The 70,476-nt window shown below is 45.0% G+C and overlaps 5 protein-coding genes and 1 long non-coding RNA gene across 6 annotated transcripts; 3 read left to right on the forward strand and 3 right to left on the reverse strand.

The window, feature by feature from the left end:
• Window positions 1–8,761: 8,761 nt before the first annotated feature.
• LOC123444652 (ribonuclease III domain-containing protein RNC1, chloroplastic) lies at window positions 8,762–12,137 on the reverse strand. The gene is made up of 5 exons (XM_045121446.1): window positions 11,334–12,137; window positions 10,141–10,345; window positions 9,860–10,060; window positions 9,564–9,650; window positions 8,762–9,473 (listed from the first exon to the last, which is right to left on the reverse strand). The coding sequence occupies exons 1-5, from the start codon at window positions 12,104–12,106 to the stop codon at window positions 9,156–9,158; spliced, it is 1,584 nt and encodes a 527-aa protein (XP_044977381.1). The 5' UTR covers window positions 12,107–12,137; the 3' UTR covers window positions 8,762–9,155.
• Window positions 12,138–12,227: 90 nt separating this feature from the next.
• Window positions 12,228–16,320, forward strand: LOC123444656. The gene is made up of 3 exons (XM_045121452.1): window positions 12,228–12,792; window positions 15,549–15,673; window positions 15,762–16,320. Exons 1-3 carry the CDS (start codon window positions 12,441–12,443, stop codon window positions 15,963–15,965), a joined length of 681 nt encoding a protein of 226 aa, XP_044977387.1. The 5' UTR covers window positions 12,228–12,440; the 3' UTR covers window positions 15,966–16,320.
• A 1,595-nt stretch (window positions 16,321–17,915) lies between these two features.
• LOC123444658 (calmodulin-3) lies at window positions 17,916–22,435 on the forward strand. The gene is made up of 3 exons (XM_045121454.1): window positions 17,916–18,135; window positions 20,618–20,987; window positions 22,112–22,435. Exons 1-3 carry the CDS (start codon window positions 18,060–18,062, stop codon window positions 22,218–22,220), a joined length of 555 nt encoding a protein of 184 aa, XP_044977389.1. The 5' UTR covers window positions 17,916–18,059; the 3' UTR covers window positions 22,221–22,435.
• Window positions 22,436–23,737: 1,302 nt separating this feature from the next.
• LOC123444659 (probable LRR receptor-like serine/threonine-protein kinase PAM74) lies at window positions 23,738–30,485 on the reverse strand. Its single transcript, XM_045121455.1, has 12 exons — window positions 30,380–30,485; window positions 29,553–30,120; window positions 28,755–29,248; window positions 28,026–28,170; window positions 27,585–27,656; window positions 27,435–27,500; window positions 27,250–27,330; window positions 26,408–26,565; window positions 26,054–26,289; window positions 25,766–25,895; window positions 24,502–24,561; window positions 23,738–24,387 (listed from the first exon to the last, which is right to left on the reverse strand). Exons 1-12 carry the CDS (start codon window positions 30,483–30,485, stop codon window positions 23,738–23,740), a joined length of 2,766 nt encoding a protein of 921 aa, XP_044977390.1.
• Window positions 30,486–31,452: 967 nt separating this feature from the next.
• On the reverse strand, window positions 31,453–38,555 carry LOC123444660 (leucine-rich repeat receptor-like serine/threonine-protein kinase At2g14510). The gene is made up of 12 exons (XM_045121456.1): window positions 38,507–38,555; window positions 37,722–38,346; window positions 36,393–36,877; window positions 35,392–35,536; window positions 34,923–34,994; window positions 34,770–34,835; window positions 34,612–34,692; window positions 33,876–34,030; window positions 33,524–33,759; window positions 33,238–33,367; window positions 32,259–32,318; window positions 31,453–32,142 (listed from the first exon to the last, which is right to left on the reverse strand). The coding sequence occupies exons 2-12, from the start codon at window positions 38,318–38,320 to the stop codon at window positions 31,469–31,471; spliced, it is 2,703 nt and encodes a 900-aa protein (XP_044977391.1). The 5' UTR covers window positions 38,321–38,346; window positions 38,507–38,555; the 3' UTR covers window positions 31,453–31,468.
• A 481-nt stretch (window positions 38,556–39,036) lies between these two features.
• On the forward strand, window positions 39,037–42,711 carry LOC123444661. The gene is made up of 3 exons (XR_006631015.1): window positions 39,037–39,308; window positions 39,953–39,954; window positions 42,694–42,711. It is a non-coding gene; the product is annotated as an uncharacterized LOC123444661 (long non-coding RNA).
• Window positions 42,712–70,476: the final 27,765 nt, after the last annotated feature.

A 70,476-nucleotide genomic window follows, 5' to 3' on the forward strand; every position in this document is an offset into this window, starting at 1 on the left:
GCCCGGACCGCTTCGTCGGAGCTGTCGTCGGCATCATAGGGCTGAAGGCCGTGCAGATCTTCAGCGATCACACCGCCATCTTCACCCCGCTCCAAAACAAAGTCGTCCCAGGCTGCGTACTCGGCGACAGCACTAGCCCTCACACGAAGCTCCTCCTCCATGCCTTGCAGCTCCGCCTCCGAGCCGTCGCGCTGGGCGGCCAGCTTGCCCAAGTTCAGGTTCTGATACCAGGACTTGGCCAAGCGTAGGGCCATGTAAGCCCGAGCCCGCGCAGCAGAGGCACGCCACGCATCCAGACGCTCTCCACCCGCTGCAAGCCAGCGGGCGAGCCGGCTCATGGACGCCGGCTCCACGCCCTCCGGCCACAAGGCCGCCACCATTGACGAGCCTGCGACCTGGAGCTGAGCCACAGACTCGCCCAGAGCGCGCAGGCGGGCCCGAAGGCCCACCCCGATCTCCTCCACACTCCAGTCGGAGGTAGTGTCTACCTCCTGCCCGGCCGCGCGACGCTCCTCACGGCACACCTCGACGGCGGTGTCGGCCGCGATCTCGGTCTCGGGGAAGAGACCTGGAATGACGACAGCCCGGACGTGTGAGCACAGCAAAAAGAGGAGACGGCCAAAAAGACCAAACACAATACAAGGAAGAGAGACCCACGATGGAAGGCGCCGCCGGTCTCATGGGAGACCTCGAGGACCTCGCGCTCCCGCACCTTACTCGCATGAGTAAGGCGGGCGACTTCCTCGTGGAGAGTCGCCGCAGACTCCAAAGCCTTGGCCAGCTGCGTCTGCTTCTGGACAAGGGCCTCCTCCTTCTCCCTCAAGGCGGCGTCCTTGAGGTCCATTTCCTTGAGGTGAAGCGACGCGAGGCGATCCACGTCGGCAGAGTAGGAGGCCTCCTTCTCCTGCAACGTGGCACGTAGCCGCTCTAGCTCGACCCGGCCGGCTGCCTCGAGCTCCTTCTTCTCCGCCTGAAGAAGGTCCAGCTACCCCTGGAGCCGGCCGCCGACGTTACGCAGGGCGTCACGCTCCGTGGCAGCCTCACCCAGCCGGGCTTCAAGCTCGGCGATCCGGCTATCGGCCCCCAGGTGCTGGGTCCGTAGCTCATTGTATGCATGTACCTGAGCATCATAAAGCGCCTGCCAAAAGAGCGAAAAAGGGAATAGGATTAAGATTCGACCTGGTTAAGACCTAACCAGCCCGATTCTCAGGGGCTACACCCAGTGGGTGCGCTAGCGCGCCCCCACTGAAGAAAACTATGCAGGGAAAGGGGCCTCCAAGAGATTCGGACCGGTCGACAATCGACCCGCCCGATTCTCGGGGGCTACACCCAGTGGGTGGGCTCTCACGCCCCCACTAACGCCAAAAGAAGAGAAAAAAGTACAAAAAGCCAAAAAGGCAACACCTACCTAGGTGTGGGCCTCCAGGCGCTCCATGCCGCTGCATACCACGCGGACCGACTGCTCCACCTTGGACCGGCTACTGGAGAACATCGTCACCATCTCTGGTACGCCGGAAAGCACGGTGCCGGCGGGCAGTCGCAGGCGGGCCAGGTTCGCCGCCTGCCATGTGCTCATGGGCCGGCTCCCAGCCCGGCCCTCGGCTCCTGGCACAACAGGGCCGTGCGGGGGGACGACGATGGCACCGGCTCCTGGTGCCGGCTCGGTAGCCGACTCGGGTGCCATCCCGGCCGGCGCTACCTCCTCCGCAGGAGGCGGATGGGCCGCGTCCGACGCATCCATGGTCGCCCCTGGGGCGTCAGGGGTCCTGTCCTACGCGGCTAGGTCCAGCTCCGGCGTGTCAGGTGCCGCCTCGGCCCTGGGAGAGTCAGGGACCGTCTCCAGGTCCACCTGCGTCGAGGCTTCCGGCTCTGATGGTTGGCCCCCCTCGGCCCTTGGGGCTGGCCTAGAGGCGACCTCGCTAGCTAGCTCCTCCGCACGAGCATGTGCGGATGGGTCATGTCTAGCCTTCACACGCTTCTCCACCGGCCTCTCGACCCCGCTGGGGCGAGGCTGGCCCACGGGGGCCTTCCCCGCAGCCGTGTCCCACCGGCGCTTGGACTCCGTCTCAAGCTCCCTCTGGGCAGCATCAGCTGCTGCCCAGCCATCCCGCTCGGCTGCGGAGGCGGTGTCTTCATCCGCATCCTCCGCCTCCGTGTCAAGTAAAACTCCTAAGGAACAAAACTCATCACAAGATGGACAAAGGAAAAGAGGAGGAAGTCTTACCCCGCTACCACAGGGACCTGCCTCCGACCAGCACCGCGGCGTCTCTTGACGCCACCTGCTCGCTGTCCGGCTGGAGGACCCGGCGCCGGCCGCTTAGAAGCCGGCCGGGAAGCTGTGGCACCCTTGCCCTTCTTCCAGGCTGCCTCGTCAGCAGCGGTCGCTCCGCCCCTTTGACGCCGGCCGCGCGTCAGTGGCGGGCTGGTGACCTCCTCCACCTCATCAGAGTCCTCCTCGAAGGCTGCACCAGAACAGAATGAGGCTATCTCGTCGTCGTCCGTCCAGTCTGCAACAGCGGGCCGTGCGTACTCACCAGACGGCTCTATCCCTTCCGACTCCAGGGGATCCTCCGAGCCGACGGAGGAGTCTGAGCGGGATTCCATCACGCCCTCGTCCTCAATCTCCGAGGTGTCGGACACCTCCACATCGGGAGCGGGTGGACGGAGGGACCCCTGCAGGGTCTTGAACAGCTACGGAAAATAATTCAACCAAAGGCTCAGCAACGCAACCGGCTTCAAGACAAACAACAGAGAAGGAAAGAGGCCACCTACCATCGGAGGCGGATGAGCCCTGTTGAGCGGGGACATCCCCCACGTCCATTCCCCGCTCTCATCCATGTGGGCGATGGAGATCAGGTTCACCCTTCGCACTACAACGCCGGGGGTGAACCTCTTAGTGGATAGCCGGCATGGATCATGCCGGCCGCCCATCTGGCAGACCAGATGCGGCCGCCTCTGCATGGGCAGAATCCGGCGGACCACCATGGTGGTGAGAAGGTCGCGGCCGAGGAGGCCGCTCTTCTCCAAAATGTCGAGGTGGGCACATATAAGCGCCACCTCAGGAATCGGCTTGGGAGTCTTCGCGTCCCAGTTCCGCCGCGTCCACGTCGCTGCCCAACCAGGCCCCCTGCGAGGACGCCTTTTGCGCCAAGGACTTCTTCGAGGAAGAACCGCCGGCCATGGCTGCGGGTGACGGGAGCCTGAAGTGGTCGGCGATGTCGCGACAACGAAGGCGAAGAAGACGAAGGGTGCGAGCTCTTCTTCTCATAGCGCAGGGAGGAAGAGAGTGCGGATGCGGGGCAAGAAGGGGGGAGGGGGCGAATGGCCTCCTCGGAACCCTCGCATCCCATTTAAACCCCCACGAATCGTCGTGGGGAGGGGATCCGGTGTGCACCGGGCCTCGTTAACCCCGTGTATTACGGGCGGTAACACTTCCCTAAGCCCAACCGTCACGGAGTAAATCCGCAGAGGATCTCCCGTGCGGAGGCCGAGGGGGCGTCGTGGCGGGACCCAAGGCCCAGGCCCGGTCCCGTCAGCAGTAATCGCCATCATTACGCCAGGCGGGGCCTGGCACGTGGCGTTCTCCGAGCAAGTTACGACTAGACCGAGGCGTCGCTTCGAAGCCACCCGGTTTCGAAGCCGGCATCCTTCGTCAAGAATAGCGACCCAAATATCAAGACAAGTCAACAAGCCGGTGAGGCCGCCCGCCCGCACGTGGCAGGCCTCGCCAGCTTCGGGGACTACTATCGGTGGGATAACCCCGGGGTAGGCTCATCAAGCCCGTTCCTTCATTTCCGGCCCAATGGACATGAACATATGCAGATCCCCCAGGCCCAAGTCTTCTGGCCGGCTAGGCAGCACCTACCGGCTAGAAGACGAGGCGGCCATCCATCTGGCCGGACAGGCAACCCTGCCGGCTAGAGTCAAGGCGACCTTCTCTTTTGAGCCGGCCTGGTCTCGCCAGCCGGACTGGGGAGGAGGCGACCGCACTTAAGCCGGCTAGCCAACCAGGCTAGCCGGCCGAAGATCACACGTCACATCAGATCGTAGGTCAGGATAGGACCTCACGATTAAAGGTAGCTACGCGTCAGCAAAGGTACTGGATCGGTGCGCCCGGCAGGTACGAGCGTCGGCGGCCACGCCGCTGACCTACCCCGGCTCTGATCCATCACCTAGCATAGTGTTGGACCGTCACACTCCCACTCCATTACTGCACTCGGCGTGGGGAACAGTGGAGGCGGTCGTACTACCTGCCCAAGAAGAATTTCGCGGGGCGACGCTTGACGTACAGCGCGTACTCGGCGTCAACCTTATGCGAGAGCCTCATTGGCCAGCCGGTGGGTCCCACAGGCAATCGAGACCATGCAGCCGACGCCCCCCCCCCAGCGACAAGACAAGACCCTTGTGGGCCCCTGGCCAGCCGGCGAGGCTGCCAGCCGGGTCCCACAATTGTACCCTTTATCCATATTGTAGGCCGGCGGGTTCGTCTATAAACCCCCCCGGTCGCCCTCCATGCACGGGGGCGATCATTCACCAGCCGAACAACAGAACACCTTCACCAACCACACAGAGAGAGGTAGAGACGAGCCCGCTGCTCCCATCTTCCTCCTCCCAACACAGCTCCAGGAGCGACATTGTACTCTGTTCATATACATCAAACACTCCGGCAGGATTAGGGGTATTATCTCTATGCAGAGCCCTGAACCTGGGTACATCGTGCGTCCCATGAGTGTACCAACCTCGTTCCCAGCGTCCACCTTTGTCCCTTCGGTTCTCACCGACTTTAGCCTACCTATGGCATATGTTGTGAGTATTCACCGACATATACCAAAGCACGAGGTAATCTGAGCAAAGACCTTCCAGACACACCATTTTGGTGGAATTCCTTCAATCTGGACCCAAGCTTCACTCAGCTCTCTAAAAGGATCAAGCATACCTTGCCATTCAACCACCTTCACAGATACTCCATCAATAGGCAAGTCAAACATAGGGAACTCAATTAGATTTGCCACATTCTTCCACGGGGAAATCGCTGAAGGAACTTCTTACTTTCTAGTTCTCTCATCTGCGGGGGCCACTCCTTGTTCTTGCAAAAGACACCATTCAGTTGCATCAGTAATTCAGAGGTAGAAACCTCCCCTCTCACCACATGAAGCAGAACACAATTCCTATAATTCATCCAATTTGATTCCGCAACCACATGTACGTCAATATGGTAGAATCCTAGACCTGCAATCGCACTACCAAAGTACGTGGATGTCTGATGTTGACGAGCCCATGCCGCACAATTGTTCACATTGTGCCCCCCCCCCCAACAGATGAAACACTTCTTGGGTTCAATGCAGTTACCAATGTAATGTCCAAGCCAACTACAGTTGAAGCAAGTCATGTCCTTATATCTGGGATCCAATGCTTGAGTAGCAGGTGCAAGAGGGGTAGCAGGCATGGTGGGGTGGGGTTGGGAGCTAGTGCTTGATTTTTCGCAGCCACCACCACCCTTGGTCGCAGCCTGGATCGACTTCGAGGCAGCAGGTGGAAGAGGTCGGGGAGGTTGGGCCTGCTCTTCCTGGGCAGGCACAATCTTCCGATTAGCGTGGCGACTTGGTGGCCGTTGCTGCTGAAGAGGGGATGAGTATCCGTGAATATAAAGCCGACAACGTACTGGGGAGGGACAACCCAAAGTTGCCAAAAAATACCCTTGTAGATTTAATCCACTCGTATTTTTTTTACATTGAATCCAAGCAGGGCCATGTCAATGGGCAGAGTGAAGACGAGTAAAATCACTAAATCATCAAACAAGTTCCACAATATAAACTCATGCACCCATATCACAGATAACATTGCACGTGAGCAGTACACGTTGCAACCACGTTTTCGGCTACAACATTACAAATCATGTTTCTAATATATATATTTTTTCCAACTCGCTAAGAAGAACTAGCACTTGTGTGAACGAGATAAAATAAAACTGACTTGCCATCACTCAAATATCAAACTGTAGAGACTGCCACATTGCCTCTGATTTTTTTTTCGAGAGTACGCCAATGGCGTATCATATTTTTATAGAAGAGAGAGAACATTTACAAGAAACTTGCTAATGATGCGGGCATCACAACAAGCAATACAACTCAACACCCACACCCAGAAAAGCTAAACCTACTCTCTGACAAAATGATTTAGAACACCAACTTCTAGCCCTGCCTCTTTCCACTCGCGTATTTCCTCCAGAATTTGATCATGCAGTTGGATAGCAGTTTTGAATTGTTCCGCACGGTTGAACACCCTTGCATTCCTGTGTTTCCATAGCGACCATGCCACAGCAATAACAAAAGTGTCAAAACCTCTCTTGTTGGCACCCTAGAAGGTCGCTCTGGCTTGAAGCCACCAGTCCAGAATGTGGTCTTGCGATTTCGGTCTTCGCACGTTAATGTTCAGGGAGGTCAAGCAGCGATCCTAGACTTCTCTTGCATAGCTGCATCCGATGTGAATGTGCTCCGCATTATCCTCGTCTAGGAGACATATGTAGCATGCGGAAGGACTGTCTTGCAGCCCGTGTCTCGCGCGGCGATCAGAGGTCCAGATTCTGTGCTGCACATCGAGCCAAACATGGATTTTGCATTGCAGAGGTGCCCAGCAAAAGGAACCCGCTGCACGCCTTGACAGAGTCTATTGTGACGCCTTGACAGAGTCTATGGTATACTGATCTGGTAGTGTATGTTCCGGATGTATCGCTAGGCCAATCAAAGGCGTCGGAGGTGGTGGGCTCTCGTTGAACCGCGGCGATCGCCTGCTGCAGGTGGATGAGCTGAATGTGTGCAGAGGAATTGAGGTCCCCATGCACGTCGCTGACCCAACCACAGCCGCTCAAGGCCCGATGAATGGTGCGCCTATTTCTGGTACGTTGATCAACAAGGTAAACCACCATGGGGGCTATCTCAGCAACAGTGAATCCATGGATCCATCTATCTCGCCAGAAAAGTGTCTGCGTGCCATCCCCAACAGAGATCTTAACCAGGCTGTCAAACACCTATCTAGCCTCCTTGTCCACGATCAGGGGGATACCTTGCCAAGGTTTATGAGGGTTTGATCTGCGTAGCCATTCCCACCCCACTCGCAGAGCAAGAGCTTGGAGCTTCAAGTCTTTCACTCCAAGGCCACCGCAACTAATCGGCTGACAGATATTCTTCCAAGCAACTAGGCACTGTCCTCCATTTACTCTTTCCCGTGCCTTCCAAAAGAAAGCTCTCATCCATTTGTTCAACTCTTCGTATACCCACATGGGGGCATTGAGGACCATTAAGTGATGAATTGGCCTAGCAGACATGATAGTTTTGACGAGGATTAGATGCCCCGGTGTTGTGACAAGTCCCTCCTGCCAGGTCGGTACCACCTTCTTAGCTCGGTCAAGCAACGGCTGCCATTCGCTTTCAATGAGTTGGTGCTAGTTGGATTCCCAGATACTTGCATGGAAATTCTCCAATGTCACATTGTAACATCGCAGCCACTCGTGCCTTGTCAAGTTCATCACCGAGGATGAGAATGGCCAATGACTTGGTGTAGTTAACCTTCAATCCGGATGCCTCCCCAAAAGCATGTAGGGCACTCCTCATAAAGTTCAGGTCAGATTCAGAGGGCCTAACAAACAGAGCGACATCATCTGCGTATCAGGAGAGTCTTTGCAGCGATAGGATGCCAGTGAAGGAGCTAACTACATTCTCCTCGTCCGCTTTAGCCATGATCGAGGTGAGCACATCCATGGCAATCACAAATAACAGAGGGGAGATCGGGTCTCCCTGCCTTGTTCCACAGGCATGGTCGAAAGACTTCCCAGGAGCTCTATTGACAATAACCTTAGTGGTAGCTATTTTCAGCAGGATGGTGATCCAGCCGATCCACTTCCTTCCAAAGTCATTGGCTCTCAGAACCTCGAACATGAAGGGCCATGAAAGAGAGTCGAAGGCCCTTGATATGTCAAGCTTGAGAAAAAGCCCAGCTTCTCTGCGGCCATGGATCTTCCTGGCTACCTATCTGACAAATAGAAAGTTGTCGTGCAGGTTTCTCTTCTTGATGAACGTTGATTGGTTGGCCGCAACCACCTCTTGCATTGCATGCGCCTCCTGGTTCTGATCGCAAGCACCTTGGCAAACAACTTCACAACACTGTGAGTTAGACTGATCGGTGTCGTGCAGGTTTCTCTTCTTGATGAACGCTGATTGGTTGGCCGCAACTACCTCTTGCATGCGCCTCCTGGCTCTGATCGCAAGCACCTTGGCAAACAGCTTCACAACACTGTGAGTTAGACTGACCAGACGATAGTCCCCAACCTCCTCAGCATCTGGCTTCTTGGGGATCAGAACAATGTGTGTTCGGTTCAGCTTCCTGAATCCCCTGCCATCTTCAACATACAGCTTCAGCATCTCGGCCATGATGTCCTGCTTAATGATAGACCACGCACAATGGTGGAATGCTCCAATGAAACCATCCGGCCCTGGGGCAGGATCAGCAGGGAGTTCTTTGATCGCAGTCCAAACTTCTTCCGTAAAGATTTCATCCAACTCCTGTAGGTCGCAAGGCTGTACTCCAAGGAACTCAAGGTTCAAGGTGCTCTCTGATAATGATGTCCATGGACCATGGGTGACTGAACATGGATAAAACCAGAGCTCAATTAAGGACATCTGGCAGCAAATAAGTTCCACATGATAAATTTAAGCACCCATATGACAGATGACATTGCACGTGAGCAGTACACGTTGCATTCACATTTTCGGCTACAACATTACAAAGCATGTTTCTCACGGATAACTCTATATCTTCCTGCGGCTGCTGCTGCAGCTGTTTGTGTTTCTGCTCAAATTGGAATTTACAGTCAGCTCTCAAAACTGTAACTTCGAAAAACTACGGCGTTCGATTTTACATCATCTCTAGTACATCTGCCTATCTAGCACGCAAGACAACAGGTTACAAGAGCTGTGGGGGTCCAGAAGAGGCTGGACGGGCAGTGCTTGCTTTAATCCGCGGTCCGGCTTTGGGCTCAGGCTTCGGAACAGCGCGATCTGATCCGCGCTAGGATTTTGACGACCCTGCATTTTTCCTTCAAGCGCTGGCATTCTCGCCGGTCATCAGTTCAGCACAAACCGACATGGAGCATATCCTCCTCATACAGCTTTCGGCTGGACCTGTTCGAAGTCAAATACCTCGAACATCAAGCGCCGCACATCAGGTTTGCCGTAGACGCAGTATGAGAGCCCGTGTATCGCTTGCTGGACGGCGGTCGTGGAAGGATTTCTTAGCCGGCGGTTGTGTTCGAATCTGTCCTGTACAGTCTCCCCGTATATAATGTAGTGGTGAAGGTGCTTGTCCCGCAGGTACCGCCCGCAATACTTGTTCATCAACAACCTCCTATGCTTCTCTGACAACCACCTGCCAGGTGCGTCGAGATGCTTCATGAGCAGCCTCTCTGCCAATACTAGATCCTGATCATAAGGGAGTTCAGACCTTCAGTATGACTATTGACGTAATGGAGAGCGGTCAGATGCTGAAAACGCCATAAGAGGGCAAGATACCTGAATCTTCTGACCAACATATTCCAGACGCTCAAAACAAAATCTCGGATGCTCAAACTTATACTTTGAGGGATGCATGAAGCACAGCTGCAGTAAAAACCCAATACAGATCATGTTGATTCATGTACAGATGATAAAGAAATATATCAACGGTTTGAGTTGCTGGGCAACTAGGAAGCAGGGTTTGACAAGACAAGCAAATAATGCACCACAAAACATGTTTTGCATGCAGAGAAATAAGTAGACATTAGAAAGGAAGATCATAAGGAGAGAAAAGACTAGCAGTGTCAAAATACCTGGAGGCCAAGTCCAAGCTCTATATTCCTTGCTTCTGTAATTTCTGGAATTTTATCATTCGCCGGCAAGGGATATCCTAGGATGTTCATGACTTTGGGTCTATTATCAAAATCCCAAATGTTTCCTCTGAAACGATGCATGCCTGGTGGCACACATGCTCGGAAAAGCCTAGGATGAGCAAAAAGAGCATCCGCTGGTGGCTGCAGTACACACAACAGTTAACTAGATAAGAAAGAAGCAACGGTGAAGATTTGGGACAAACGGTAGGAAGGGTCAATACCCGGTAGGCAGCAACATCTTGCCATGCGAGTTGTCTCTTTTCAAACTCCACTGAAACATAATCAACATCTTCCAGTTGACGCCGCAGTTTTGGCTGACAGCTCTCTTCTTCAGGGTCCATCCCAAATGCCTCAAAGAGAACACGATAGACTTCAGGCATTCCAAAGCATAAATATATGGCTCCAAATAATGCCCAGAACACAGCCCTGAAGCACAAACATAAAGTTTAATGAAGACAGTCTTACACGTATATGTATTCCAAATTGCTACCCCCCCCCCCCCCCTGTCCCATAATGTAAGAGCGTTTTTGTCACTAAACTAGTGTCAAAAACGCTCTTATATTATGGGACGGAGGGAGTAGTTAACAGTACAAATAGCTCTAACAAACCAAACAATCAAGAGAAAACTCTCCACATGAGTTAATGTTATCATGAATGTATAAAGTTAGGTTATGTGCTCCATATTCTCATAGAAAGAAATTTCCCATGGCGAGTTAGTTCGCACATAAAAGGAGCACATAGCAGCACACCATAAAGGAGATGGAATAATGTATATCAGTACAACATCTAAGTGGATTATGTGGGGGCAACTTGACAGTTAACAAGGCTGTAGAAGATGTAACAATGTAGACAACATCACTGAGAAAGCCACAGAACATACATTGATACATATGACTCTGAACTAAAGAGTGACCAAAAGATAAGCTACAATACTCACTTTCACCATTAATTTTATGCCAACACATGCAAGTTTACCGAATATGTTGAACATGTCAAGAAGATACCATAGTTAAATGTACCCCTACAACATTTCTCCTAGCACTACTCCACCAAATCATCCATACATTTCCCAAAAAAAGTAACTACCACAGAAGAGCGAGTACAGAATTCAGATCAATATCATGTGAAAAACATTGATTGATATCTTTTTAGATCAACAGGGAGAACCCATTGATTGATATCTAACCCACAGGCTGACATTTCGGTGTTAAACTCGTAGGCAGATATCTTCGTTACCGAATTTATAAGGTGTTAAACTATGATAATTGCAAATGTGCCATGGACCATCTCACTCATAAACTCTGAACACATGGTGACTGATCGCTCGCATTATCCTAATGCATGATCCCAGACCAAAATTATACCTCCACTACAATTCAAATAGAACGTTTTCAGTTAATAATCAAAGACTTACTTCGTGGGCGGTTCCCTGTCCTTGCGTAACATCTTATCCAAATCGTCATAAGGAAACACCAAATTATGCAGGCTCGCCGCCTTGATCCATTTGGGCAGCATCTTCTTCCCGATGAGCGCGAACACCCGCTCCCGCATCGGCCCAGGGGACTCTCTGGGGTACCTCTGCAGGAAGAACTCGCAGAAGGCGAGCTCCAGCACGAACTGGCCAAGAAACCACAGCCTGGAGTGGCCGTTCCGCACGTGGCGCGTCCGCGTGCGCTCGGAGGAGGGGTCCAGGTGCTGGAAGACGAGGTAGAGGAGGACGTCGAAGTGGCGCGCGGGGCAGTCGTCGCCCTCGCCGAGCGTCTCGGAGGGGGCGAGCGGGTAGCCGAGCGCCTGCTTGGCCTCGAGGAGGTACTCGTCCATCCAGGTGCGGTCGGCGGCGGAGAGCGGCGCGGAGGGGAGGCAGGAGGAGAGGAGCGGGAGCGACTTGAGCGACAGCTGCGGGCTGTTGAGGAACCGCTGGGTGAGGCGCTCGTCGTCGAGCGGCGGCTTGAGGATGAAGCGCCGCGGCGGGTGCTTCTTCTTGGGCGAGACGGCCTTCTTCCGCTGCGCGAGCTCCCGGAGGAGCCGGCTCGGGCTGTTGGCCGGCTCGGAGGGGGAGGCCTGCGGGGGCGGAGGGGTCTGGTCGGCGGCCACGGCGAGCACGCGTACCCGGCGCCGCGTGGCGGGGAGGTGGAGCGGGAGGGGCGAGAAGGCGAGCGCCTGGAACGCCATGGCGGGCGGTGCCATGGTGGGAGGTGGCCACTGGGTTTCTCTCGCGGGGTTGGGGTTGGGGGCTGGAAGGAGGAAGAGGATAAGCGTAGAACGATAGGAAGGGGGGCCATGGAGAGCCGTCCGTTTCGCGTTGGATGGCCCAGATGTGCTGGATCCGGGCCGAATGGGTGGAAATATCTTCAGCTATCTATCCGCCTTCGAAATGACATGGCAACCCACGTGAGGCAGTGACAGTTCGCCGGCTCCATCTCGGGAGAAAAGGTAAAGTCTCCGCCGCCGATCCCTCGCCGCCGGTAGGCGGGTACTCGGGGCGCCGCCAGCTCACCGCCTTCCTGCGCGCCGCCCGTCCATGGCGAACCCGAGGAGGAGCATCGCGCTGCAAATCAACACCCAGACCCCGCCATTGGCAGCCGCCGCCGCCGCGCCCTCGTCATCCTCGCTGCCCTCGTCGCTCCTCCACTTCCTCAAGCGGCCGGCGTCCTTCCCCTTCCTGCTCTCCCTCTTCGTCTTCCTCACCTGGATCTCCCTCCACTTCCACCAACCCACCCCTTCCGCCTCCCTTCAGCGCCCCGTCGTCGTCGTCGACCCTCAGGCCAACCTCGTCCGCTACCCCGCCGCCCTCCATCCCACCCCAATCGCCGCCGACGAACGCGGATGGCTACTCGACCCTGTCGCCGCAGCCCGGGACGCCGGCCTCCCAGGTGAGATCCTCCCTTTGCCTCGCGAATTCTATGTTTTCAGTTCTGTTCTGTGTTGTTAGCTCGCTGCAAAAGGTTGCTTTAAGAGCATCTCCAACAGCCGTGCTTCGCATCGCGCCCAAAAAATGCGTTTGCCGCGCGCGCTTCGGCTGATTTAGCGCGGGGTTAGACGCAGGCTCCAGCAGCCGCGCTATAATGCAGCGCGCGCGCCGCTCCAGCAGTGTCAAAAAATGCAGCGCGCGCAACCCATTTTTAAAATAGATTGCATTCAAATAAAAAGCATACAAAGTTATTTTACATAGATTGCAACTTGATAGGTAGTTCGACAACATAGATAGATAATTCGGTGCTAGATAGTTCGAAAACATAAAAACTAATCCCAGTCGCTCCAATCATCTGCACCATCATCATCGTCGTTGGTGTCGTCAGAGGTTGACAGCCAGATGTCGAACCAACTCTCGTCTTCTTCAGTGAAGAAGGAGCTCCCGCCTGCATTGACAAGGTCGGCCTGCGCACTCGCCAATGCCTTCCGCCGACGCCTGTCCAATCGCTCCTCGCGACGCCGGCGCGTGTCCTCCTCGCGGCGCCTTGCCCAATAACCCTGCTCGTAGGCGACATCCTCCGGGTGGCGCCGGCGCCACTCCACCATGACCCGCTCGTCCTCCTGGGCGACGAGGAGGCGGCGCTGCCGCGCAGTGTGCTCCGCACGGTCTTGTGCGGAGTTTACACGAGGCGGCGGGGCGACGTCTAACGCCTGCTGGAGCGTGTAGACGTCCTGGAAGTTCATTTGGCGGCGCGGCCTGCCTATGCGCCACGCCGCCGCGTTGAACGCACGGGCGGCCTCGTGCGCCGTGTCGTACGTGCCGAGGCTAAGCCGGAGATCGCCGGAGCGTTTCTCGGCGTAGAACCCGCCGTTGGGGCGCTCGTGGACGCCGCGGTAGCTGGACGCAGAACGGCGGCGCGGCGGCATGGTGGCGCGTCGGGGGCGGGGCGCTGGAGCGGCGGTGGCGCGAGAGGCAGAGGGGAGAGAGAGAGAGTGGAGCGGTGGCGGCGCGAGGGAGCGGCAGAGCTGCGCTTTATAATAGGCGCGCGCGAAGCGGCGCGGCAAAAATGGCGCGCGAGCTGCCGCCTTTTCGCGCGCGCGCGCGCAACCGGTTACCGCGCGCGCTGTTTTCCCCGCCGCCGCTGGAGCGCGCCATTCCGTCCCGCGCGCGCTAAAATGGCGGTTTACCGTGTGCGCGCCCCTTTTCGCGCGTCTGTTGGAGATGCTCTAATATAAGAGCTGGAACGTGGCAGGGATGATGTAGAATAGATTACACCGTGTCATCAATTGCAGAAATCAGGCCTGCCTAGTTCATATTTGTAGTAGATACTCCAACTCTTTCTCAGTTTTTAGTTTATAGTGAGACGAAGAACAAAGTGATATTCTGAACGTGTCACTGGTGGAACTGGAAGTGCAGCACAAACATGCTGTCGACACCTTTCGGAGCTCCACTTGGTTTGCACCTTTCAAAATAATCTTGTTACCCAAGTGGCAATCCTAGTTGGAGATTGTTAAGATGGGTTTGCTATATCAACCAGTATAGGCGCCTGGGTTGAGCTGGGCATGTACCACTTCCGTTGACAGCATTGTTTGTTTGAGTTCGATATATACAAGTACCTCTGTGTTCGTCAGTTCATCACTTAACATATGTCCCAAATACCATGATCAGTGAGATGTTTTGGTGGTTACATCGTTCCACTTGCTTTCCATCTACACATATTAGACTGATAGATGGGTGGCTTTCTTTGACAAGCAACCAATGAACAAGACATGTATTCAGAATTGTTAGTTCCATCTATTTGTTTGTTTTTTCCCTCAAATTCCCCAATTATTGTACTGATATGTACCCTTACGGCCGAAAGGAGAAAAAAGTAGCAAAAGAGAACATTTGCAATATGGGGGTAGCAACTGATTGATTCTTTCTAACCAAGTTGGCGAATTTTCTGCTACACAAATATTTCCCTTCTTTTTACTTTATTTTACCTTTGTTGGTTCCATCAATGGATGCCCATTGTATTGGGAAACAAGAGGACTTTCCATGTGCCACTACTATTTCCCCGCCTCTTACATAGTTACCTGTATTGAACTTGAGACTTTTGTGAGTGTATGGTTGGTAGCCAGAATGAATTTGTTCTATGGTCCAGTTGCTACTATGTTGAACTTGAGGCTGTTCATCCCTGTGTTCCGTTGCAACTTTGTTTTGTTCAAATTGTTGCTAAATTTGTGTTGACATGCTCAAAGTATAGTATTATTCAGATGCTGTCATCCATGAGTGTCTCTACTCTCTGTTGATGGTGTTCAAAAGATTTGTGTAGATGCTGAAAATCTCTACCGATCTTCTACACGTGAGGCGACATTAGGCATGGACTGCTAGTCTACAACTTGTGGGACCTTGTCATTTTATAAAGCACATCCAATTCTCTTCACCCAAATGAAATTTCAATCACTGTCACTTATTAGCTGTTTGTAATGGATTTGCATGAATTCTTCACGGATTACACACGAGCCTTCTGGAACAATATTTACATGAGGAGTCATAAATACAGAAACATTGATTCCACACTTTTGTAATGGATTTCTGGAATGATATATTTACTTGGATGTGATTGCCTGGAGTTCTGTGGTACAGCTTAGGTAGGACTGATGTGAATAGAGCATAGGCTGTTTTTCAGGTATCTTGACCGGACATTAATTATATAATGTTCATTTGTGGCAGATGGTGCGCTGGTCTGTCTTTCGCTACATGTAGGACTGATCCAGCCAGGTGGTTTGCGTGGCAACCATCGTCACCATACATGCAATGAAACATTTGTCATTTGGGGCGCAAAAACAAAATTCAGGGTAATGATATTCTCTTCTTCATTCACTAATTCAGTCCGTGATAATCATGTGTTATATTGCTGATTGGTTGTTATTCCGTGATCAACAGTTAGAAAATCCCGATGTAAAAGATGAAGGATATGGAGAAGCCATAATTGCCGCTGACGAGGTAGCCATTGTCGCAAGCGCAAGATCAACTGCACACGCATTGATCAATATGGATGTGCGACCGACCTTCTTCTTGGGATGCCAAGACACACCAGTAAATCCCAACAGTTCAAATACTGACTACAAGGTCTGGAAAGATCTCTGACATCCACAATTGCTCCTATGGTACTGTGAACAATATTTCAAACGCTAATACAATATGATGCGGAGAAACCGAAAGTAGCATCGAGCCTTTAGAATTCACCTCGGTGAAGATTTTAAGGTAGATGCTTGTGTATAGTTGAGGCGACACTTCCAGTTGGCTTTCCTAGTTCTTTTGTCTGTTTTTTTTTTCCTTTTCTTTTTTGGTGGGAAGGTGTTATTCTTGCTACTACTTTTTTCTTTTCTTTTCTCTTGCATATAGTCACTGGTCATGTACTCCTTTGTTCAAGTTAAATATACCGCATTTAACAGATGTACCTTCTTTGCTTCCATATTCCAGGAAATCTTCTTTCTCTGTATGTAGTGTGTAGCATATGCCTCTGAGCTGTGTTAGCTGACAGATCATAGATGCCTCTTTATATTGACAAAATGCTGAGCTATGTGCTATTGAGTAGTACTAATTGGCAGAGAGGTCATTTCATGCCTCCTTGTATTGACGAATTGAGAATTCGGAAATGACCCATTTGTATGGACGGATTGCAAAGTCATTCCTGATTCTTCACTGCATTTCACTTGGTGAAACGGGGCCGCGTATCCAGGACACGCTGTTGTGCTTTCGAGCTCTTTGTGTGACCTGCGCCTGGGCATTGGCTTACACCTCTCTGCTTCTCCTGTCGATTGTTAGCCATCAACATCATCGACCGACAAGTCGGATTTCTTTTCCCCCACGGCTCTTACGTGCCACGGATTTGCAACGGCATGTGGTGATCTTCATCGACAATACTTGCAGCAAAGATGAGATGAGATATTTTAAAGGGGATATACAACTTCATCCAAAAAGATACTGATATTGCCGAGCTCGACAAGTGTCGGCATGAGAATATGTGTACGTCAAACCCCTAATCCAAAAATAAATAAATAACATATGGTCCTCAGGCAGACCCAGTGCTATTTTTCACTTAGCCCTCCTTTGGTTTGGAGGATTCTGTAGGAATTTTATAAGATAGGATTTCTATAAAAAAATCCATTTAGGCCTCTTTTGGTTCATAGGGTAGGAGAATCATAGGGAAAGAAAAATTATAGAAAATAAAATGTCATAGGAAGAGAGATGTCATTTGGTCCACATAATAGGATTTTTTTTCTACTGAGTTTGGGTTAATGTTTATTGTAGTATGAATTACGAAGGATAGGAAGAATTCCTTCACAGAAATATAGGTTTTTCCCCGTAAAAATCCTATCCGATAGAATTCGTATAAAGTTCATATTCTCTATATTCAGTAGAGAGTTTATAGAAATTTTGTAATAGGGCGGTTATTTGAATTTATACATGTGGCGCTCCTCAATCCTTCTTTTTAAAAAACAATTATATATATGTCTATAAAGCAAAGAACCACAAAGTCACTTGTGCGAAGAATGCAACACAAATTCTATAATAACTACCGAAAAACACAAAACGATGGTGGCCCAGTACGGCTGTAGTCTAGTGAAGGAATAGACAAGCCAGCCAATGAAATGGAGAGAAAAAGATCAAATACAGAGGAAGATATCTTGCGCTCCAGAATACTCACATCTGATAGGCCCGCTTCACATTCACACCATCCACACCAACCCATAAAGAAAATATTCTCAAGCAATATACTAGCAATATAGTAACCATTAATAATAATACAGCTTAAACTAGTACAGTATAAAATAAAAATACTCCCTCCGTTTTTAAATATAAGTCTTTTTAAATATTCCACTAGAGGACTACATAGGGAGCAAAATGATTGAATCTACACTCTAATGTATGTTTATATACATCTGTATGTAGTTTTTCTACAGAAACTCTTAAAAGTCTTATACTGTATTTAGGAACAGAGGGAGTAGCAAAAAAAATTTAAAAGAAAAGGAGAAAAGGGGAAGGGGAACCAGATGCCCGGAAACTGGAACCAGGAAATCCCTAGTTCCCCACGCGATCCTCTTCCTCTATAAAGCCTCGCCCCCCCGCGACACAGATGCACCCAGTCACCCACTGACCCCCCCACGCCACGCCATCGTCGCCCCATCAACGCAGCTCGCATAACATTTGCATCGTCCCCTCCCTCCGTTTTGCCCCATGGCGGACCAGCTCAGCGAGGAGCAGATTGGCGAGTTCAAGGAGGCCTTCAGCCTCTTCGACAAGGACGGCGACGGTACCGATTTCCCGCCCCCCTCCCCTCCCCTCTTCCGCATTAGAGGCGTGATCTCGCGCGGACGCCGTCCCGATCGATCCGGCCCGGGATCGCGGATCCCGCCCTGCCAGGCGCGGTTTGGTCCCGCGTCGTGCGATGCGCGCCTAGATCTGATGGCGTTGCCGGGGCCGTGGCGGTTTTGTTTGCGCGCGGCGATTTGGTGGTTTCGGCGTTGTTTCCTATGGCAATCGAGGCGCCTGCGCGGTGGCGATTTCAATCCGCTCCGCGGTCTGGGCCTGTTTTTCGTTAGAGGCGCGCAGTTTGTCTGCGGGGAGAGGAGTTTATGCATTGCGGTGTGCGTTTTGTGCTTGTAGGCTTCCGGTGATTTGACACCCGGCGTCGTGTTCGGGCGTCTTGTGAAATGATCTCAGGAACAAGGACGGGGTAAATATGCGCACCATTCTGCTGTTTGGATGACGGTCATCATACCATATCGTAATATGTGAGCACGTAGCTGTGAACTGAATTGCGGAATTGGACAATAAATAAGTTTTGGGATCAATGCTATTTGGAGGACCACATGCTGCTGGTCGTTGAACCAGACCTGGTAATCACAGCCTTTTTTATCTTCAGGGAACCATATTAATTCTGAAAGAACAGTATTCCAAGGTAGTGGCCTGGTGGTTGAAGAAGGTGTTGTCACTTGGCTTGCTTACCATGCTTCCATTTCATTCGTATCAGATTCCTGACGTGTTGCTGCATCTAGTTACGTCTTGGGCCAAGAAATATCTGCTCTAAGCCCCTGGCCATTCAGTTTAGCATCGACAACGTGGGTGTAATGTGGGTTGTTCTGTTAGTTACTTTCTATGGAATCTTATTGTGTCAGAGTAAACATATGGAAAAGGCTTACGGCCTCTTTGATTCAAAGGAATTCTATAGGATTTCTGGAGGATTGAAATCCTTAGGAATTTTTCCTACGTTGGGCCTTTGATTCGTAGGATTGGATCTCATAGGAATTTTTCCTATAGAATATTTTGTACTCCCTCCGTTCCTAAATATAAGACCTTTTAGAGATTACACTATGGACCTTTTAGGAAATCTAATATCCACTCCAACCTCTTTTTACAATTCCTTTGTTTTTCCTTGGCATCAAACACTCATTGCTAATCCTATAGGATTCAAGTGGGCATGCCACTCCAACCCTATACTTTTCCTATTCCTACGTTTTCAAAATCCTACGAATCAAAGAGGCCCTTAAGAATAAAGTGGCCATGGACGAGTATTGTTAGAAAAAGGTGGTGATGGAGCAGAATCTAGGTCTGCTCGGAGTTGGTGGTCCATATTGGCTTAGAATATAATAGAACACTTGAAGAATGTTGGACCATTCAATAATTCAATTGAAACCCTTGACGTGTCGTTTATTCAATCCCCCATTCCTGAATATACTGTTTCAAATTGTCAATCGTTTGACAATAGTTCTTTATAGGTAGTTTGGATGTGAAATGTCATTAATTAGATCTGTGCTTACGTTGAACTGGTGTTTCTGCTGCCTGTAGTGGAGGATGTAGGATTTTTACTAGTGCATGTTCCGTATATCTGTACCTGAATTCAATTATATGCCGGGTGATGCCCTATGTAAATTGTTAGATAGTTTGTCTTTTGCTATTTGACTTGAAAATAAACTGAATGAGTTTCCATACTGATGACTTAACATGGGTATTAATAGAAGTTCATCATCATCATAAATAAGTCTTGTCATTCTATTGATTGACACACTGTACTGTGAAAGACGCAAGGACAGAAGAGAACACAATAAACACCTGCATCCTAATTTATCTGCTGCCACCTGCCATATATCCCATTTGTGTTTGGAATCTGTCATTTATGTAGAAATAAGCTATTTAAAAATATTGCCCAAATTCCTTTGAATGCTTTATGCATATTATTGAACCAAAGTATTGATAATTTATGCTATTTATTATTATTATGTCAGGTAATGTTTATGTCCTCTTTATTTCTGCATGAAGTTGCTGTGCTTTATACTCCCTCCGTTCCTAAATATAAGTCTTTTAAGCGATTTCACTAAGGGACTACATACGGAGCAAAATGAGTGAATCTACACTCTAAAGTATATCTATATACATCCGTATGTAGTCCTCTAGTGGAATCTCTAAAAAGACTTATATTATGGAACGGAGGGAGTAACTGATTGTGTTATCTAATGGGAGATTTTTTTAATAACCAGATTTTTTGATCACTTAACCCAGCTTGGGTGTTCTGTGACCATTGAAAGTGCACTTTCAGGTGTTAGTTGGGTTTATGTTCCCTGAATAAAAATGGTTATCCTGATGAGATGAATTCTTCAACTTGTTTAGACCAAATCTTTGCACTTTCTTCTGTCTATTTGTGGTCACTACATTTATAAGTTTTACTAATACTTGACAGCACATTGCACATATTCTCTCTTATGTCTGTCTTACCATGAGCCGGTGTAATTTCTCAGGTAGCATCACCACCAAGGAGCTTGGAACCGTGATGCGCTCCCTTGGCCAGAACCCTACCGAGGCGGAGCTGCAGGACATGATCAACGAGGTGGATGCGGACGGCAACGGCACCATTGACTTCCCAGAGTTCCTGAACCTGATGGCCCGCAAGATGAAGGACACCGACTCGGAGGAGGAGCTCAAGGAGGCGTTCCGTGTCTTTGACAAGGACCAGAACGGCTTCATCTCCGCGGCGGAGCTCCGCCAGGTGATGACCAACCTCGGGGAGAAGCTGTCGGAGGAGGAGGTGGAGGAGATGGTCCGGGAGGCGGACGTGGACGGCGACGGCCAGATCAACTACGACGAGTTCGTCAAGGTCATGATGGCCAAGTGAGGAACAACCACCACCCTCTGAAATAACCCCTTTCTATTTTCCGCCGAATAACGAGCCGTCTGGCACTCCTACTTCATAACAATTTCTACTTTATTACCGTGCGCGCTGCTGGTACTGACACTTGTTGGCTAGGTGTAGTCACTGAGGGGAGAAGGGCCAGATATTATTTTTTTCCTTCTTGTCTTGGCCACGGACTTCTCCTGTACTCGCTGGATTCGGTGTTTTCCTAATTTCCTTGGTTGGGTTGCTTCTTGGTTCATGTTTGTCGTTCGGTTTGTTGTTGATTGAAAGTTACACTGATTTTGCCACCACACGATACGTTCGTTGCTCCATCGTTTTCATTTGGTACTTTCTGGACGGAAAGCCTGCGCCACCGGATCGCATCGCGCTCGTGAAGTCGGAGTTGGAATTTTCGAACTGCGTTAGCGTAGCAATCAGCCGTGGAGCCTCTCTGTTGCTTACTACGTTTGTAGAGACCCTTCATCGAGTCGTGCGTGCCACAGAATTGCAGCGTAGGCCGTTGTCACGGACGAATGTGATGCCTGGTCGGTCGTCTCCGCCCGGGAACTCGATGTGACGGCAGGTAACGTGGCTGCAAGCCTGCAATTCCCGACGAGCCGTGCCAAATGCAGCGGTGGCGGCTTCTGGAAATCGGTCCCTATGCTGGCTAGAAGAAGATGAAGATGGATGAACGCGACGCCATTGTCTCGGTCGATGGATGCAGTCGTGCTGAGATATACGCATATCATACGCCGACATGGCCAGTGGACGTGCTTTCCTGGTGGAATAACTGGGCGGGAGGTGGCCATCGTTGGAGAACATATGCCATCCAGACCCTTTTCGGCCGGCGGCTCCAAGATGCTGAGCGTAGCTTCTATTTGATTATCTTGCGCTCGTCTGGTATAAAGTGAAAGATCGTCATTGCAAAAAAAAGGGCAAGACTAGGATTTTATAAGAGAAATATATTATTCGTTTTCTCGGTTTGCATCTTTACTCCCGGGCCTTTTGCTGCACCCGGCCCTCGGTGAACGGACATGAGCTCTTGTGCAGATTCTTTAGATGAAAGGAAAAAGGAAAGGGACGAAGCTTCTCTTATGCATTTGTGACCCTGTTTGTGCAGGAGAAGGGATAAGAGGGTAGAGGAGAGGAGGGCGCCGCCGGCCAGGAAGAGCGCGGCAGGGGCATCGCCATCCGGTGCAAAGAGTGGCAACAAATGCATAATCCTCTAGTTGAAAGTTGAAACCATCGAACGTGCCTAGCGTGTGTGGTGCGCTGGTCCCCGACCGAGCAAGGCGTCTGAGCTGTTGTATGTATCAGTGTGTGTGTGTGTGTGTGTGTTGGGAGCTATGCTACGCTCCCGGAAATGGAAATGGAAATGGCTGTATAACATCGAACAGCTCCCTGTGTATGATGGTGATCGAAAGGAATAACAGCGTGCCGCTGATGCTTTGCTGTCTAGAGGATGACAGGTACGTTTTGGTTTATGCTCCCTCCGTTTCGAAATAAATGACGTGGTTTTAGTTCAGTGTTTAAGCCGCGTAATCTTGTTGGACTAACATCATAGGCCTACTACGACTATACCCATCCTTCGAATCGAAGTAAATAAAGAAAGAAACAAAGTGCTCTCTATCTTGCAAAAGATTAAGGACCAGTTCTTTTGATAGCTTTTTTGGGCTTCTAGAATAAGCTGCCCCTACCCAGACAGCTTATTCTAAAAACCCAATTAAAAATATATTTTTAGAAGCCTAGTAATCAAGACTTAATTAATAGACTTAAAAATATATATTTAATTGGGTTTCTAGAATAAATTTGATAGGAGGCAGCTTATTTCAGCTTCTAGAAGCTACGAAAAGAACTGGCCCTGTGTATAGGCAAGACGTGGCGGAGCTTGAGACTTCGATCACCAACAGGTGGACAGATCCACCGCCGGATGTGGCGTAGCGCACGGCCGCCCGGTCTCGTCGGGTCTCGGTGGCGACTGGAGACTGGGCCTGTCAGATGGGCCTTTTACGCCTACGCTGTCACTTGAGCCGGCCCGCAAGGCCTCGCCCCCTTCGCCGACGGCGGGGGTCGCCGCCGCCGTTGCTCAAAAAAAAAAAAAAAAAAACAACCGCCGCCCCATGGCCTCGGTCGGGAAAAGGCTTGCTCTGCCGCAGTGCTGTGCTGCCCCCAAACTCTTGTACAGCTCGGGTTTGGAGGCGGAGGCCGAGCGGGGAGGAGGCGGAGTCGCGGACAAGTCGAGGAACAGGGCCGAGAGTTAGGTATGTCATCTACTCATGTGATTGCATTTCTGCCCTTCCGTAGCTCATGCCCCCAGGCGCCAACTCGCGTACCATGGCATATAATCTTGTGTTAGTCCACAGACTCCGAAGATGCTCGCATGATTTGCTACAACAATCAAATACTTTGATTTGGATCCACGGCCTAGCGAGAGAGATGGGGGGAGGGGATAAAAGGCTGAATTCTTAAGCGGCAATGTGCAAGCAGACCACTCGTCCTCCTAAAATGGAAGGAGATTCATGCCTGAAAACCATTACCGGCAGTAATCGAGCAATATTAGAAACTGAAAATGCTTCGATTACTGGGGAAAAAATATATTTGCCAGGAAATTACTGAATTTCGTTATAGACTGAAAATGATACAATTACTGAATTCCGGTTTACGGACGATCAATGACGATGCGGTAAAGCAAATTACCAAACATTATCTAAGCGAGTACAACAATAACAAACTAGGCGTTTCCCTTTCACCGCCCAGAAAAGAGGCTCGATTGTGACATCCCATTGGTATAGCCAGACTGGAAGGAGCTCCCCTCGTTGCCTGCTCCTGAAATCATCAGCTTGAACTGCCTTGGGATTTCACTGTCCATGGAGTAGGTTCGTCGAGGGGTCGCAGAAGCAGCTGGCAACCACACTTTGAGCCTTGAAACAACCTCGGTCATGGTTGGCCTGTTGATGGCTGTGTTTTCCACGCAGTTCATGGCAAGGTCCACCACACTCTGCAGGGAACTGGCGTCGTACTGATCCAGCAGCCTCTTGTCTACAATGTCGTGAATGCTGCCCTTAGCTATATTCTGCCGCACCCAATTTGGTAGGTGGACGGTTTGAGGGTCCATAAATACTGGCGGTTGTCCGGTGATGATCTCCAAGAGCACAATGCCAAAGCTGTAAACGTCTGTCTTGACAGTCAGTTGGAAAGTTGCATGGTACTCGGGGTCGATGCACCCAAGAGTGCCAGCAGCAGCAGTAGATATGTGCGTGTGAGCATCATTAAAAGCCCGCGAAAGCCCAAAATCAGATATTATCCCCACCAGATTCTTGTCCAGAAGGATGTTGGGGGTCTTCACATCTCTGTGCACTATTGATGGGGTGCATAACTCATGTAGATATTCCAGTCCTGTAGTTTATTAAAACCCCTACTTTGTCAACACACACATACATGACCTAGAAAAGAAGAAAACACACACATACATACATGGCCTAAAGGTAAACACACAACTGAAGTGCGGACCTTGTGCCGCATCAAGTGCAATATGGAGTCGTTGTTCCCATTTCACGCTATAGTCACCTCCTGCATCAATACATACCAAATTAATGCGAGTTCCATTTGGTATGTTCATGGTAGCATAAATACCATTTTCTGTATTTTTGTCTAACTAATACATGCACTTTGATCTCCAAGAGGTAACTGCTCTTCCTTCTCTTTCTTGGAACATTTTTATATACAAATCAAGTCAACAAGTGAGCCAAGCTATTGACATATTCTTTGAATACATACCTCTCTAGTATTTTGTTTGTTGTTGGCTTTGAAAGATGTACATGTTTAGAATTTGTGACTTATCATGCCATGTTTAGGACTTATGAGTTATGACTAAGAATGTAACTGTGGCAGCCCTAATCAGTTACCTGATACTCCCTCCGTTCCTAAATATAAGTCTTTCTAGAGGTTCAACTAATGAACTACACATGAATGTATATAGACATATTTTAGAGTATAGATTCATTCATTTTGCTCCATATGTAGACACCTAGTGAAATATCTTAAAAGACTTATATTTAGGTACGGAGGGAGTATTTATGACCATGCCATGACTAGGACATTAAGAATATGCAGCTCTAAAAATGTAGCTATGGTGGCCTCAATTGTTAGTACAGTATCTATACAGAGTAAATTTGGTCTAGCAACTCAACTATATTGACTGGCGGCAGTAACAGTTTAGACAATCAGCTACACCTTTAACATGGAAAGGTATGTATTCATAGGAGGCTGTAATCGCCTCTTAGGAGGCTGTAATCCCACTTCTTTTCAATACAAAGAAACGCAAGGCTCTTTGCGTTTTCTCGAAAAAAAAAACTACACCTTTAACATGGAATTCAGTTTAGCATGAAAATCCTAATTGCAGTACAATGTCAAAACCAGGGTAGTTTGGTTTTATAGTTTACTTTTTATATTTAAGGTCATGTCAAATTTTATGTTATGCTGCAAAGCACATTATGTTGATAGAGTTTGGAAAGTAGGCGATTCCCGATTATTTAATGAAAGCTGCGTGCATCTGGGTCTCTTTAGTTGTTGGTTTCGCAGGAAGTAAAACCCTGAATTGGTCAACTTGTTTTTAGACTGTGCATATTTTAGGATTGACTGAATAATTTGATTTTATTGAGTTGAAGTACAGATGGTATCTGTTACATCGAAACAAAAGTTACTGATAATAATCAACTGCAAGCCTAAGTTGGCTATGCTTGACAAAAACATTAATAAAAGTTATGGGAAAAACCTCCTCTTAAAAGCTGCTGAAGATTTCCTCTGGGCATGAAGTCATAAACGAGTGCTAGGCACTTCCTGTTTTGGCAATATCCTTGCAAAGTCACGAGATTCTTGTGATGAACTTTGGACAAGGTTTGCACCTGCGATAACAGATTTAGTTACCAAACATCCTAGAGCTGAAGACAGTTGCATCATTTAATTGAATATGGACTGTGGAAATGGTTTTATATGTCTTTTTGCAGACCTAACTTTGTCTTGAAGAAGGTAATAATGTGGCCTAGTCAGTTTCTTGCTATACCTCAGGGAGGAAGTCTGTTGACTCTGCTATTGATGTCTCCATTAGCACCTTAACAGCAACTTCATCACCATTTTCTAGTGTGCCATGATAAACCGTACCAAAACCTCCTTTTCCAATGGTTGATTGGAAGTCATTTGTTATGAGCTTCAGCTCTGTGTACGTGAACCGTCTGATATCAATATGTAGGGGAGTTTCCTCTTCATACATATCATAATCCTCATTGTCTCCTGACTTCCCTGCAGAATTAAGAAGTAGTGTTGTACATGCATTTATTAGGTGCGAAGCTGCTGTCTAATGTCTACCACCTATTGCAGTGATGATAGGAAATTTTAGAGCGTTGAATTTTGTTTTTACCTTTCCAGCATAATTTCCAGAGTATGCACATCACTACTAGAAGGGATACCAGTACCACCGGAACTATCACTGAGATGAGCACGGTAGACGTGGTGTTCTTCCTCTTCTTTGAACAGTACGCACCTTTGACGTTTGAGCATACAGGATTGCCTTCTAATCTAGTGATACAATTAAACATCATACATAAAAAATCAGCTCAAAATATATCAGCTGCTAATAGGTTATGATTAATTGATTATAACACACCTCTATTTCCGAACACAACTAACCTACTAATAGAGCTTCTAAACATCTCTACCCGACAAAAGAACAGACTACATGGTTTCTAAATCACGTGCAGTTACTAATAGGTCCTTATCTACCTCTCATTTTGAAAGCCGTAGATGACCAAAGTATTTATAGTCACTAGATGCTAGTACATGTAATTAAGGGCAAGTTTGGATCAATTTTTTCGAGAAAATACAGAGACTTTTTGCGTTTCTTTCCATTGAAAAGGTAGAGTTTATGTTACATTCCTCCTAAGAGGTACATGGGGGTGTGAAATGCAGGAAATTAATGTACATCCGGTCTGGGGCATAGTGCCAAGTGGGGCGGCTCTGGCATAGTGCTAGCAAAGTGTGGCACGGCACAAGTATGACACTAACCAAACAGTGGCCAGAAAAAGGTAAAGTCAGATGCATTTTAACCGATGCACTTAGACTATATGTGCAAAGATTGCTGCTAAACCTGGAATTATTTCTTTGATAACCAACTTTCTTGCTGAGCCTATTCCTTTTAGGTGTAGTTGTTTCGTTTTAAGAAAAAAATATAATAAGGAGTTGTGCAATGGAGCATGGCAAAACCTTAAATCCAGCAAACCGGCCTGAAATCTTTGGAGAATAGAATCAGGGATTGGTCCATCTAGCTTATTATTTGACAAGTCACTGAAAAATAATAGTAAAAATCATTCATCTAAAATTTATACCATCAACGACAAATGTAATCAGCAGTACCATCAACCACAGATGTAATCATCACATAGACTTACAGAAATTTAAGTGACTTTAATTGATAGTCTGGAATAGCTCCCGTCAAATTGTTGTGTGATAAATCCCTATATATTACGTTATTAGGGTCACAAAAGATGTCAATATAATTTCATTGAGCCCGTTAATATTATGTTGTAGGCACAACTTACAAGTTTTCAAGTGATGTCATTTTCATGAATGATATGGCAAATCCACCTCTCAATCTGCTGGTAGACAAATTTCTGCAAAACAAATTCATTTTCATACAAGTCATCTTAATTTAGTGATAGCAACAAGCTAAAATGGGTTTTGAAGATTACGTAAATACCTTTTTGTGGTTCAGGTCTACACTAAATAACATGTGCTTTAAGGTTTCAACTAAATTACATGTGTTTTGAAGATAGCCATTAAGACATGGGACTTAGTTTCTCCCTAGCGATATATGTATAAAAACGAGAACATATCTGGAGCAACATGCTAACCAAAAGGAGCTCTTGCGAGCGTTAAATTGCTTGGGGTTGATGCAATGCACTTCAAAGGTTTAGAAGATTGAATTGGAATGTTTAGAGGTTTCAGAATGTGTATGATGTAAGTCCTGGTTATGCTCTTACACTGTGACAATCCTCGGATTCTGGTTGCTCTTAGAGTAGTCACAGGTCAAACCTTCCCAGGAATACTCTCTTGGGGAGCATGGATCTCCATTCCAGGTTATTCGTGCCAAATTGTAATGTTTCTTGACTTCTTTCATGTAATTGACTACAAACCGAAAAGACAATGGAAACAAATATGAGCAGAATACTCTCTTGGGGAGCATGGATCTCCATTCCAATTTCTTTGTGCCAAATTGTAGTGTGTCTTGACATCTTTTATGTACTTGTCTACAACCGCAAAAGACAACGGAAACAAATATGTATGGCATAAAGTAGCTGTATTAGTTGGGTATGGGGGGCTTAAATTATGTATGCATTTAAAAGATGAAAAGATTAAGAAGTTGCAATATTATTGCATATATATTCAAGCATTATCTTATCATAGAAGTGATAATCGTACCAGTCATTTATCAACTATATGGTCTTCCCATGGCACATTGGCATTAATTGAGCTTTAGAAGATGGCTTACTCAGGAGTTGAGTGTACAACAAAATCAGTTGGTTGATAAACTTAATCCTATTACTCTAGCAAAGATCGTGACAATGTCAACTGGAGTTTGTTAATCTTCAGGGGCCTAGACAGTGAGACCCCACTCATTAGCATTGACAACTGCGTGATGATCATGTGAATCTGCCACATATATACATGGCAAATGTGTAGTGCATATGCAGTATGTATATTGATCTTACCATCGTTGGAGTCAGTGGTGAGATTATCCATCCGGACGAGCGAGTACACCTCCAAAGCGTTGATGAGTGGTGGAAGACTCGAGCTGGGCGTCTCGCTCAAGTTGAAGAATGCATCAGTTTTCTGCAAGAACCGCCCGTTCTCGTGTATGCTGTCCACCTTGAATAGCAATGGAGAGAAGTCTGGGAACAACAATTCGTTGTCGTTGTAGATGTCGAACCTCCTGCTCAGTCTGCTACCGTTGATGTCGGCAAAGTGAAAGATTGGGAGAAGCTGTAGGCTCTTGGTGTCTAAATTGCGACCCGCTGCCACGCTGAAGCTCATGAAAGTGTTATTGGCTTCTAGGGTCGAAGCCTTCTGGAAGATGGCTGACGGCACGTTGAAGGCATTGTCACCAGGGAGTCTCTCCACTTCTTTTTCAGTGTTCAGGTTGATCCAGGGGTAGATCGTTTCAGGCCACCTTTCCCAGAACCGGTCATAATTGTCCGTTGGGTATCTTCATTGCAGACAAAAACAAGGAAAAACAGATAAATAGCTAGAACAGTACACTACTCTTTTGGTCTTTGCTTAAAGGCACTCGCTGTGGGATCTAGGACTCCCAATTTCTTATAACCTTAAGATTTAATTGCAAAGAAAAAAAAAGAGATTTAATATTTATTTTTGTTAGAATTAATTGCAGGATTCAGAAAAGAAAAGACCAAACACTAAAATGCGTTAAACTAGCAAACTGAACTTAAAACCATTGACATGCATAATTCAGATCTAATCCGAAACTACAATGGATGGCAGCCTCATCTCACCTTGTGATATGGTCGGTGACGTTTCCGAATCTAAACCGTTTAAAGTAGCTGATTGACACAGAAGTATTGACGAAAGGGTACATCATATCTTCTAGTAGCCTCAGCTCCAACACAGATATGAAGGGAGTCCCTGAACCGAAGTTTATCAGGCAGACGGACACGGAGTTGCTTGGAGCAAAGGTGATAACTTCTTTCCATATTGTGCTTGATGGATCCCAATTTGTTAAGTTTACCGCCTCCCAAAAATTGACACCGATGTGGAGTCCAAATAGAAACAGCGACTTGTCCCTTGTCTTGTTCAACCCATCGTAGTTGCCGTAAGTAAATGTGGCCCTCAATAGATACTTCTTACCAATGATGGGTGGCAGTGTATAACAGTTCCTTGGGCCATCAGGGAAGCTCCTCAGGGTTTTTTGTTGGTCATTTTCTACATCAGCCATGAACTCTTCCGAAATTTCGTGGCTCGAACCGCCCTCGACTGACTCACCATCAAAACGGTACAGTATATCTAGAGCGTTGTCGATGTAGGCACTACTGTTTGTCCATCCACAATCGATGTTTACGAACCCTGCACGACGGAGTGTATGTATCAGTTTCATGTGCTTTGACTTCAAGAGAATACTAAATCGATGATCATGACATATGGCACTAGACGTGCGGTAGCTAATAATGTGTTGATTTCTGAGATTTCAGTGAAGTGAGATGTCTTAAGTTGCATGCTGAAGTAAAGTGATCTGTGCGTGCAGATGGAGCAGAGGCTCTGCAGCGCTTATAAAGATGCAGGATCTAGAGGGGGGGGGGGACCAGGAGGATATGGCATGTATTACCACGGAGAGGCTGGGCTCGGACTTGAACCATCGTGACCGGGATGAGAAGCAGTGCAAAGATCCATCCCACCTTTGTAATTGCCGAGCAACTCCAGCTGATCACCATGTGATGTTCTTCTTGTTCTTGGAATGTGTGGACAAAGAACTCGTACAGTTATATATAGCAGAGAAAAACAATTAACATTGTCTAGTAGTGCCTTTTTTAGTATTTAGGCTGACTCGGCCTCGGCGCTGGATTAACAATGCAGAGAGCAATCCCCTTTCATTCAAAAAAGAAAAAACAATGCAGAGAGCAAATCCTTGTGTTCATCAGTAGGTAACTTGGTGAAAGAAATGCATGCAACTTGCATTCATCAAAGGAAATGAGGGTGCAACTTGCAATGGGAGTTCATATTTTACGGATGTTGATGTTTGTCTGAAGTCACGGATGTTGATCTTTGTCTGAACCAGTCTGCCATGCCAACCTAAAGAACCGTAACAGAGCAGTCACCAAGATTAAAAGGCAAGGGATAACTTGCCCGTTGCCAGACCAGTTCGACGATGCTACACGCTTAACTTGCCACTTGCCAGACTAGCTCGACGATGATACATGCCCTCGTGATAATGTATAACCAACTATACTAGGGTGATACGCTTGTTGGTGGTTTCATTAATGGAAATCGATGAGGGGCTCGTTGTTTCAAAAAGAATAATCTTTGCAGAAGAATCATGGGATTATGATTGCCCATTTTAGATCCACAGCCTAGTGGAATAGATTGGGGAATAAAAGGCAATGTGTAAGCAGACTATTACTCCTAGGATTGGTGTGGACTTAATGTACGAGCATCGATTAACTGACCACCACCAAGTTCTCAAATGGGATGCTTCATGCCCGAAAACTTTTACCGGCAATAAACGAGCAATATTAGAAACTGAAAATGTTACAATTACTGTTTTTTTTTTGCTGGGAAATTACTGAATTTCGTTACAAATTGAAAAATGATACAAGTACTGAATTCTGATTTACGGACGATCAATGCTGATGCACTTAAGCAAATTACCAGACATTATCTAAGTATATGCCACAATAACACAGCAGGTGTTTCCCTTTCACCGTCCAGATAAGAGGCTCGTTTGTGACATCCCATTGGTATAGCCAGACTGGAAGGAGCTCCCCTCGTTGCTTGCTCCTGAAATCATCAGGTGGAACTGCCTTGGAATATCACTATCCATGGAGTAGGTACGTCGAGGGGTCGCAGAAATAGGCTGCTTTTCGCTTGAAACCACTGGCAACAACTCTTTGAGCTTCGAGGCAACCACAGTCATGGTTGGCCTGTCGATGGCTGCGTTTTCCACGCAGTTCATGGCAAGGTCCACCACACTCTGCAGGGAACTGGCATCGTACTGATCCAGCAGCCTCTTATCTACAACATCATGAATGCTTCCCATAGCTATCTTTTGGCGCACCCAATTTGGTAGGTGGATGGTTTGAGGGTCCATAAATAATGGGGGTTGTCCGGTGATGATCTCCAAGAGCACGATGCCGAAGCTGTAAACGTCTGTCTTGACAGTGATTTGGTAAGACGCATGGTACTCGGGGTCGATGTATCCTTGAGTGCCAGCAGCAGCAGCAGTAGATATGTGTGTGTGAGCATCGTTAAAAGCCCGCGAAAGCCCAAAATCAGATATTATCCCCACCAGATTCTTGTCCAGAAGGATGTTGGGGGTCTTAACATCTCTGTGCACTATTGATGGGGTGCATAACTCATGTAGATACTCCAGTCCTGCAGTTTATTCAAAGCCGTCCTTTGTAAACACACACACACACATGACCTACAAAAGAAGAGAACATACACACACATACACGACCTAAAGGCAAACACACAACTGAACTGCGGACCTTGTGCAGCGTCAAGTGCAATATGGAGTCGCTGTTCCCAATTCACGCTATAGTCACCTCCTGCAATACATACCAAATTAATGTGAATTCCATTTGATATGTTCATGGTAGCATAAATACCAATTTCTGTAATTCTTGCACATATCTAACCCTAACTAATACATGCACTTTGATCTTCAAGAGATGACTGCTTTTCCTTCTCTCTACCGGAACATTTTTATATACAAATCTAATCAACGAGCAAACCAAGTCATTGGCATATTCTTTGAATATATACCTCTCTAGTTTGGGGGTTGTTGCTGGCTTTGAACGATGTATATGTTTATAATTTGTGACTATCATGCTATGTTTAGGACCTATGATTAAGAATGTAACTGTGGCAGCCCAATTTGTTACCTGATTTTATAACCATGCCATGACTAGGATATTAAGAATATGCAGCTCTAAGAATGCAGCTATTGTGGCCGCACTTGTTAGTACAGTATCTATACAGAGTAAATTTGGTCTACCAACTCAACTATATTGACTATCAGCAGTAACACTTTAGACAATCGACTACACCTTTAACATGGAATTCAGTTTAACATGAAAATCCTGATTGCAGTGCAATGTCAAAGCCAGAGTAGCGTGATTTTATAGTTTATTTTTTTATATTTAAGACTAGGCCGTGTCAAATTTTATGTTATGCTGCAAAGCACAGTATATTGATAAAGTTTGGAAACTAGGTGATTCCTGAGTGTTCAATTAAAGTGCATCTGGGTCTCTGGATAGTTGTTGGTTTCGCAGGAAGTAAAACCCTGAATTGGTCAACTTGTTTTTAGACAGAACATATTTTAGGCTTGACTGAATCATTTGATTTTGTTAAGTTAAAGTATAGATGGTCTCTGTTACGTCGACATAAAAGTTAGTGGTAATAATTAATGGCAAGCCTAGGTCAGCTATGCTTGAGAGGAACACTAATAAAAGTTAAGAGAAAAACCTCCTCTTAAAAGCTGTTGAAGATTTCCTCTGGGCATGAAGTCATAAACGAGTGCTAGGCATTTCTTGTTTTGGCAATATCCTTGCAAAGCCACGAGATTTTTGTGATGAACTTTGGACAAGGTTTGCACCTGCGATAATTGATATAGTTACCAAACATCCTAGAGCTTAAGCCAGTTGCATTATTTTATTGAATATGAACTGTGGAAATGGTTTTGTATGGTTTGCAAACTTAACTTTTTTCTTGAAGAAAGTAATGACGTGGCCTAGTTGGTTTCGTGTTATACCTCAGGGAGGAAGTCTGTTGACTCTGCTATTGATGTCTCCATGAGCACTTTAACAGCTACTTCATCGCCATTTTCTAGTGTGCCATGATAAACAGTACCAAAACCTCCTTTTCCAATGATTGTTTGGAAGTCATTTGTTATGAGCTTCAGCTCTGCGCGCGTGAACCGTCTGATATCAATATGTAGGGGAATTTCCTCTTCATACATAGCATAATCCTCATTGTCTCCTGACTTCTCTGCAGAGTCAAGAAGTTGTGTTGTATATGGAAGTTTAGGTGCGAAGCTGGTGTCTAATATCTAACACCTATTGCATTGATGATAGGTAATTTTAGAGCATAGAATTTTGTTTTACCTTTCCAGCATAATTTCCAGAGTATGCACATCACTACTAGTACAGATACCAGTACAACGGGAACTATCACTGCAATGAGCACGATAGGTGTGGTTTTCTTCTTATTCGAACAGTACGTATCTGTGATGATTGAGCATACAGGATTGCCTTCTAATCTAGTGACACAATTTCACACCATACATAAGAAATCAGATCAAAAGATCTCATCAGCTCTATAAAGTTATGTTTAGAACACACCTCCATTTTGTAACACAACTAACCTGCTAATGGTTCTTCTAAACATTTTTATCCTCCAAAAGAACAATCTACGTGGTTTCTAAATCACGTGGAGTTACATTTTTAGTCACTAGATGCTAGTACATGTAATCGCGGGCACGTTTAGACCAATAAATGCACATGGAAGTGCGTCCTGACACACTTTTTGTGGCACCCAAATTGGCCTCCACAACTTAGTGAAATTTACAAAGACTATATATATATATGCCAAGTGAGGCTGCTGTGGCATGGTGCTAGCAAAGTGTGGCACGGCACAAGTATGATACTAACCAAACAGTGGCTCAGAATTTAAGGAAGTTTGACTCAAACATATACTCGTGGCTCAGAATTTTCTATAAACTTGGTCAAACTTAAGGAAATTTGACTCAGAACGAACTTAGAACTTGGAATGGATGTAGTAGTTGTTTAGTTTGATAAGAAAAGATCTACTAAGGAATTGTGCAATGTAGCATGGGAAAACCTTAAGTCCAGCAGACCGGCCTCAACTCTTTGAAGAATAGAATCAGGGATTGGTCCAACTAGCTTGTTATTTGACAAGTCACTGAAAAAGAACAGTTAAAAATCATACATCTAAAATTTATACCATCAACCACAGATGTAATCAGCAGAGAGACTTACAGAACTTTAAGTGACTTTAATTGATAGTCTGGAATAGCTCCCGTCAAATTGTTGTGTGATAAATCCCTATATGTTATTTTGTTCTTAGAGTTACAAAAGATATCAACATAATTTCATTGAGCCCATCAATATTATGTGGTAGGCACCACTTACAAGTTTTCAAGTGATTTCATGTTCATGAATGATATGGCAAATCCACCGCTCAGTCCACTGGTAGACAGATTTCTGCAAAACAAACTCATTTTGTCGTAATTTAGTGATAACATCGAGGTAAAATGTCTTTTCAAGATTATGTAAATATCTTTCTGTGGTTCAGGTTTACACTAAATTGCCTGTGTTTTCAAGATTTCAACCAATTACCTGTGTTTTCAAGATTCCAACTAAATTACATGTGTTATCAAGATCTTAGCTAGTAAGACACGTGACTGAGTTTCTCCCTAGTGATATATGTGTATAAAAAACAAGAACATATCTGGAGCAATATTTAAACCAAAAGGGAGCTTTTGCAGAGCATTAAATTGATTGGGGTTGATGCAATGCACTTTGAAATGTTCAGAATAAGATTGAATTGCAATGTTTAGATTTCAAAATGTATAGATGTAAGTCCTGGTTATGCTCTTACATTGTGACAATCCTCGGATTCTGGTTGCTATTAGAGTGGTCGCAAGTCAAACCTTCCCAGGAATACTCTCTTGGGGAGCATGGATCTCCATTCCAGTTTCTTTGTGCCAAGTTGTAGTGCTTCTTGACCTTTTCTATGTAATTGGCTGCAACACCAAAAGAGAATGGAAATAAATATGTACCCAAAGTGTACCTGGGTATGGGGCCCCCTTTACGTATTTAAAAGATTAGCTTAAGAAGTTGCAATATCATTGCATATATATGCAAGTATTATCTTATCATAGAACTGATGAAATTGTACTAATTCATTTATCAACTATGGTCTTCCCATGGCACTTTGGTACCAATTGACCTTTAAAGATTGCTCACTCAGGAGTTGAGTGTACAACTAAATCAGTTGGTTGATAAACTTAATCCTATTACTCTAGAAAAGATCGTGACAATTTCAACTGGAGTTTGTTAATCTTTAGGGGTCTATACAGTCATACCTTGGTCATTACAATTGATAACTGCATAGTGGTCATGTGAATCTGCCACCTATATACATGGCAAATGTGTAATGCGTGTGGACATGATGTTTTTGCACCTGAGCTCAAATGAGCTCAGGTGAACAGTAAAATCGAAAACCATTTTAAAAATGTAAAAAAAATCAGAATATTTTTTATGACAAACTTTAGCAAATGTTTTAAGAGTTCGCAAAATTTCATCATGAAATCATATTTGTGGAAGTCGTGCAAAAAAAATCAATACCCTAAAAATGCTACTTTCGAAAGCATTTTGGAGCACCGATTTTGTTTTTTTTGCCACGACTTCAACAACTGTGATTTCAATCTGAAATTTTGCAATCACTTAGAAAACTTGTCAAAGTTCTCCATAAAAAAAAACAGTTTTTTTACATTTTAAAAATGTTTTTCGGTTTTACTGTTCACCCAAGCTCATTTGAGCTCGGGTGTAGAAGGTGACTTTCGAATGCGTGTGCAGTATATACATTATTGATCTTACCATCGTCGGAGTCAGTGGTGAGATTGTCCATTCGGACGAGCGAGTACACCTCCAAAGCGTTGATGAGCGGCGGAAGGCTCGAGCTGGGTGTCTTGCTCAAGTTGAAGAATGCATGGGCGTGTCGGAAGTCCCCGCTCTTGTACTTACTGACCATTTGGAATCGCAGCGGGGAGAAGTCTGGGAACAGCAAATCTTCGGTGTTGTAGATGTCGAACCTCCTGCTCAGGTTTCTCTCGTCGATATCAGCAAAGTGAAAGATCGGGAGAAGCTGTCTCTTGCCATCTTGATTGCGACCTGTTGCCACGATGAAGCTCATGTGGGAGTAGTTCGTGTCTACGGTCAACGCATTCTGGAAGATGTCCGACGGCACGTTGAAGACGTTGTTGAGGTTCTTCACTTTATTGTTCGTGTTCAGGTTGATCCAAGGGTAGGATGTATCGTGCGACCACCTCTGCCAGAACCGGTCATAATTGTCCGTTGGATATCTTCATCGCACACAAAGAAAAGGAAAGCAGATAAATAGATAGTACAGGACGCTAATCTTTGGTCTTTACCTGAAGGAACTTACTATGGGATCTAGCAATCCCAATTTCTTATCACCTATCTCTCTCTCCAAAAAAGAGGAACTTCTGATCACCTTGAGATTCACTACCGTATTATGTTTTGTTAGAAGTGATTGCAGGATTCAGAAAACAAAGGACCAAACATTTTAGACGTGTTAAGGTAGCAAACTGAATTAGAACTATTGACAGGCATAATTCAGATATAATTCAATATTATGCATGGCAGCCTCATCAGGGTCGACTCGTGGGCTAATCCACATTCAGGACAAGTAGTTGTTTTAGTTTGGTGTGTGCATGGTATACGCAACGTGGTGATTATGGACGGGCTATGTACTCCTTTTCATTTAATATATCAATGCATGCTTATGTGTATTCTAGAAAAAGGATAATGATGCTTGTTGTGTACCTCACCTGTCACCTGATATGTTTGCTGTGTAGTGCTGGGCCTTTTGGATGGTCGTGTATATATGCTGGAATTTGGAAGTTAGTTTGGGTCGTTCCTAGGCGCTGTAGGAGGGCGCACTAGTTGCTGTGAGGGTGTTTTGTGCATCAGGTTGTTGGCTGATCTGTTTGAACTAATCTTTACCTTTCTGCACTTTGTTTTTAATTTCCAGACTTGGATGAGTTCCGTTATTTTGATAAATTTTTTGTTATCGTTGATTGTGGAACCTGATCCTTTTCGAGGATTATATAAAAAAATCGATAATTGATCAGGAGCAGTGTTGCTTGTATAGGATAAAAAAAAGGTATGGCAGCGTTGTCTCACCTTGTGATAGGGTCGGTGACGTTGCCAAATCTGAACCGTTCGAAGTTGCTGATTGACACAGAAGTATTGACGAAAGGGTACATGGTATCTTCTAGTGGCCTCAGCTCCAACGCAGATATGAAGGGAGTCCCTGAACCGAAGTTTATCAGGCAGACGGACACGGCGTTGCTCGGAGCAACGGTGATCACCTCCTTCCATATGGTGTCTGATGGATCCGTATTTGTCAAGTTCACCGACTCCCAGAAATTGACACCGATGTGGAGTCCAAACAGAAACGGCGACCCGTCCATACTCTTGTTTAACCCATCGTAATTGCCGTAAGTGAACAAGGCTCTCACCAGAAATTTCTTACCAATGATGGATGACAGTGTATAGCAATTCCTTGAGCCGTCAGGGAAGCTCCTCAGGGTTGTTTGTTGTTCATTTGCTGCGTCAGCCATGAACCCTTCCGAAATTTCATGGTTCAAACCGCCCTTGACGGATTCACCATCAAAACGGTACACCATTCTGGTGGTGTTGTCGATGTAGGCACTACTGTTTGTCCATCCACAATCGATGTTTACAAACCCTGAAGAACGGTGAGTATGTATCAGTTTCATGTGCTTTGAGTTTAAGAGATGCGTACTACTCCCTCCGTCCCTAAATATAAGTCTTTTTAGACATTCCACTACAGACTACATACGGAGTAAAATGAGTGAATCTATACTTTAAAGTATGTCTATATACATCCATATCTAGTCCGTTGTATAATTTCTGAAAAAACTTATATTTAGAAACGGAGAGAGTAAATCAGTATTTGTGGCATGTATGGCTGGATATGCAGTAGCTACTAATTTGTTGATTTCTGAGATTTCAGTGAAGTGAGATTTCTCAAGTTGCGCGCTGAAGTAAACTGAGCTGTGCATGCAGAGATACATCCATATAACAAATCTGAGTCAAGTACTTCTTCCGTCTTAAAATAACCGTCTTAACTTTATATCAAGTTTAGTATAAAATTGTATTAAGCTTAAAATATTTGTTTTGAGACCGAGGGAGTAATTCGGAACGGAGCTGAGTACTGCTGTAGAAGGGAAACGCTAGGAGGATATGGCATGCGTTACCAGCGGTAGGAGGCTGGGCTCGGACTTGAATCATGGTGACCAGGATGAGAAGCAGCGCGAAGATCCATGTCAGCTTTGTACTTGCCGAGCAACTGAAGCTGGTCGCCATTTGGTGTTCTTGTGTTCTTGCAATGTCTGGAAGCAAGAGGCTCGTTCAGTTATATGGCAGAGAAAGACAACTGACACGGTTCAGTAATTATTTTCTTTTATTTACTATTTCCGTTGTTGACACGGCCTCGGCGCTGGATTAACAATGCCTGGGTGAAGAGGCCGTTGTGTTCGTCGGTAGGTAATTCTGGTGAAAGAAATGCATGCAGCTTGCACTGGTCTAAAGAAATGACTGGTCTTGCAACTTGCCATGGGAGTTCAAATTCGCACGTCAATTGCCGTGTTGTTTTACAATCTTCTGCATGCGACAAAGGTACTGCTCGTCAGCGCGATGACGAGGGGGGTTGTAAGTTGAGGATGACTCGGTGTTTGTGTTGGGGTGCAGCATTGTGTTGAAATATGGGGTGGGCTCTAGGTTCTTTTTATGTACTCCCTCCGTTCTTAAATACTTTAAAATCTAGATTCATTCATTGTAGTCCTCTAGTAAAATCTTTAAAAAGACTTGTATTTAGGAACGAAAGGAGTATAAGTCTTTTTTAAAGATTTCATTAAAGGACTACATACAAAGCAAAATGTAAATAAATGAATCTACATTTTAGTAAATAGCATAAAACTACTAGTTTACGGTCTAGGATTTCGAAAAACTACCGGTTTTTTAATTTTTTTTCAGATAACTACGAAACGCGTGGTCGGTTGTTTCAAAAAATTCAAAACCGTAGTGGCTAACGATTTAACCGCTTTCTTCATAGAATGGGCCCACCGGTTAAGCCGCACGGGCGGCGCGCAGTATTTAATGACCGTTACCCTGACCGGTCCGGTCGGAACAAAAGTAGCATGTCGGGTCACCCTCCCTCTCACTCTCCCCCCTCTCCCCCGCTCTTTGACCTAGGTGCGATGGCGGCGTCGTAGCTAGATGTCGTTGGTGGCGTGCCTCTGGGCCAAGGCATCACCGGCGCCGGCGAGGAGAGTGGTCGACATTCAGAGGTAGAGAAATGGCTAGGAAACTCGAGCTTCCCGACGCAGCGGTCGCCGCATCCATCATAACCCGAGGTCCAGCTAGATCCGGCATACCGCGCGGCAATGGCAGTGGCGAAGTGCATCCAGGCGGATCCAGAGGGGGCCCACAGGTGGGCGTCGTTGTTTGGTGGAGCGATATAAGTAATTTCAGTACCATTCATAGATTTATGTTCAAATTTATAAATTAGGGTTAGAAGATGATATTGATTTGTTCGGAAAATTATAAATTAGGGTTAGACGATGATAGTGACTTATTAAGATAGTGCAGTATAGGAACTAAGCATATTTATTTGTTTGTTGGCATGCTAGTGCATGTTTTTTAGAAATGTTTTGAGTTTTAAATTGCAGTAAGTAGTTGTTTTAAGTTTCAATTCTTTTATAATTAATTTTCTTCTTGGTTTGTCAATTTAATCTCCTACAGCTTAAATGATGAGGTTTGGGAGGTGAGGCTACATTTTCTAGGCAGAGACAATATGAAGAGAAAGTTTTCAGTTTCAAATATTAGTTATCTCGCCTTATTAGCATTGGTTGAGCTGGAGGGGTATGTATTGGATGAATTTTTTGATTTATGTTAAGGAAGAGGGAAAGGGCTTGGAGGGGGTGGAGGTCCTGGATAGTGATGAGAAAGTAGAGGAAATGCTTGACTTATTTGTTGATCAGAAGCTCCTGAACATCACTATCAGAAAAGCTACCGATCCAAGCCTAGCAGATGTTAATATGGATCACATCCTACCCGAGCCAGTTGTTTACATTGTTTCTCCAGAAGGTGTCCTCCATCCAGCCTATAATTCAACTTTGCCACCAGTAATCCCCAAGGAACCCTATCTTAACACACATCAGAGCTGTAATTTCCATAAGGGGAAAATGCAGTGGAAGAAAAAGATGAAGATGAGATGGACAAATCTTCTTCAGATTTTGAGTTTTTCAGGGGTGATTGCAGAGGGCAGAAACTATCATACAAGGCTTGGTATAGGGGTGCAGATGAGGCTGGCACACGGACAAGCCATAAGCAGAGGGAAGAGGAATATACTGTAGAGCACTATTGTGGAGGTAACTCAGAACCTTTTGAGTTTTGGGAGGAAGACCAAATCCTTTCTGAACATGAAGAACCTTCATTTGTTCCAAAGGAAAGAGCAATGATGCTTATGCCTGTCAGAAAACCAGGCCCAACTAGCAAGCCACACAGTGAGCCTGAACACAACAAGTTTGAAGATTTTGTGCCTGAACCTGATGAATGCTGCTTTCGAGGTGATTTTGGCCTTAGTGATGACGAAGAAGTTCCAAGGTTGCGTTCTGGTAGGAAGAGAAGGTTGAAGAAGAAGAAGGAGAGGAGATGGTATGATCCATCACTGCCTGATGCACATGAGGAGTTTGCAATGCATCTGTGCTTCCAAAATGTTGTGGAGTTTAGAGAAGCACTTCGAAATTTCCATGTAAGTACACTTAGAAATTTTGAGTATCACATAAATGAACCAACTAGGGTTATTGCTTGGTGCTCTCATAGAAAGCAAGGTTATGAGTTTTACATAGTGGCCTCTAGGATAGCTCATGAGGCAACTTTCAACATCAAGAAGATAAACTTGGATCACACTTGTGGAGCAAGTGGAGAGAGCACCAAGGTTACAGCCAATTGGGTTGCCAAGGTTTGTGAGGATACAATTAGATCAAACCCTGCAGCTGGTGTTGAGACAATTATGACATACACAAAGAAAAAAATTGGTGTTCATGTGCCTAAAAGCTTGGCATATAGGGCTAGGAAGAAAGCAGTTGAAGTTGTGCAAGGAGATCACAAACTCCAATATCATAGACTAAGGGACTATCTGCAGTGTGTGCTAGATACTAACCGAGTCACTAGATGCATAGTGACAACACAAGAGGACCTAGAAAATTCAGATCCTACCCCTAGGTTCCACTACATGTTCTACTTCCTGTTTGCATTCAAGGAGGGCTTCTTAAATGGTTGCAGGCCATTTAGGTATTGATTCATACACATAGATCTAATATTGTCGCATTCATGTTATTGACAACTAATGTGATCATATCTACAGGTCTAGATGGTTGCTTCATCAAGCTCAACATTGGACAACAGATATTAGCAGCTACAAGGAGGGATGGGAACAACAACATCTTCCTTGTAGCCTTTGGTGTTGTTGACAAGGAAGAGACAGATAACTGGACATGGTTTCTCACACAGCTGAGAACTGTTATTGGAACTGGGAACAAGTTTGGCAAATACAAAATTATGCCTGACATGCAAAAGGTATGTGATCCTATACTTATGACCACACTTTAAACTTGCCATCATACTTAGCCATCGTTCTAAGCCATCATACTTAACATGGATTGTTGAATGCAATCAATGATGTATTCCCTGACTCCCCACACAGGTTTTGTCTTAGACATATATATATATGCCAACTTCCAATCGGCTAGTTTTAGAGGGAAGGAACTCAAGAAAAACTTAGATCAGGCCGTCTATTCCTTCACTAAGCATGGATATGATAAATGCATGGAAAATTTGAAGAAAGAAAATTTTGAGGCTTGGGAGTGGTTGTCACATATACCAGACCATACACGGGCAAGATATAAAGTGGACACTATTTGCAAAACTGACCTGGTTGTAAACAACCTTAGTGAAGTGTTCAACAGGATGATATTGGATGTTAGGAACAAGCCAATCAGGACTATGTTGGTGGGCATAAGAACAAAGTTGATGATCAAGTTTCAGAAAATTAGAGAGAAAACAGAGACATGCAGATGGGAAGTCACACCACCCTACTCAGAAATTTTAGAAGAAGGCAAGAAGTGGGCTAAGTATTGTGAAGCATACATGGCAGGTCCACGCATCTCACAAGTGACTAGTAGTTCTAAGAACACATATTGTGTTAACTTGAACAACTATTCCTGTGACTGTGGGAGGTGGGACATGACAGATGTGCCTTGCAATCATGCCATTGCTGCAATGCAGAAAGCGAAGCTACATCCTCAAGACTTTGTCAATAATTTCTTCAAGAAGCCCATGTACTATGAAACATACAAGCATATAATTTTCCTACTTCCAGGTCCTGACCACTGTCCTCATACATGTGGAGATGACATATCTCCACCAGTGTTTAAAGAAAAGAAGGGCAAAAAGCAAACTGCCAGGAGGAAATGTATATCTGAGATGCCAGCAAAAAAGGACACCTCAAGAATTGGTACTCTCACATGTAGCAACTGCATGAAGCAAGGGCATAGGTTCAACAATTGTGGTGACCCTTTGAAGCCTAAGTTTCAGATGAGGATGAACAAGCACTAGGTCATTTCAGTCACTGTTATTTCATTTCATTGTTTCATTGCATGTCATTTCTCACAATGTTTCTTAATTGTGTAGGAAAATAGAGCAAATTATTCTGAAGCTGGTTCTTTTATGGCTACAAATGCTCACAGGCCTCCAAGAGTACCTGCTGCTACTGCACCTGAACCAAGACCATCTACAGCAAGAGCTACAACTTCTGCACCTTCACCGGGTCCAGTGGCTAATTCTAGGTCAAATAAAAGGGTTGCTTCAACTACTCCAGCAGCAACACCACGAGGAACAACTAAGAGGAGCAGGACTAACACTCCTCCAGCAGCAACAACAACACCAGCTAAAAAGAAAAAGTAGCAACACTCCTGTTAGGAACACCGGATCATCTACAACTTCTCCAGCAAAGAACACCAAGTGTGCAAGTGCCTAGAGGGATGTCTCAATGAGAAGAACATTCATTGCACCAAGGCAATTAACTTCAACTATTGTCCAGGCTGGGTCAAAGAGGACTAGGAAGCCAAGTGGGAGGCTGAAGGACTATTTTTATGCAAGTGATAACTAGCATGTGTGTGTGTGTGAATTGAGTTTAATTGCTATGGTTGTGTTTATGTCAGTGAGCAAAATCAAAAATAAGGATGTGTGTTGTCCAGGTTGAACTGCTATGGTTCGTAATAACTATACTTTCTTTTGTGGCTTCAGAGATATCCGGTTAGTTAACATTGTGTTTATTCAAAGTAGCATAGATATTGATTCTCATCCAAATCTTACAAAGAACACCACTTACAAATAGATAGATAGATAGACAGACATATAATAGATAGATAGATAGATATACATTGATCAGTCATAACGCTCGGAGAAACGAGCCCACTTAGCCCTAGTAGCTGGATGAGGAGCCATGACTGCTCTTCTCCTCACCCAACTAATGATCTACGTGAAGCTCCTTCCCCTGCCACCAGGGAAAATAAGCTCGAGCTCTTCATCATTGCATTTCTCCAACACCTTATCGGAGAGCCGGTGGTTATACTCAAGCTCCTGCTCATCCTGGGCGGCCTCCTGTGCCCTCTGCCTATGCCTCCTCCTCCTCGTCCTCCTCTGTTGTGCTCGTGGAGGCCTCACCTCCACGGTCTCTCCCTCTTCCTTAGTGACATCTCCCATGTTAGGATCCATCTCTAGGGTTTGATATGGGTGGTGGCTGTTGGAGTGACTAGGAAAGGGTGGCCGGGGTGGGTGGGTTTATATTCATAGTGGTGGAGGGGTTGGGTTTTAGTAGGCCTAGGGGAGTTTCATTTGCTCAAAGACTAGTGGCCCACTAAGCCCAATACCACTATAGATAACACACAAGATTAATGATAGTTGTCTCTAAAAGGAAGAAGATTAGTGACAAAACTTACTAAAAACATAACAAATATGGAGATCCATTACAACATACTTCAGAACATAACAAATATGGTTCTTACATAATACACTAAAGTTCAAATGCAGTGCCAAACCCTAGGTTAACTTCACATTCCCCCAAAATGTACACCCATATAATCACTTGAGACAGTTAGGCCACATCCTTATATAGGCCTTGGATGTACTTCACGACCATTTCACACCACTTCATGACTCAAGGATGGCCTTGATTTGCTCTAACTTATCCTTGCTGCCATACCCATCTTTCAACAGCTCAACAACAACTTGCTCAAGCTTTGCCTTCTCCTTCTTAATAAGATCTCTATCAACTTCAACATCCTTCATAGCCTTCCCGGTGTTCCTGATAATGTCAGCTTGGCTCTGCAAAATGCACCTCTCGTCCTTTGCAAGTTTAAGCTTTTCCATCTGCACCTCCAACCTAGCTTTCTCCTCAACCTCCTCCTTCTTCTTCACAAAGTCTTCTTCCTTGACTTGTTTCCGATACACCTTTTTGTCAACCATACCATCCTGCCAATCAAACATCTTGAATACATCTTCAACAAGCTTGCTATACTCCATGGAAAGCTTGTCATTTTCAGTCTTAAGCTTGGCCAACTGCTTCTCAAACTGCTCCTTGTCAAGTACCCTTCCATAGTTCTACTCATGGAACATTTCCCATAGCTTTGACAGACATCTCTGAAGAACAGGAGGCCAAGGCCCATCAACCCACTCTACAACACCACAATTCACACAATTTTCCTGCATTTGTGAATAATATAAGTTATTTCACTGCGATGATTAGCTTGGAATTTTCTAACAATTAATTACACAACCACAATAATACAAGTTACAATTTGGAAATTGCACTCAAACTGTTGCATCATACCTGGATTGGGCAGCCATAGAAACGCCTTCATGTTAAAGTGCCTTCAAAAGCCACACACTTAACATGCCTCATGTCGTGCATAATGCATTTGGGTTCAGAAAGCTCAAGTTGGCCAAAGAAAAGGGGTTCCACAATGGTGTCTAGTTCCTCCTGCAACCAAAAAAAGCCAACAACACTGGTTTCAATCACCACCCAAAAGCACAATATATTTGAACTGTGCATTAACCCTGAACACTACATAATTCCCCAAATCAGCAACAACCCTAACACTGTACAAAGATGAACCCTAAGTTAGCTTAATCCTACAACCAACACCCACCCTACCTAATCAAGATCCATATCACACACACAACAATAACTCTAAACTATGCAAGATCCATGGCATTAGCCTAGCATTTAACCCTAACCCTAACCCTAGGTGGTAAGGAATAAACTTACAAAAAGTCCCATGCCCATGTTGATGGCCTCGCACTCCTCGTCGGAGCTCGTTTCCTCGTCGTTCTAGGAAGGCATAGCAGCAAGGATGTCGATGATGGCAAACCTCGAAGATGGCCAACGGCGGCGAGCTTGTACTAGAGCAGGGGAGTGGGAGAAGAGGGCTGAGCGGGCAGGGGACCGAGCGACCCGACCGGAGGGGTATTTATTACCCAGTTCCAACCGGACCGGTCGGTGTAACGACTGCTAACGACTGCACTGTCTACGTGCTGGGTCACATGGCCCGACGGGTGGTCCCATTCTGTCAGGAAAGCAGTTAAATCGCTAGTCACTAAGGTTTTGGGTTTTTTTAAATAGTCGACCACGCGTTTGGTAGTTATCTAAGAAAAAAAATAAAAAAACGGTAGTTTTTTGGAACCCTAGCCTGTAAACTAGTAGTTTTATGCTATTTACTCAAAGTATGTCTATATGTCATGACAAGAGGGTGGTGGGAAGTTTAGTCCCACCCCACTAGTGGAGGAGTTAAACCTTCTTATAAGGGATTCTCTTCCACTTGTTATTGGAGCTTGAGAAGAGAGGAGGGCCCCGTGCACTTCTTCGCCGTTCGCCACGCGGCTCGGCACGACTCACAATGCGCTTATTCTTTCGGTCTGGGACAGAGAACAGGCCTTTGAAACCCCGCCTCTTTGGATCCCGTATAGGAGAGGGGCAATTAGGTTTTTGGGGAGTGGTCCGTCATTCCTCTACGTCCGCGTCATCTCCAACGTCACTGCTACTCCAACAAAAGACCTTCCAACGGCGCCAGAAACAAGCGTGCTGACGGGAGACTATTCTTGTCTTGATACTCCTCAGCAACGGCACCAGGAATCTTTCTGCTACGGCTACGCCTTTAGGGACTTCCTTAGAAAATATGCAAAGGATTCCCCCGTGGCCTTGGAGCCTTGCGTTGGTGTTCCCTCGAAGCGGAAAGGGTGATGTAGCACAGCGGCGGTAAGTATTTCCCTCAGTTTTGAGAACCAAGATATCGATCCAGTGAAGGATTATCACAAGTACCTGCACAAACACAAAGAGCTTGCACCCAACGCTATGAAGGGGTTGCCAATCCCTTATAGATTGTTTGCCAAGTGAGAACTGAAAGCAAAAAGAAACAAAGCAAAGTAAAAGCGAAAGTGGAAATGATAGGTGTGAATAGACCCACGGGCCGTAGTGTTCACTAGTGGCTTCTCTTATGAAAGCAAGTAGATGGTGGGTGAACAAATTACTGTCGAGCAATTGATAGAACCGCGCAAAGTCGTGACATTATCTAAGGCAATGATTATATCTATAGGCATCACGTCCAAAGCAAGTAGAACGATACTTTCTGCATCTACTACTATTACTCCACACGTCGACCGCTATCCAGCATGCATCTAGTGTATTAAGTTAATGAGAACAGAGTAACGTCTTAAGCAAGATGACATGATGTAGATGGACAATCTCATATCTACGATAAAAGCCCATCTTGTTACCCTTGATGGCAACAACATGATGCGTGCCTTGCTGCCCCTTCTGTCACTAGGAAAGGTCACCACACGGTATGAACCCAAAACCAAACACTTCTCCCATTGCAAGAATCATAGATCTAGTTGGCCAAACAAAACCCAAGACTCGGAGAGACTTACAAGGATATCAAATCATGCATATAAGAAATCAGCAAAGACTCAAATATATATCATAGATAATCTGATCACAAATCCACAATTCATCGGATCTCGACAAACACACCGCCAAAGAGGATTACATCGGATAGATCTCCATGAAGATCATGGAGAACTTTGTATTGAAGATCCAAGAGAGAGAAGAAGCCATCTAGCTACTAACTACGGACCCGTAGGTCTGAAGTGAACTACTCACGAGTCATTGGAGGGGTGATGATGTTCATGTAGAATCCCTCCAACTCCAAAGTCCCCTCCGGCACGGCACCGGGAACGGTCTCCAGATGAGATCTTGCGGAAACGGAAGCTTGCGGCGGCGGAAAAGTGTTTACGTGGATTCCCCTATTTTTTCTGTATTTTAGGGAATATATAGGCAAAGGAGCTAGGTCAGGGGGGCGCCAGGGAGGCCACAAGCCTGGTAGCCGCCGCCCCCCTGGTGGCGGCTACATGGCTTGTGGGCCCCCTGTGGCTCTCCTGCCTTGGCCCTCAAGTCCCTGATCTTCTTCCGTTCTGGAAAAATTTATTTCGGGGATTTTATTCCATTTGGACTGTGTTCCAAAATCAGATCCGAGAAGAGTAAAAACACAGAAAAACAGGAACTGGCACTTGGCACTGAATTAATAAGTTAGTCCCAAAAAAGATATAAAAGGTACATAAAACATCCAAAGATGACAAGATAACAGCATGAAACCATCAAAAATTATAGATACGTTTGAGACGTATCAGTCACCATGTCCACAAACACCGAACGTGCCCCCGTCAAGAAGATTGATGTTGTTCCGAAGGCGGATGAGGAGGCTGTTGTCGCCGCTACTGTGACGGCCAACTAGCCTAACAAAGGGTATAACTCCCTTATATTTATTATTGTGTTAGCCGTACTAGTGATTCACGTAGGTGTTTCTACTATCTATCTATTTCGCGACACCATGATCAAATATCAATATGTGCTTAGTACTGTTTACATCATGCTCATGATTTATACTTGGATTAATTTAATCAAAAAATTGCTTATTTACTCAACAATCCAATAACCTAATGTGTATAAGAATTTTTTTGCTCCTCCAGATAAGTTTTACCATGCATACTTTAAGCATTGGGAGAACAAAACCACCTTATGGATCACAACAATGAATGTGTTCTGGGTCGTTGGTGGTACTTCCGCGGGAATGATTGCTCCTGATAAGGAGAAGGCGTTGAGGGAGGCCACCGTATGATTTCTTAGAGCAATTCTGAGCATGATCAAAGATAAGTTGGTTCACACATATTTACATGTGCGCATTGTCAAGGATTTGTAGGAAGCACTTGAATCTAAATCCGGGGCCACCGATGCTGGGAGCGAGACGTATGTTATGGAGTAGTTCCACGATTACAAAATGGGCGAGAACCGTTCTGTATGGGAAAATTTGTTGCTGGGTGTATAATCTCTAAGCTCGTTAATTCCTGGAGAAACTTTGCTATCCCTCTCAAACATTAGAGGTGTGAATTGTCAGTAGAGGATGTCATCGGTCATCTAAGTGTTGAGCAGAACTCGAGAGCAAAGGACTCACATGGAAAAGGGTCGAAAGTCCTCATGTCGCCAATATGATACATCGAAGGAACTTTAATTCCCACAAGACCAAGGGAAAGAATTCTGTCAAGAATACTGACTTTAAGAATAATGGTAAGAAGTCCTTCAAGAAGAACAAGAAGGGACATGGCCGCTTCACTTGTGGGTCGGAGGAACATTGGGCTAAAAAGTGCCCAAACAAGTACAAGAAGTCAGGGCAGGAATCCAAGTCCGCCAACATGATTGTGAGCAACAATGAGAGTGGTGCATCTGGGTACGGTAATTTATTTACTGTATTTTCAATTTTTCAGTCCACCAGTTGGTGGGTGGACACAGGTGCAAATATTCATGTGTATGTTGATATTTCATTGTTTTCTTCTTACCAGGTCATAGGCCACATGTCCGTATTGATGGGGAATGACGTGAGTGCTTTTATTCTTAGTGTTGGGCCGTTGACACGATCAATCTGAAGTTTACTTCATGAAGGTTTGTTGTTGAAGAACATGCAGGATGTCCCCGCGATCAAGAAGAACCTCGTGAGTGGCCCCCTTCTGTGCAGAGAAGGGTTTAAGTTGGTCTTCGAGTCTAATAAAGTAGTTGTTATGAAATATGCACTTTTTGTTGGAAACGGTTACGAATGCGGAGGTTTGTTCCGCCTTTCCCTCGCAGAATTTTATAATAAAGTCGTGAACAATATTCATTCGAGTGTTCTTCTGTGTCCAACAACACATGTTCAGATCCATCCTAAATCTATCTGACCTCTTCTCTCGCTTGCACAAAGAGGGCTAAGTGGAACAATGTGGCTCGGTCAGTGGCACGAAGCACCAACTTAAGCGAAGCATCCTCATTGATGCCAAAAGAGAAAGCCCTAGGGTGAGAATCCATTATTGGAACTTCCTGTTCACCACATATCCACATATATTACCAAAACAAGGATTGTTAAAATTGTGATCCAAATTCTACCGTATTAGACTAGACGTACTACAAATGGTGTGGGCCTTTGCGTTGGTACCGACGCGTACGAGTGCAACTCGTTTACTTGTCCTGACTCTCGTGTTTTGCCCCTCACATATACTCCATGTAGTCGCACCTAAAGACGGCATGTGATACGTCCATTTTGCATCATGTTTTCATGTTGATATTTTTGCTTCTTTTGCTGTTATTTCACTTCACGGTACTATTCTTATGCCTTTTATCTCTTATTTTGCAAGGTTTACATGAAGAGGGATAATACCGGCAACTGGAATTCTGGCCTGGAATTATTGTATATGGAGGGTTTCATGTAGGAAAAAATCATAAGGGAGCTTTTTCGTGGTTTCGCCGCCGCCACAAGGCGGAACTTGAGCAGAACCAATCTAGAGCTCCGGCAGGACGATCCTGTCGGGGAAACTTCCCTCCCGGAGGGGGAAATCGTCGCCACCGTCATCACCAACACTCCTCTCATCGGAGGGGACTCATCACCATCAACATCTTCATCAGCACCATCTCATCTCCAAACCCTAGTTCATCTCTTGTAACCAATCTCCGTCTCATGACTCCGATTGGTACTTGTAAGGTTGCTAGTAGTGTTGATTACTCTTTGTAGTTGATGCTAGTTGGATTACTTGGTGGAAAAGTAACGAACGCGAATCATATAAACATGATGAAACTAGCATGACAGAAATTCCCGTGTGTCCTTGGGAGCGTTTTTCCTCCTATAAGACTTTGTCCAGGCTTGTTCCTTGCTACAAAAGGGGTTGGTCCACTTTGCTACACTGTTGCTACTTTTGTTACTTGTTGCTTGCTACGAATCATCTCACCACACAATCACTTGTTACCGACAATTTCAGTGCTTGCAGATTTTTCCTTGCTGTAAACCACTTGTCAGATCCTTCTGCTCCTCGTTGGGTTCGACACTCTTACTTATCGAAAGGAATACGATTGATCCCCTATACTTGTGGGTCATCAAGACTATTTTCTGGCACCGTTGCCGGGGAGTGAAGCGCCTTTGGTAAGTGGAACTTGGTAAGGAAGCATTCATATAGTGTGTTGAAATTTGTTGTCACTTGTCACTATGGATACTAATCCTTTGAGGGGCTTGTTCGGGGTATCTTCACCTTGAACGGAAGCACAAAGAGTTTTTCCTCAAGTTGCTACACCTACTGAAAATATTTTCTTTGAATTTCCTTCGGGTATGCTTGAGAAACTGCTAGCTAATCCTGTTACAGGAGATGGAACATCACATCCAGACTTGCATCTAATCTATGTAGATGAGGTTTGTGGTTTATTTAAGCTTGCAGGTGTGCCCGATGATGAGGTCAAGAAGAAGGTCTTTCCTTTATCTTTGAAGGATAAGGCGTTGACATGGTATAGGCTATGTGATGATACCGAATCATGGGACTACAATCGGTTGAAATTGGAATTTCATCAATTATATTTATCCTATGCATTTAGTACATCGTGATCGGAATTATATTTATAATTTTTGGCCTCGTGACAGAGAAAGCATCGCTCAAGCTTGGGGAGGCTTAAATCAATGCTATATTCATGCCCCAATCATGAGCTCTCGAGAGAAATTATCATTCAGAACTTCTATGCTCGGCTTTCTCATGATGATCGCACCATGCTTGACACTTCTTGTACCGGTTCTTTTATGAAGAGAGATATTGACTTCAAGTGGAATTTATTGGAGAGAATTAAACGCAACTCTGAAGATTGGGAGCTTGAAGAAGGTAAGGAGTCAGGTATGAATTTCACTTTTGATTGCGTTAAATCCTTTGTTGAGACAAATACCTTTTGTGACTTTAGCGCTAAGTATGGACTTGACTCTGAGATAGTAGCTTCATTATGTGAATCTTTAGCTGCTCATATTGATCTCCCCAAAGAGAAGTGGTTTAAATATCATCCTCCTTTAGAAGTCAATGTAGTTAAACCCACTCCGGTTGAAGAGAGAGTCATTGCCTATAATGATCCTGTAGTTCCCAGTGCTTACATTGAGAAACCACCTTTCCCTGTTAGGATAAAGGGTCATTCTAAAGCTTCAACTGTCATACGTAGAGGCTATATTAAAACACCTACACCCCCTGAGCAAATTAGAGTTGAACCTAGCATTGCTATTATCAAAGATCTTCTGTATGAAGAAGTTGAGGGACATAATATTCACTTTTGTGAAGATGCTGCTAGAATTACTAAATCTCACGTTAGAGACAAACATAGGCCTGTTGTTGGCATGCCTGTGGTTTCTGTTAAGATAGGAGATCATTGCTATCATGGTTTATGTGACTTGGGTGCTAGTGTTAGTGCAATACCTCAATCCTTATACGATGAAATCAAAGATGAGATTGCACCTGTTGAGATAGAGCCTATTGATGTCACTATTCAGCTTGCCAATAGAGATACTATCTGCCCTGTGGGAATTGTTAGGGATGTTGAAGTCTTGTGTGGTAAAACGAAGTATCCTGCTGATTTCCTCGTTCTTGCTACCACACAAGATAGCTTTTGTCCCATCATATTTGGCAGACCTTTTCTCAATACCGTCAATGCTCATATTGACTGTGAGAAGCAAACTGTCACTGTTGGCTTTGAAGGTGTGTCACATGAGTTCAGTTTCTCTAAGTTTGGTAGACAACCTCATGAAAAGGAGTTGCCTAGTAGGGATGAAACTATTGCCTTAGATTCTATTGTCGTGCCCCCTACTGATCCCTTAGAGCAATACTTGCTTGAGCATGAAAATGATATGCATATGGATGAAAGGGATGAAATAGATAGAGTTGTCTTAGAACAATATCCTATCCTTAAGAATAACTTGCCTGTTGAACTGCTTGGGGATCCTCCTCCACCAAAGGGTGGTCATGTGTTCAAGCTTAAACAGTTGCCTGATACTCTTAAGTATGCCTATCTTGATGAAAAAGAGATATATCCTGTTATTATTAGTGCTAGCCTCTCGGAGCATGAAGAAAACAAGTTACTAAAAACTCTGAGGAAGCACCGTGCTGCTATAGGATATACTCTTGATGATCTTAAGGGCATTAGTCCCACTCTATGCCAGCACAAGATCAAAACTGATCCTGATTTCAAACCAGTTGCTGATCATCAAAGGAGATTGAATCCTAAGATGAAAGAAGTAGTGAGAAAAGAAATACTAAAGCTCCTGGAAGCGGGTATTATCTATCCTGTTGCTCATAGCGATTGGGTGAGTACGGTGCATTGCGTTCCTAAGAAGGGAGGCATCACTGTTGTCCCTAATGATAAGGATGAGTTGATCCCAGAGAGGATTATTACTGGCTATGGGATGGTGATTGGTTTTAGGAAGTTGAATAAGGCCACTAGGAAAGATCATTACCCTCTTCCTTTTATCGACCAAATGCTAGAAAGGTTGTCCAAACACACACACTTTTGCTTTCTAGACGGTTATTCTGGTTTCTCCCAAATACCAGTTGCACAATCTGATTAGGAGAAAACCACTTTCACCTGCCCTTTCAGTACATTTGCTTATAGACGTATGCCGTTTGGCTTATGTAATGCACCTGCCACTTTTCAAAGATGTATGATGGCTATATTCTCTGACTTTTGTGAAAATATTGTCGAGGTTTTCATGGATGACTTTTCCATTTACGGGTCTTCCTTTGATGATTGCCTCAGCAACCATGATCGAGTCTTACAGAGATGTAAAGACACCAACCTTGTCTTGAATTGGGAGAAGTGCCACTTCATTGTTAATGAAGGCATCGTCTTAGGACATAAAATTTCTGAAAGAGGTATTGAAGTCGATAAGGCTAAGGTTGATGCAATCGAGAAAATGCCATACCCCACAGATATCAAAGGAATAAGAAGTTTCCTTGGTCATGCTGGTTTCTATAGAAGGTTCATCAAAGACTTCTCTAAGATTTCTAGGCCTCTTACCAATCTCTTGCAAAAGGATATTCCTTTTGTCTTCGACGATGATTGTGAGGAAGCCTTCGAAATACTTAAGAGGGCTTTGATAACTGCACCTATTGTTCAACCATTTGATTGGAACTTACCTTTTGAGATCATGTGTGACGCTAGTGATTATGCTGTTGGTGCTGTTCTAGGGCAAAGAGTTGATAAGAAGTTGAATGTTATTCACTACGCTAGTAAAACTCTAGACAGTGCCCAGAGAAACTATGCTACTACGGAGAAGGAATTTTTAGCAGTCGTGTTTGCATGTGAAAAGTTCAGGTCTTACATAGTTGATTCCAAAGTCATTATTCACACTGATCATGCTGCTATTAAGTACCTCATGGAGAATAAGGACGCTAAACCTAGACTTATCAGATGGGTTCTGTTGCTACAAGAATTTGATTTGCACGTTGTCGACAGAAAGGGGGCTGATAACCCAGTAGCAGATAACTTGTCTAGGTTGGAGAACGTTCTTGATGACCCACAACCTATTGATGATAGCTTTCCCGGTGAGCAATTGAATGTCATCAATGCTTCACGTAGTGCATTGTGGTATGCTGATTATGCAAACTATATCATTGCCAAATATATACCACCTAGTTTCACGTACCAACAAAAGAAGAAATTCTTCTTTGACTTGAGACACTACTTTTGGGATGACCCTCACCTTTATAAGGAAGGAGTAGATGGTGTTATTAGACGTTGTGTACCTGAACATGAACAGGGACAAATCCTATAGAAGTGTCACTCCGAGGCCTACGGAGGACACCATGCGGGAGATAGAACTGCACACAAGGTATTGCAATCAGGTTTCTATTGGCCCACTCTCTTCAAGGATGCCCGTAAGTTTGTCTTGTCGTGTGAAGAATGTCAAAGAATAGGTAATATTAGCAAACGTCAGGAAATGCCTATGAACTATTCACTTGTCATTGAACCATTTGATGTTTGGGGCTTTGATTATATGGGACCTTTTCCAAAATCCAATGGGTATACTCACATCTTAGTTGCTGTTGATTATGTCACTAAGTGGGTAGAAGCTATCCCCACTAGTAGTGCTGATCACAACACCTCTATCAAGATGCTGAAAGAAGTTATCTTCCCTAGATTTGGAGTCCCTAAATATCTAATGACCGATGGTGGTTCACACTTCATTCATGGTGCTTTCCGTAAAACGCTTGCTAAGTACGGTGTCAACCATAGAATTTTATCTCCCTACCACCCTCAGTCCCGTGGTCAAGTAGAGCTAAGTAATAGAGAGATTAAACTGATTCTGCAAAAGACTGTCAACAGGTCTAGAAAGAATTGGTCTAAGAAGCTCAATGATGCACTGTGAGCTTATAGAACTGCCTATAAGAATCCTATGGGCATGTATCCGTACAAAATGGTGTACGGTAAAGCATGTCATTTACCTCTTGAGCTAGAGCATAAAGCTTACTGGGCAATCAAAGAGCTCAACTTTGATTTCAAACTTGCCGGTGAGAAGAGGTTATTTGACATTAGCTCGCTTGATGAGTGGAGAACTCAAGCATATGAGAATGCCAAGCTCTTCAAAGAGAAGGTTAAGAGGTGGCATGATAAGAGGATACAAAAGCGTGAGTTCAATGTAGGTGATTATGTCTTGCTATATAACTCTCGTTTAAGATTCTTTGCAGGCAAGCTCCTCTCTAAGTGGGAAGGTCCCTATGTTGTTGAGGAAGTATATCGTTCCAGTGCTATCAAGATCAACAACACGGAAGGTAATTGTCCGAGAGAGGTAAATGGGTAGAGAATCAAGCATTATATCTCAGGTACTCCCATAAATGTTGAAAGCAATATCATCAATACCATAACTCCGGAAGAATACGTAAGGGACATTTATCAGCCTGTTTCAGACTCCGAAAACGAAGAGGTATGTGATTCGGTAAGAAAACAGAGTCCAAAACTTTTCCAATAGGAAATTTTCTCCATTTTGGAATATTTGAAAAATACAAAAACTGGAAGTAGTACGGAAAGTGCGCGAGGAGGCGACAAGCCTGCATGGCGCGGGCCCACCCCCTGGCCATGCCGTGAGGGCTTGTGGCCACCTCGTGCGCCTCCCGGACTCCGTTTTCATGCAGGGGACTCCTTTTGGTCTGGAAAAAAAATCATTATATATACTTCCGTTTGGTCTGACTTCTGCATCATGCAGATTTCCTCTGTTTTTCGTTTCGAGCTTGTATCTGTTGCAGATCTAGATCGCCATGACTTCCCCAAAAGCTCCTAAGGACAAGATCTTCGAGAAGGTCATCAATACCTACCTCACGGAAGTGCTGCAACACCCTCAATCTATCGAGATGCGTGAGGGGATGTTGCACATCCGTGATGTTGAGGGGCCTAAGAAGACCGGAAGCATGGAGACGAGGCTCGAAGCAATGGAGCAACAAGTCTTCAAGTGCCAAGGGATGGTGGAGCGTGGACTCAACGCCAACCACATGATGATCACGAAGTTCACCAACAAGCATAGGATTGATGCCAATGACATTGGGAAGCACCTCTCCAGGCTCTATGACAGGATTGATCGACTCCAGGGCCAGATCTATGACCTACAGAACCAAAACTGTGAGTATGAGTATAGATTTAAATCAATACGGTTGGCTGCAGATTTGAGGATTCCGGAGACTCGTTCATCTTTCCATGATGGAGCACCTATGCCTTGGAAGACGGAGGATCAAACCCGTGTTGCAACAACTCCACCATCACCACCAAAGGAAGACAACTGAGCATTGGTATGGGCAATCCCCTTGGCTTGTGCCAAGCTTGGGGGAGTTGCCCCGGTATCGTATCACCATCACATCTTTTGCCTTTACCTTTGTTTTAGTTTTCCTTTTTAGTTTTCTCTTTTTTCTAGTAGAGTAAAAGTCTTAGTGTTTTAGTCTTGAGTTTTGCTTTGTGTCACCCCCGATGTATTCTTGCTCGTGAGCCATATAATAAAGAGTGCCTTAGTTGAAGCGCTTTGCCTCTTGCCATGATCAAAAGAGTGAGAATAGAACAAAAGCATGAAAGATCATGTAGTGATCTTATGGGAAGTGATGGCTTCACATATAAAAAGAATGAGGATTGAAACTTGTTGAGGGTAGGCAAACGTAGACCTTGGTCATTGTTGCAATTAATAGGAAGTGATAAGGAAGGAGAAGTTCACATATAAATATATCATCTCTGACACCATCTATGATTGTGAACACTCACTAAACTATTGCATGCCTAGAAGTAGATGTTGGATAAGGAAGACAACATAATGAATTGTGATTGCATGGTTCTAAACAATGTTATATGATTAGAGATCCCTTAGCATGTAACGATTGCTTCCACCTCATATTAGCCAAAACTCCCGCACCAAGTAGAGATACTACATGTGCATCCATAAACCTTCAAACCAGTTTTGCCATGAGTGTCCACTATACCTACCTTTGGATTGAATAAGACCCCTCGAGTAAGTTGTCATCGGTGCAAGCAATAAAAATTGCTCTCTAATATGTATGATCTATTAGTGTGTGGAAAATAAGCTTTATACAAACCTGTGATGAGGAAGACATAAAAGCGACAGACTGCATAATAAAGTTCTTTATCACAGGGGGCAATATAAAGTGACGTTCCTCCGCACTAAGAGGACACACATCCAAACCTCAAAAGCGCATGACAACCTGTGCTTCCCTCTGCGAAGGGCCTATCTTGTACCTTTACTTTTTGCCCTTGAAAGAGTCATGGTGATCTTCACCAATTCCTTATTTTGCCTTTGTCTTGGCTACCGTCACATGCTTGGGAAAGATCTATATTCATATGTCAACTTGGAGGTGAGTATTCATGAATTATTATTGTTGACATTACCTTCGAGGTAAGCAGTTGGGAGGGAAAACTATAAGCCCCTATCTTTCTGTGTGTCGAGCTGAAACTTTGATCTCATGAGTACCATGTGAGTTGTAGCAATTGTAGAGAACGAAAGAATGATTGAGTATGTGGATTTGCTTTACAAGCTCTTATTTGACTCTTTATGATGTTGTGATAAATTGCAATTGCTTCAATGACTAAAGGCTATCGGTTGTTACTTCTCGGTAAGGTTCTTGATCCATGTTTTACCTTGTGAAGGAATTATCACTTTGGCATGAGAGATTATATGTTGGTATTGTTGTTCTGATCATGATCATGATGCATGCACGTTCGTATCTTGTTTTGTCGACACCTCTCTCCCTAAACATGTGGACATATTTATTGAGCTCGGCTTTCGTTTGAGGACAAGCGAGGTCTAAGCTTGGGGAGTCGATACGTCCATTTTGCATCATGTTTTCATGTTGATATTTATTGCTTCTTTTGCCGTTATTTCACTTCACGGTACTATTCTTATGCCTTTTCTCTCTTATTTTGCAAGGTTTACATGAAGAGGGAGAATACCGGCAACTGGAATTCTGGCCTGAAAGTGGAGCAAAGTTGAGATACCTATTCTGCGCAACTCCAAACGCCGTGAAAATCAACGGCGGTTTTTTTCCCAATTTATAAAAAATACTGGGCCAAAGAAGTGCCGGAGGGGCACCAGGGGGTGCCCACAAGCCTACACGGCGTGGCCACCCCCCTAGGTCGCGCCATGGGGGCTTGTGGGCAGCCCACTGGCCCACTGGCCCCCTCTTTTGCTATATGGAGGGTTTCGTCCAGGAAAAAATCAGAAGGGAGCTTTTTCGTGGTTTTGCCGCCGCCACGAGGCGGAACTTGAGCAGAACCAATCTAGAGCTCCGGCAGGACGATCCTGTCGGGGAAACTTCCCTCCCGGAGGGGGAAATCGTCGCCATCATCATCACCAACACTCCTCTCATCGGAGGGGACTCGTCACCATCAACATCTTCATCAGCACCATCTCATCTCCAAACCCTAGTTCATCTCTTATAACCAATCTCCATCTCGTGACTCCGATTGGTACTTGTAAGGTTGATAGTAGTGTTGATTACTCTTTGTAGTTGATGCTAGTTGGATTACTTGGTGGAAGAGTTTATGTTCAGATCCTTGATGCTACTCATTACCTCTCTGATCATGATTATGGTTATTCTTTGTGAGTAGTTACTTTTGTTCCTGAGGACATGGGATAAGTCATGCTAATAATAGTCATGTGAATTTGGTATTCGTTCGGTATTTTGATATGTTGTATGCTGTTTTTCCTCTAGTGGTGTTATGTGAACGTCGACTACATAACACTTCACCATTATTTGGGCCTAGAGGAAGGCATTGGGAAGTAGTAAGTAGATGATGGGTTGCTAGAGTGACAGAAGCTTAAATCCTAGTTTATGCGTTGCTTCGTAAGGGGCTGATTTGGATCCACTAGTTTAATGCTATGGTTAGACTTTGTCTAAATTTCTTCTTTCGTAGTTGCGGATGCTTTAGTTGCGGATGCTTGAGAGAGGGGTTAATTATAAGTGGGATGCTTGTCCCAGTAAGGGTAGTACCCAAGAGCCGGTCCACCCACATATCAAACTATCAAAGTAACGAACGCGAATCATATAAGCATGATGAAACTAGCATGACAAAAATTCCCGTGTGTCCTTGGGAGCGTTTTTCCTCCTATAAGACTTTTTCCAGGCTTGTCCATTGCTACAAAAGGGATTGGGCCACTTTGCTGCACCGTTGCTACTTTTGTTACTAGTTGCTTGCTACGAATCATCTCACCACACAATCACTTGTTACCGACAATTTCTATGCTTGTAGATTTTTCCTTGCTGAAAACCACTTGTCAGATCCTTCTGCTCCTCGTTGGATTCGACACTCTTACTTATCGAAAGGGCTACGATTGATCCCATATACTTGTGGGTCATCAGCATGTTGTCTCGTGCTTGTAATACTCCACCCTTATAGTGATTGCGTGTTCGTGCATCTGTGGTTTTCTCCCATAAGGGTTTTCACGTAAAAATTTGTGTCTCTCATGTCTCGTTTATCTCATTTTATCTAACAAGTGGTATACAGAGTTGAGGTTCTACCTATACGAGATTCATTTGAGATGAGAGGACCTAGGGTTACGTCCACCGCCGAGCGTTCCGTCGATTCCGACCGGAATTCATTTTTCCGCAGCTGCTGCCATACATCGCCGAGCCGCTGTTACCACAAGTTGCTGCTGCTCCATGCAACCAAGACCCGAGGATGTAGCTGCTCGTCAGATCGCAAAAATATCCAAGGCTGTAGCTGCTCGTCTGATCGCTAATATCTGAGTGCTGCCCCTGCTGGTTGCTTCAAGTACCTAGATCGATGCAGTCCTGAGAAACACCAGCCGAAGCTGCCGCTGTTTCGTTGTACTACACGATTTGACAGCCGCCACTTCCTCCACGTTAAGATCGAAGCCAACACATAAAGGCTACATGGTTGTTTACTCCTGACATAAAGGCTACATGGCTGTTTTTGGTTTTACTTGTTCGCTTGCTACGTTCACACAAACTACTACCAGGTGCTATTCTTTTAGATTTTTGCTCCGCTAATTAATTCTTCGAGAATTTTTTCTGCCGGCTTGTACTACTTTGTGTACAAAGATTTATCTACTCATGGTATCCATGAAGTACGATCTTCCACTGCTCGACCGTGACACAAGGTTTACCCTATGACAAGTCAAGATGCGGGCGTTGTTGGCGCAGACCGACTACGATGATGCACTGGATAGTTTTGGGAAGAATAGAATTGAGGATTGGACTACTGATGAGAAAAGAAGGGACCGTATGTTGGTTAATGTTGCATGGGAAACAAAAAATTGTCTACGCACACGAAGATCTATCATGGTGATTTTCATCTACGAGAGGGAGATCGGATCCACATACCCTTGTAGATCGTTAAGCGGGAAGCGTTAAGAAACACGGTTGATGTAGTGGAACTACTTCGTGATTCAAATCACCGTCGTCCCACGATCCGTCCCGATCTAGCACCGAACGGACGTCAACTCCATGTTCAGCACACGTATAACTCGATGACGATCTCCGCCTCCTTGATCCAGCAAAATAGATGTGGAAGTAGATGAGTTCTCTGGCAGCGTGACGGCGCGCCGGTGATGGTGATGATCTTATTCCTGCAAGGCTCTGCCCGAGCTCCACAGAAATCCGATCTAGAGGAAGAACTACGAAGTAGAGGTTAAGGGTTGCACGTGGCAAAGTTGTGTCTCAAAAACCCTAAAACCTCTAGTATATATAGGAGGAGGCGAGGGGCTAGCCTTGTGGCTCAAGGGATCCTCCAAGGCGTCGGCCGAAGTAGAGGAGGAGGGACTCCTACTCCAATTCAGTTTGGAAGGAGGAGTCCCTTCCTTCCTTCCCACCTCCCCTTTTTTTTCTTTCTCCTTTGATTTTTCCTCATGGCCAAAATAGTCCTATTGGGATGGCCTCACTAGCCCACTAAGGGCTGGTGCACCACCCATGGGCCTATTAGGTTCTCTCCCGGGTGGGTGGCCCCTCCTGGCAAAAACCCGGAACCCATTCGTCACTCTCGGTACAGTACAGGTAATGCCCGAAATCTTTCCGGAAGCCAAATGAAACAATCCTATATATCAATCTTCATTTCCGGATCATTCCGGAAACCCTTGTGACGTCCAGGATCTCATCCGCGACTCTGAACAAAACTTCGGTCACCAGCACCTATAACTCAACTATACCAAAACGTCACCGAACCTTAAGTGTGCAGACCCTACAGGTTCAAGAACTATGTAGACATGACCTGAGACACTCCCCGGTCAATATCCAATAGCGGGACGTGGATGTCCATATTGGATCCTACATATTCTATGAAGATCTTATTGGTTCAATCTCCATGCCAAGGATTCATATAATCCCGTATACCATTCCCTTTGTCCTTCGGTATGTTACTTGCCCGAGATTTGATCGCCGGTATCCCTATACCTATTTCAATCTCGTTACCGGCAAGTCTCTTTACTCGTTCCATAATAAAATATCCCGTGACTAACACTTTAGTCACATTGCTTGCAAGGCTTGTATGTGATGTTGTATTACCGAGTGGGCCCCGAGATACCTCTTCGTCACACGGAGTGACAAATCCCAGTCTTGATCCATGCTAACTCAACGGACACCTTCGGAGATACCTGTAGATCACCTTTATAGTCACCCAGTAACGTTGCGACGTTTGATACACACAAGCTATTCCTCCGATGTTAGTGAGTTACATGATCTCATGGTCATAGAAACGAATACTTGACACGCAGAAAACAATAGCAACAAAATGACACGATCACATGCTACGTTTATAGTTTGGGTCTTGTCCATCACATCATTCGCCCAATGATGTGATCTAGTCATCAAGTGACAACACTTGTATATGGTCAGAAAACCTTAACCATCCTTGATCAACTGAATAGCCAACTAGAGGCTTACTAGGGACATAGTTTTGTGTATATATCCACACATGCATTTATGTTTTCATTCAATACAATTATATCATGGATAATAAACGATTATCTTGAAACAGGAAATATAATAGTAACTATTTTATTATTGCCTCTAGGGCATATTTCCAACAGTCTCCCGCTTGCACTAGAGTCAATAATCTAGTCTCACATCGCTATGTGATTTACATTGGAATGAATCTAACACACCTACAACTCTGATGTTGATCATGCTTCGCTCATGGAAGAGGTTTAGTCAGCGGATCTGCAACTTTCAGATCCGTGTGCACTTTGCAAATATTTACGTCCTCTCCTTCGACATAGTCGCGGATGAGGTTGAAGCATCGTTTGATGTTTCTGGTCTTCTTGTGAAATCTTGGTTCCTTAGCTAGAGCAATGGCACCAGTATTGTCACAAAACAGAGTTATTGGATTTAGTGCGCTCAGCACAACTCCATGATCCGTCATGAACTGCTTCATCCAGACACCCTCCTTAGCTGCCTCCGAGGCAGCCATGTACTCTACTTCACATGTAGAGTCTGCTACGACGCTTTCCTTGGAGCTGCACCATCTTACCGCACCCCCATTGAGAATAAATATGTATCCGGTTTGAGACTTAGAGTCATCTGGATCAGTGTCAAAGCTTGCATCGACGTTACCCTTTACGACGAGCTCTTCGTCACCTCCATAAACGAGAAACATTTCCTTAGTCCTTTTCAAGTACTTCAGAATATTGTTGACCGCCGCCCAGTGTTCCACTCCTAGATCACTTTGAAACCTGCCGGCCATACTTATGGCCAGGCTGACGTCCAGTCTTGTGCACAACAGTGCATACATGATAGACCCTATGGCTGAAGCATAGGGGACGGTACTCATCTTTTTCTCTATCTTCTACAGTTACTGGACACTGAGTCTTACTCAACTTTATACCTTGTAACACAGGCAAGAACCCCATCTTGGATTGTTCCATTTTGAACTTCTTCAAAACTTTATCAAGGTATGTGCTTTGTGAAAGTCCTATTAGGCGCCTCAATGTATCTCTATAGATCTTAATGCCTAATATGTAAGCAGCTTCTCCTAGGTCTTTCATTGAAATTTGTTCAAGTAATCCTTTACTCTCTCCAAAAACTCCACATTGTTTCCAATCAGTAATATGTCATCCACACATAATATTAGAAACACTACAGAGCTCCCACTCACTTTCTTGTAAATACAAGCTTCTCCTACAACTTGTATAAACCCAAACGCCTTGATCACCTCATCAAAGCGCTTATTCCAACTCCGAGATGCTTGCACCAGCCCATAAATGGATCGCTGGAGCTTGCATACTTTGTTAGCATTCTCTGGATCGACAAAACCATCGGGTTGCAACATATACAACTCTTCCTTAAGAAACCCATTAAGGAATGCCGTTTTGACATCCATCTGCCAGATTTCATAATCGAAAAATGCAGCTATTGCTAACATGATTCAGACAGAGTTAAGCATCGCTACGGGTGAGAATGTCTCATCGTAGTCAACTCCTTGAACTTGTGAAAAACCCTTTGCCACAAGTCGATCTTTATAAATGGTCACATTACCGTCTGTGTCCGTCTTCTTCTTAAAGATCCATTTGTTCTGAATAGCCTTGCGACCTTCAGGTAATACTTCCAAAGTCCACACTTTGTTTTCATACATAGATCCTATCTCGGATTTCATGGCCTCTAACCATTTGTTGGAACATGCGCCCACCATTACTTCTCCATAATTTGCAGGCTCATTGTTGTCTAACAACATGATAGATAAGACAGGATTCCCGTACCACTCAGGAGGAGTACGTGATCTTGTCGACCTGTGAGGGCCGATAGTAACTTGATCCGAAGCTTCATGATCATCATCATTAGCTTCCTCCTCAACAGGTGTTGCCTCGACAGAGATTTCCCTCTGCCCCGCGCCACCATCCTGTTGAAGCAAAGGTTCCACAACCTCATCAAGTTCTATCGTCCTCCCACTCAATTCTTTCGATAGAAACTCTTTGCAACAAACACTTTGCCCTCGGATCTGAGATAGAAGGTGTACCCAACTGTTTCTTTTGGGTAACCTATGAAGACACACTTTTCCGCTTTTGGTTCCAGCTTTTCAGGCTGAAGCTTTTTGACATAAGCATCGCATCCCCAAACTTTAAGAAACGACAACTTTGGCTTTTTGCCATGCCATAGCTCATATGGTGTCGTCTCAACGGATTTTGATGGTTCCCTATTTAAAGTGAATGCAGCTGTCTCTAATGAATAGCCCCAAAACGATAATGGCAAATCGGTAAGAGACATCATAGATCGCACCATATCTAACAAAGTACGATAACGACGTTCGGACACACCATTACGCTGTGGTGTTCCAGACGGTGTCAATTGTGAAACGATTCCACATTGTCTTAAGTGAGCACCAAACTCGTAACTCAGATATTCACCCCCTCGACCAGATCGTAGGAACTTGATCTTCTTGCTATATGATGATTTTCAACTTCACTCTGAAATTATTTGAACTTTTCAAATGTTTCAGACTTGTGCTTCATCAAGTAGATATAGCCATACCTACTCAAATCGTCAGTGAAGGTGAGAAAATAACGATATCCGCCGCGCGCCACCACACTCATCGGCCCACACACATCAATATGTATGATTTCCAACAAGTCACTTGCACGCTCCATTGTTCCAGAGAACGGAGTCTTAGCCATCTTGCCCATGAGGCATGGTTCGCATGTGTCAAGTGATTCAAAATCAAGTGACTCCAAAAGCCCATCAGCATGGAGTTTCTTCATGCGCTTAATACCAATATGACCTAAGCGGCAGTGCCACAAGAAAGTGGCGCTATCATTATTAACTCTACATCTTTTGGTCTCAATGTTATGGATATGAGTGTCATCACAATCGAGATTCAATATGAACAAACCCCTCAGTATTCATATAAATAGAAAAACCATTATTTTCTGACTTAAATGAGTAACTGATACGTCTCCAACGTATCTATAATTTTTTATCGTTCCATGCTATTATATTATCAAAAATTGGATGCTTTATATGCATGAATATGCTATTTTATATTATTTTTGGGACTAACCTATTGACCTAGAGCCTAGTGCCAGTTTCTATTTTTTCCTTGTTTTTGACCTTTTTAGATAGGAATATCAAACGGAGTCCAAACGGAATAAAACTTTCGCCGTGATTTTTTATGGAAAATATCAAAAATACCAGAAGAAAAAGATATCGGAGAGGAGTCCCGAGAAAGCCACGAGCCAGGGAGGCACGCCCACCCCCCTGGGCGCGACTGAGGGGCTCGTGACTCCCTCGTGGCCCCCCGTGACTTGTTCTCAACGCCGTCTGGTCTTATAAATATCGAAAAATCCAGAAAGAAACCTAGATCGGGAGTTCCGCCGCCGCAAGCCTGTGTAGCCACCAACAAGCCTAAGCTTGGGGATGCCCCGGGAAGGCATCCCCTCTTTCATCTTCAATCCATCGGTAACTTTACTTGGGGCTATATTTTTATTCACCACATGATATGTGTTTTTCTTGGAGCGTCGTTTTCTTTTATTAATACTTTCTTGATGTTATTTAGATTAATGTTTTGCATCATTTATTTCAATAAAAATGTCAAGGATAGCCTTTACCATGCTTAATTTGCAAGTATAGGAGTTGCTGTTCGAAAACAGAAAGTTTGCTTGTAGTGCAAAAATTCCTTAGAATTTTCTGTATGTCCGAATAACTTGAAATTTGGAGACAGTATGCTCTTATAAATTCTCTACAGCGTGGAATGCTTTCAGATTTTTTGGAGTTAATTAATTATGGATCTTGCTGCATTCTTCACAGACTGTTCTGTTTAGGCAGTTTGCTGTTATGTTTGCATTGTTCGCATATGTTTGCTTGTTTAATGATTCCATTTGAGGATGGGAGTTTTAAATATGCAGAGGCATTTAGTATGCAATGTCAAATAATGATTTTAGTGATTTTATACAGTAGAGGATGATAAAGTTTTGCATTGATTTATACTAACCTATCTCACGAGTTCTTGTTGAGTTTTGTGTGGATGAAGTTTTTAAGATTTCGGAAACCGTCATATGAGAGGAATTAAGGAGACACAAAAAGCTCAAGCTTGGGGATGCCCAAGGCATCCCCAATTCATATTTCAAGAAGTCTCAAGCACCTAAGCTTGGGGATGCCCCGGATGGCATCCCACCTTTCTTCTTCAAACAATTATCGGTTAGTATCGGTTGAACCTAAGTTTTTGCTTCTTCACATGATTCGTGCTATCCTTGAAGTGCCATTTTATTTTGTTTGAATAAGGTACTTAGGATCTGAAATTCTTAGATGGGATATTCTTCACATAGCCAAATAATTATTCAACTACTCATTGATTTTCACTTATATCTTTTGGAGTAGTTTTTCTTTTACTCTCATGCTTCACTTATATCATTTTGAGAGTCTTAAACAGCATGGTAATTTGCTTAGGTTATGAATCTAGTCCTAATATGGTGGGAATCCAAGAGGGATATAATAAAAACTTTCATATAGAGTGCATCGAATACTATGAGAAGTTTGATTCTTTGCATATAGTTATGAGATATAAAGATGGTGATATTAGAGTCATGCTAGTGAGTAATTATGGATTGGTAGAAATGCTTGTGTTGGAGTTTGTGATTCCCGTAGCATGCACGTATGGTGAACCGCTATGCTAGGAAGTCGGAGCATGATGTTTTTATTGATTGTCATCCTTTGTGTGGCAATCGGGATCACGCGATGGTTAACTCCTACCAACCCTTCCCCTAGGAGCATGCGTATAGCACTTTTTTTATTACTAATAAAACTTTCGCAACAAGTATGTGAGTTCTCTCTGACTAATGCGAGTCCATGGTATATACGCACTCTCACCCTTCCACCATTGCTAGCCTCTCTAGTGTTGCGCAAATTTTTGCCGGTGCATAAACCCACCATATACCTTCCTCAAAACAGCCACCATACCTACCCATCATGGCATTTCCGTAGCCGTTCCGAGATATATTGCCATCTCTTCGCCGAACTAGTGCACCTATACAACTTACCATTGTATTGGGTGTGTTGGGGACACAAGAGACTCTTTGTTATTTGGTTGCAGGGTTGCTTGAGAGATACCATCTTCATCCTACGCCTCCCGCGGATTGATAAACCTTAGGTCACCCACTTGAGGGAAAATTGCTACTGTCCTACAAACCTCTGCACTTGGAGGCCCAACAACGTCTACAAGGAGAAGGTTGCGTAGTAGACATCAGTAACCGTCTCGCAATAAACAAGATCCAGTTATAATGTTCATGCTTAACGCACGCACTAAATAACAATTATTTAAGTTCATAACTAATCCCGATGGTAATTGAAGTGAGACCGTGCCGACGGCGATTGCATCAACCTTGGAACCATTTCCCACGCACATCGTCACTTCATCCTTCGTCAGCCTTCGTTTATTCCACAGTTCCTGCTTCGAGTTGCAAATGTGAGCAACATAACCGGTATAAAATACCCAGGCATTACTACGAGAGTTGGTTAGGTACACATCAATAACATGTATATCAAATATACCATGTTTGGCGTTGGCCGCCTTCTTTTTGGCCAAATACTTGGGGCAGTTGCGCTTCCAGTGACCAGTCCCCTTACAATAATAACACTCAGTTTTCGGCTTAGGTCCAGCCTTGGGTTTCTTCGTCGGAGGGGCAACAGTTTTGCCGCTCTTCTTGGAGTTACCCTTCTTGACTTGGCCCTTTTTCTTGAAACCAGTGGTCTTATTGACCATTAACACTTGATGTTCTTTACGGATTTCTGACTCTGCGACTTTCAGCATCGCAAACAGCTCACTGGGTGACTTATTCATCCCTTGCATGTTATAGTTCAACACGAAGCCTTTATAGCTAGGAGGCAGTGATTGAAGAATTCTGTCAGTGATAGCTTCTTGCGGGAGTTCAATCCCCAGCTCAGCTAGACGGTTTGAGTACCCAGACATTCTGAGCACATGTTCACTCACAGACGAATTCTCCTCCATCTTGCAAGCATAGAATTTATCGAAGGTCTCATACCTCTCGATCCGGGCGTTCTTATCAAAGATAAACTTTAACTCCTGGAACATCTCATATGCTCCATGACGTTCAAAACGTCTTTGAAGTCCCGGTTCTAAGCCATACAAGACTGCACATTGAACTAGTGAGTAGTCATCCTTACGCGCTTGCCAAGCGTTCAAAACGTCTTGGTCAGCCGTGGTGGATGGTGCATCTCCTAGCGCAGCATCAAGGGCATAATTCTTTTGGCCAGCGGCGAGGATAAGCCTCAGATTACGAGCCCAATCAACAAAGTTGCTTCTCAGCCTGGGCGTTCGGGTATTTTGGTTATTTCGGTTCGGGTAGTTCGGGTTATGGATAATTCGGGTACTCAAAAATAGGAACCGGAATTTTTTATGCAAAAAAAGTACCCGAACCCTAATTACCCAAAATTTTGGTTCGGGTAATTCGGGTACCCAAAAAACCCGGCATCGTCACCGGCGCCACACCATGATCTCCATCATCATGCCGCCATCGAGGTTGTCGTGCTATCTATGCTATTACTACTAAATTTACAACCTAGCAATATAGTAAACGCACCTGCAAGCACAAACGTTAGTTTAAAGACAACCCTATGGCTCCTGCCGGTTTCTGTAGCATCGACGTGCAAGTCGACATTTAACTATTACAACATGATCATCTCATACATCCAATATATAACATCATGTCTTTGGCCATATCACATCACATGCATACCCTCCAAAAACAAGTTAGACATCCTCTAATTTGTTGTTGCATGTCTTACGTGGCTGCTATGGGTATCTGCTATTGCAACAAAAGACCTTCCAACGGCGCCAGAAACAAGCGTGCTGACGGGTGACTATTCTTGTCTTGATACTCCTCAGCAACGGCACCAGGAATCTTTCTGCTACGGCTACGCCTTTAGGGACTTCCTTAGAAAATATGCAAAGGATTCCCCCGTGGCCTTGGAGCCTTGCGTTGGTGTTCCCTCGAAGTAGAAAGGGTGATGTAGCACAGCGGCGGTAAGTATTTCCCTCAGTTTTGAGAACCAAGGTATCGATCCAGTGAAGGATTGTCACAAGTACCTGCACAAACACAAAGAGCTTGCACCCAATGCTATGAAGGGGTTGTCAATCCCTTATATATTGTTTGCCAAGTGAGAACTAAAAGCAAAAAAAACCAAAGCAAAGTAAAAGCGAAAGTGGAAACGATAGGTGTGAATAGACCCGGGGGCCGTAGTGTTCACTAGTGGCTTCTCTCATGAAAGCAAGTAGACGGTGGGTGAACGAATTACTGTCGAGCAATTGATAGAACCGCGCAAAGTCGTGATGTTATCTAAGGCAATGATTATATCTATAGGCATCACGTCCAAAACAAGTAGAACGATACTTTCTTCATCTACTACTATTACTCCACACGTCGACCGCTATCCAGCATGCATCTAGTGTATTAAGTTCATGAGAACAGAGTAACGCCTTAAGCAAGATGACATGATGTAGATGGACAATCTCATATCTACGATAAAAGCCCATATTGTTACCCTTGATGGCAACAACAAGATGCGTGCCTTGCTGCCCCTTCTGTCACTGGGAAAGGTCACCACACGGTATGAACCCAAAACCAAGCACTTCTCCCATTGCAAGAATCATAGATCTAGTTGGCCAAACAAAACCCAAGACTCGGAGAGACTTACAAGGATAGCAAATCATGCATATAAGAAATCAGCAAAGACTCGAATATATATCATAGATAATCTGATCACAAATCCACAATTCATCGGATCTCGACAGACACACCGCCAAAGAGGATTACATCGGATAGATCTCCATGAAGATCATGGAGCACTTTGTATTGAAGATCCAAGAGAGAGAAGAAGCCATCTAGCTACTAACTACGGACCCGTAGGTCTGAAGTGAACTACTCACGAGTCATTGGAGGGGTGATGATGTTCATGTAGAATCCCTCCAACT

The sequence above is a fragment of the Hordeum vulgare genome, chromosome 3H, assembly GCF_904849725.1.
Source record: "Hordeum vulgare subsp. vulgare chromosome 3H, MorexV3_pseudomolecules_assembly, whole genome shotgun sequence".
Lineage (NCBI taxonomy): Eukaryota > Viridiplantae > Streptophyta > Magnoliopsida > Poales > Poaceae > Hordeum > Hordeum vulgare.

Coding starts and splice junctions, on each gene's coding strand:
- LOC123444652 (XM_045121446.1), bottom strand. CDS start 12,106: ATGGCACCGCCCGCCATGGCGTTCCAGGCGCTCGCCTTCTCGCCCCTC. Junction 10,061..10,140: donor AAGATGTTGCTGCCTACCGG/GTATTGACCCTT, acceptor TGTGTACTGCAG/CCACCAGCGGATGCTCTTTT. Junction 9,474..9,563: donor ATGTTGGTCAGAAGATTCAG/GTATCTTGCCCT, acceptor CCTTATGATCAG/GATCTAGTATTGGCAGAGAG.
- LOC123444656 (XM_045121452.1), top strand. CDS start 12,441: ATGGCGAACCCGAGGAGGAGCATCGCGCTGCAAATCAACACCCAGACC. Junction 12,793..15,548: donor CCGGGACGCCGGCCTCCCAG/GTGAGATCCTCC, acceptor CATTTGTGGCAG/ATGGTGCGCTGGTCTGTCTT. Junction 15,674..15,761: donor GCGCAAAAACAAAATTCAGG/GTAATGATATTC, acceptor CGTGATCAACAG/TTAGAAAATCCCGATGTAAA.
- LOC123444658 (XM_045121454.1), top strand. CDS start 18,060: ATGGCGGACCAGCTCAGCGAGGAGCAGATTGGCGAGTTCAAGGAGGCC. Junction 18,136..20,617: donor CTTCGACAAGGACGGCGACG/GTACCGATTTCC, acceptor GTAATTTCTCAG/GTAGCATCACCACCAAGGAG. Junction 20,988..22,111: donor GTCAAGGTCATGATGGCCAA/GTGAGGAACAAC, acceptor CTGTTTGTGCAG/GAGAAGGGATAAGAGGGTAG.
- LOC123444659 (XM_045121455.1), bottom strand. CDS start 30,485: ATGGTGATCAGCTGGAGTTGCTCGGCAATTACAAAGGTGGGATGGATC. Junction 30,121..30,379: donor CCGAGCCCAGCCTCTCCGTG/GTAATACATGCC, acceptor TCCGTCGTGCAG/GGTTCGTAAACATCGATTGT. Junction 29,249..29,552: donor GTCACCGACCATATCACAAG/GTGAGATGAGGC, acceptor TCTGCAATGAAG/ATACCCAACGGACAATTATG.
- LOC123444660 (XM_045121456.1), bottom strand. CDS start 38,320: ATGAAACTGATACATACTCACCGTTCTTCAGGGTTTGTAAACATCGAT. Junction 34,836..34,922: donor ATGAAATCACTTGAAAACTT/GTAAGTGGTGCC, acceptor AATAACATATAG/GGATTTATCACACAACAATT. Junction 34,031..34,611: donor GCCGGTCTGCTGGACTTAAG/GTTTTCCCATGC, acceptor TTGTGTCACTAG/ATTAGAAGGCAATCCTGTAT.